The following is a 72,089-nucleotide window of genomic DNA, read 5'->3' as shown; positions in this document are numbered from 1 at the left end:
CGTGGGTGTGCATAAATGTATAAAATCGTGCGACCTTTGACTGCCCACACAGTCATTGACCCTGTAGTGATGTGTTATTAAAATGTGACCCACCATGTGTCATTTTACTCATTATGTTACTCCTTATATGACCCATAATGTGTCATTTTACAAACTATGCGAGTCCTAGATGCTAGAACATAGCCTAGCCTAGGTCAGGCAGCATGCTTTCATTGCTTTGGCATATATGTGATGTCATGTATATGTCAAGATGCAGGCCTAGTACATGTACTAGTATAGGCCTAATGTAACGTACCGGTAGACCTTCAATAAGGCCTAAAAAAAAAGGGTTATGTTGGCGTAACCCGACCGACCCTAAAAATGCGGCCGACCCTGGATATTTTTTTTTTTTTTTGGAAGGGAAGAAATATAATTGAAATCTATAGAAATTATAGAAATGAATTTTAAATACGTTTTGAAACCATTTCTGACCGTTTCTCCTCAATTGTATGACGATAGCGCAAGTGGAACTTTTGAGTGCACAATGTTTTGTACCTTCCTCTCCATGACACAACGAACATGCAGAAGATCGCGCAGGCCTACGTACAGGCAGTGCGCGTGCGGAGATCCATGCACCATGCATGCATGATAGATGCACATGTACGTACATGTACAGTACATGTATAGCCTCGTCCTAGACTGTTACACGGCGCGAACTGCTACATACACTATTGAAAATACTTCGCTATTTATTCCATGTTAAAAAAAAATAGTTCATTATAATATAAATTATTTTAATTAATTTTCCACTATTTTACACGATAACAATTGATATATATTTATTCTAAAAATGGTAAACTATTCTGTAACCCCGGCGGCCGACGTGACCCGGCCGCGATTTTTTTTTTTACACAACTATCTGGGGTACCCATTTTTCAGGCGACTTGAATCAAGGTTATAGGATTGTATCTTAAAAACGTTATTTTTCAGTCGGATACTACTTGTATAGCAGCAAATTCCTTTTTCTTTTCCTGATCTGAGGCTCTGGAGGATTTTTGAAAAAAAGGGAAATAAAGTCCGAAATCCGTACTAAGTTGAAAAATAGTAGCCTCCGCTCAAGCCTGGTTATAAAACCAAGCCCCATAGGAAAGCGCACAAAGTACCCCAGATAGTTGTGTAAAAAAAAAATCGCGACCCGGCCGGCCCTCGGCGCGGCCCGGTGTTACGCGCGTACGCCGTCGCATCATGGCGCCCGGCCCGATACCGAATTAAAGCGTACAGGTTTCCATCAAGGGCAAATGGGGATCTTCGGTCATTATCGACCGTTTAATTCGGATAAATTTGAGTCTAGAACTGGGGGTATAGGTAATCGCCCAGAGCTGTGCCGATGGTGTAAAAGCGGGTTACACCGTGCTAAAAATACAAACTTCAAAGGAAGAATCGGGTCCATATAAAGATGTCGATGCAGATGAAACGGCTAACATTTTGTCTGATTTTGGATTCCGCTTTTTGATATGTACCTTTAGAAAGGTTGATGATGAGCCTTGTTCTCTTTTGTTATCGTGTACTACTACCGGCTGAATGTCATTTTCGTTGCTGGGATTATAAAAAAAAAAATAAAAAAAACCGACCTACCTACCCTTTTTTAGGCCTAAGCATGATAAATGGGAGTTGTTCAGGTTTTGTTTTACTTTCAGATGTTAGTTTATAGACCTTACGGAAACCCCTAATCAATGTCAACGAAGGGCCCCGGCCGGATGGGAGAATTGTCCCGTTACACCAAGACTCCAAACACTAAACGGAGACCAGTATTATTTATGTCATGTATGTTGGATTCTCGACGAACATCATGAGTTTCTCCATAGTGTAACAGTTAGAGTGCAAAGTAGTCATTTGCTTCGAAGATAATAATAGTGTTCTTGATCCGAATCTGAAGCATAATGTTACATGATTAAGCCATACTACTACTAGCCAACTGTATACTATCAGAACCGCTAACCACAAAGACCAACGCAAAAACTCATGCTCATCATGATCACAGATCATGCATCACGAGATCAAAACAAATTCGTTTCTAAATTCCAGGCCTAATTGAGCATGTTGAAAAAGAGCAAAACGTGAACGCTAAATTACGACACACGTTGAAATCTTAACATGGAGAGAGAGAGAGAGAGAGAGAGAGAGAGAGAGAGAGAGAGAGAGAACTAAAAAAACCCTTACCTACGAATGAGGGCAGGCGCAGGTTATAATTTAGCAAAGCTTGCTCAGTCCGATCCGGCAGTCGGCCGATTGCGATGGTACCGTACCCGCGTCAGCTAGCTAGCTATCTGATCGATGTCTGAAAACTAATGCATATTGCATGCATGCATGCAGCATGCATCGCATCCGCGCCCGCAGGACGACCACGTGACTATACGACAAAGCACTGTAGTCTCCTTTCAAGGAAACTTCATGCGTGTTAACCTTGCACTTGCACACGATACCCGAGTCTGCACGTTAACATTTTACATCTTTACGTGAGGCTATCAACACAAAATTTACGCGGGAATAGTCTTGACGCACTTGCATCGTCAGCCTACGCTAAACCTAGCGTGAGTTATTTGATAACGCTTAATGCATAAGTCTGACACACATTTCAGTCAACCTGGTTGGGCCAACCAACGTTAAACCTAGGCGTGAGTCATTTAACAACGTAAGTGCATACGTCTGACACACTTGGTAGGTAAGGAAAATGTACACATTATGCATGCGTTATCTTACATTGCAAGTGCGTCGGACTTACTATCATAATGCATTCAAGTACTCAGACAGAAAAGTATATCATTGTCGTACTCTATTTGCGTTTTAAGAGGAATTTCGCACGATGAGTGAAGTTACACACACTACCAGGTTAGGAGATATTTTACTAAGATAATGAAGGTTTTTTGATGCACTTGGCAAATAACACTGACGCACTTGACAAATAACACTGACGCACTCGCTGCTTGAACGATAATTCGTTACCACCAAGAAATCAAAATACACACAAGGGCGAGTCAGATGATCAACATATGATGCGTTTTTAATCTGATATACACACCTCTTTCTGCGTTTTTAGCTAAAATACACACTTCAAGCCTGCCACCGTTTTTTGTGTGTAGCTTTTTGAAGAATTTACTATTAGATTATATATATATATATAAAGGATGAACGTCGGGAAAAGGGAGATGTTTTGCGAGCTTGCTGAACTGTTGGAATCATGAAATGATTTAGAAGCCGAAGGCCTTGGATCTTTATACCGGTGAGATGTTTTGATTGTTATTCAGAGTGCTAAAAAAAATAAACTTTAATAGAATATTTAAAATGAAAACTTCTTGATATTGCCTTGGAAGCTGAAAATGTTGGTCCTCAATTAGCTACCAATGTTTACATATTTACAGTGGAAGGAAAAAGGATCGAGCACATGATCTTTCTAGTAATTTAACTCTAGATTGAACAAGTTGTTTTCTTTCTTCTAAAGCACGTCCACAGTATCTATTGGTTCTGATCATCACATACTAAACCTGTCTATATGTTACTTTTTCTTTTTTTATAGAACTGGTAAGTTGACATATCGGCTTAGAAGAGAATATCCACAGCTCTCTTTCCTTGAATATATGCGACAACATCTACACTGCTACTGTATCTGCTTGAGGTGTGGTTGAATCTCTGGTGACTTCAGAGGAGGATTCAAAACTGAAACTTTGGCTTAGAAAGCAAGACATACGCTCCATCCTGTTGTTATGCCGTTACTGCACAAGATTTGATGAGAACTTTGATGAAGTGATAACATTTACTTGAAGTTGTATCAGTACGACTAGTTAGCATTTGACATTTAAATGAAAATAATGAGTAACTTCTAGATTTCAAAACTACATGTACATGTATCCTTCTGTTCATTAGTGTTAGTTTTATTCCTGTTTATTCTTTTCATTTATTAAAAATAAGTACCAGTAGAAAAGCAAATTCTGTAAATTTTAACAGTGAGACTAGCCACATATGACGAGCCAAATCACTCTCTTAACTGTGTAAGCCTACAAAATAGCATGAGTTAAGGTTTCCTTTTCTTTTTATTGATAGTGTAACGGACAGTCTTAAGCACCCTTTTGTTGTCATTGCTTTCTAGCACTGGTGCCCGGCGGAGGGGCTCCGGCGGCGCGCACCTGACCTGGTTTTGGGTCTGGCTAGCGTGCGCTCCGGAAATGGGCTCTACAAATAGGTTGGCTAAGTGGGGTTCTTTTGTTCACTTTGGCGGGTATGGCTTGGCTTGATTCCAGGGTTGGGTAAAGTTGCTACAATTGTATACATTTGTTCAGACTGTGTGCATGTCTATGCTGGGAATTGATCAGTTGCAGTTCTGGTAGCGTTGCGGCAAGTTAGAAATCCCGTCTGTCTGTCCCCTTTCCTTGCGTTTGGCCGGATTTGGCGGACAGGAGCCCAGTAGGATCCCGCTACAATATACATGTAAACATTTTTCGGTGCTAATCAATGTTCCAATAAATAAATAGCTGAAATGTTCTTTAACAAAAGACTAATGTTAAGGCTTTTCTCCAGACCAAGATGGCCAGGGCTGTTTTGATCAGATGGCAAATAAATGTACAATGGTTGGTTTCTGAACTTATTAAACCAGACTCTAACTGCTGACGGTGCTTTGATTTATAATTGTATTTAAAGCCTTTATTCCCAAAAGGTGGTTTTTCTTACAAATAGAAGGTTCTTTAAGTGACGTACCTGGTTCACCACAGCAGATCCAGAGGGTTTGAGGGCATAGCACCATTTTTTTTAACGTGTTAGTTTGCTTTGTTTGAAGGGGCATGTCTTGTCTGCTTTCCTGTTTTTCCTGCTGGTTACATGTACCGGTATTTATTTACTCTAAAGACACCTCCATTTTTGGCACCCCCCTCACTTTCATTAATGATGAGCTGGTTCCACCACTGCATTATAATCCTTCAAAATAATTGCATTGGTGTATGCTGTCAAATAATAAGTTTGACCCTGAAATTGAATCCAAATTGGCTCAGTCCTTCTCTGATTAAAAAAATACCCATTTCAGTCAAAATGACAAAGAAACATGTCTTTTTTTACTCCAAAGGGGTCCTTTATGACTCCAGAAAGGGTATATTTGTGACCCAGAAAAGGACTGAGCAGACTGAGTCTGACCCAGGAGTTTCTAGAGTGTAGGATGTGACAAGCTATAGTGCTGTAGTTTTGAAATTTGAAGTGCCGACGCAAGCCCTTAAACCGGAAAATGTCGGTTTTTAGCATACATACATGTACATAACATTGGCAAACTTTGATGAAGTGTAAAAAAAACTGCAGCAGATTTTCTGGATAACTTCTGACATAGTATTTGTGATGTATTGAACCCCACATATGTGCATTAATTAATAGAAGACCCAGTGTTGCTGGAACGAAACTCATTTTACAACCGGTTTTTGAGTTTCAGCTAATGGCCTAGACTCATGTCAAAGCATTGTTTTTAAATGTGATTAGGACCCTAGGCCAGGAGTGTTGTGATGTGAATGCATTTCAATTTAATCAGAGCCTTGACCTAGCCTAGCCATAGGTCAGGCTTACGTAAAATTGGCGGTGAAACTCTTGGATGTAGGCTTTTTATCAACTTCTTAAGAAACCTATAGAATAGAAATCCATGTCTATTTGACACTGAATCAATACGTCCTTCAAAGAAAGATGCAAACAACTTTAAATAGTAGGGTTTGGCCCTGCTGAACTTGCCATGAGTTGTTCCTTAAATGTAAATATTTTTATTTTTATTTTCAGATTTTAACTGAGGAGGAATCAAGAGTGTTTGTTACTTACCCTGGTTGGCCGCCACAATTTGATGAGTGGATTTCTAGAGGAAGACTTGTTACAGTGACCCCTAATAACCCATTGACTTCATCCTCGCTAAACGAACGAAAACAGCTTTTCATAAGTAAACTGATGTGTGACATTAAAAAGTCTCTCAAAGGAGGTAGGAAAGAATCACCGAGGGTAACAATAAGAAGGGATGTCGAACAAGATGTGTTGTTTAATACATTCAACGTTGAACAGTGTGAAGCTACAATGCAGCAAGTAGTCACGGCAGTTCCACATGCATAGCGCGTACACACAAAAAGGTTCTGTAATGCGTTAGTGCTGTATTTGTGAACTCCAATGATGCCGGTGACGTCAAACAACATGGCGCCGTCCACATGCAAAAAAAACATCGATGTTTCGTCCCAAATAATGTCAAAATTAGACACTTTAGAAATATGTTTTATTATAAATGACAGGCAATGACGGGATATGATGTTTTCTTTAGGAAATAAATGAGAAAGGGGTATAATTGATATGCTAAGGTGTGTTTTAGGGGATTTTTCGCCAACATTTTTGCAATGCGGGATGAATTTAATCGCGTTTGAAGACTTTTAAAAGCCTTCAATAAAAGCGAAACGCAGTTTTTCAGAAGAAATCTTTATGTTGATACCATTATTCAGTTTTTCTTGGTCGGGTCGACATTTTAAAATAAAATATAGACGTTGAAAGTCAGACTACAATTACAAAGCTTCGCTGAGAATTCGGGCTGCTGCATCGCTGGTTTACGATCTAGTATCCCACTAATACATGCAAACTGGCGCGCGGGTACCAACTGGCCTAGCGCCGCGTGTGTTGTGTACACAAAAGCGCCGTACAACGTGTACACATGTACATGTACATTGTACATGTGTACGTACGTAAAACCATCGCATTCGGGACGATCGCAAGACATTGAAAAAAAAATGCATAAAATGCAAAACAGATTACATAGAAATATAGAACCATCTATATCTGTCTTTAGATGAAAACACTCACTGTGGACAAAATAAACACACAATCCGAAATTCACAAATGTTTAGTGTACAGTGAGTGAGTGTTGTACAGCTTATTAAAGCAGCACAATCCAAAACCAAACATGAATTTGCCATCAGTATAGCTAGACACTCTATCCTCTTAATTTTCTGGGGGAAGTTGCTGACAATTAATTGGATCTATAGCTTAAACAAAACAATAACAAATAGGTTTTTGTTTGGCAATAAACGCATTCTTTATTTCACAACCAATCCATATCATTTTTTTTTAAAAGTTTCATTTACTGAAGTTAAACTTCACAACAGCCATATTTTACAAGTAAATAAAGTGCACATGTAATGCAGGCATGAACTCAACTAGTGAAATCAGGTTTGGTAAGTTATAAAACTATGAAAAGTCTGAAAAATTAAGTAGGGTAGTTGCAGTTGATTCAAGAAAGTGATTCAAAAATTCAACTTTATGAAAGGGCAAATGGATTTAAGCATACCCTCACACCTGAAGACAGTAAAGGTTTTTTATATTTATTTATTATTAATATTTTGTTGGAGAAAGGAGCTTGCACTGCAGTTCAACTGCACTATTTCATAAGTGGTGGTCATGGCAATTTCAGGTTTCAAATTTTCGCTTAATTAAAATTTCACATACGTACGTGTACTCGTACCTGGACGACCTGCACCCGCAGATTTACAAAGCACTACATCGCTTCACAATTTGTTGCAAACACAGTCCACTGTGAAGTTCTTTTCCAGTGTGAATGCATCATACATCGTCAATTTTGTTAAATATTTTAGAAAAGTTTTCACAAGTACAATCGACGACTCTTTGTTGACTTTTCGACGACTATTTACTGTTCTTTGAATAAATACATAACATGAAAATACATGAACATGTACATGTAGTCACCTTTTGTCCTTTGAATACACTACGACGTGTCGCACTTACAGCATATTTTGTGAAATGAATCACAGGATGCGTCATCCTAGGGATACAACGATGCATCGTAGGTTACAATAAGTTTCATGAAATCAGGTACAGATTGTCATCGTCACTACGAACGACACTCTCGCACCCGTGTGTGTGCTGTACGCGCGCGTGTTTACAGAACCGGGATATTTTGGGTTTTACGAACTGATATCCGCCACAGTGCGGCACTTTTAGAGCGCACCCTGTACATTTTTGTTTTCACGAACTGGCAGCCAAGCATGATGCGGCAATATCCGTGTACTTGTGCGATTATACATGTACACATTTTTCATTAAAAAGCGATTTAATTGGTAAAATTAAGATCAGTGTCAGTTCGTGAAACCGAAAATGCATTGGTGCGCTCTAAAAGTGTTGCACTGTGGGGGATGTCAGTTTGTGAAACCCAAAATATCCCGAATCTGTAAATACTCATGTGTGCGCAAGTGTCAGTTTGTGGTGACATTGACAAGATATATACCATCTGAAATGGCAATAAGGACAAAACAGAAACTGTCCTGTTATCTCCTAAATTCCCAAACTATCTCAATTCTCTCAACCCCCCCCCCCCCCGGCAGTAAGATATTCATTATGAAATGTTTACGTCAACTATGTTATTCAAGCATCTGGGACAGGGAGGCAGCCAACAGACTACACCTACCACTCCCAATTCAGATCACACTAAAAATACATGTACTCCACACCGTGGACTATTTAGAAAGGTTCAGAGTGGGGGTTGGGCTGTTTGAATGAACATGGTCATGCCATGGCATGGTCAGGAACTGATACGGAGTTTAATCGCAATGGGTGGGTAGTGCAGATCAGATGCGGAGGAATCCAAAGCTCGTCCATTATACCCGGCCATGCATGTCGTTGCCATCTTCAATCCAGAAATAGGAAGAAACTCAAAACCTGAAAGCACAACAAGAAAATAACAAATGGAACAAAGTCAAAGGGATACTTTGAGATGCATGGTGGCAGCAAATACACCAGTCCTTTTCTGGTGTTGACGTCAATTTGAACATGTGCACATTAGGTTAAATGTGACGTAAAGGGACAGGACAGGTAAAAGGAAGCGTCTCAAAAGTCTCTGTTGAACATTATTGACAGGTTTATTTTCAAGATTGTTGTCTGTGCCTTTGCTCGGATTTTTCTTGCATTGAATATGAGTGTTTAAAACTATAGAAGATAAGAAAGTTTCATATTTTATCTTTTTCTATAGGCACAGACATACATGTACAATGTATATGTAAACATGTACTTGTACATGATGTATGTACATGCATGTACATACATGCCATGATCAATTTCTAAGTAAAATAATATCAAGATGCTCACCGATGAAAATTGTCAAATTTTCTGAAGGTATCCTTCGTCAGGGCAGGGTACGTCATCTGCGTGTCATGGTGGAATGTCGTACACTCCGCATAAGAAGAACTGTAGGCAAACCTCCTCCACAGCGTCCGAGAGACAACCAATAGGTCTAGATGGCAAATTAAAGTACACATTCAAGTTCATGTACAGTTACGTGACGTTTGTGTTTGTACACAACAAGAACAAGAGCATGCATTACATGGGTTTCGAGTAAACTCCGTACCCAACAACTGTTACCGACTCGGTCCCTAACAGACGGGTCTGACCGTCTGAGACAGCATGGCCAACTCAGTTCCACTTCCAGGTCAACTTGGTCCCAGGTACAAATGTATAAAAGTCGGTCCAATGTCAACTAAGGGGGTAAGTCTCAAATTTGAAATTAATGGGAAAAAAAACTCTACAAAAAAAAGTACAATTATATGACTGAGTGAGGGCAAAAAAGAAATAGCCTAATGTATTGACGGCCCTGGCAATGTAACCTACATGTAGGGCCTACATGTCAAATCCTTTGTTTACGCATTTAATACATACATGTACAGTACACAGTTTCCTTGAGAAGTTTTCAAGAACAATGTCAGGCTCCTGCCTGCAAAGAATGACCTCCATTCCTCCATCATCATTCATGTTCCTGCATGATGCATGCCATTGCCAGCAAATCCTGACCACGCTGACTAAAATTTACATGAAATTCAAAAATCATAATGAAATTGGAGGATTCAGGACTGTTACTATTAGGATTAAGGAATGCATTGTGATTATTTATTACGAATACGATTTTCTGGGTAATTGCAACTAGCAAGGCACACTGGGCAGAAATATTTCTTAGATGAAAGTCTTCTACATACACGAGTCGTTGCGTCGTCCAAAAGTGCGTGCTGTGGGATAGCTCAAGGCGCCTACGCTACGACTGTTTCATGTACGACATTACTGTAATAACTTCCTGTCATGGCGCGGCGTACGTACACAAAATCCTTGTGTCGCAGGCTAAAAACAAGGAGAAACTACAAAAACTACATCTTCTGAGCAGAGTAAATACAGAGTAAATATCTGTAGGCTTACCTTTGAGATTTCCGTCTGAATCTCCGAAATCATGCCAAAACATGGCCATGAAGGTCCCCACTCGTCACGCCATGACACTGCATGTACACTTCGTACGTTGCGACTTGACGAATTCCTGTTTTATTCACCCTCAATATTGGCTAAAATCTCACGAAAGCATGTCGACCCAAACCTTTCGTTCATATCAACATGAACCTAGATAACTCATTTATTGATAAGTATGACCAAGTATGCGTCACAAAACTGCATTTTACTTTATAAATGATGTTTTCTCTAAGTGGAAATGACGGCACGAAAACGCTAAATCGTACCAGGTCACAAGTCACACGCTGCATAAAAAACACACATTATCATAATTTGTGCACGCTAGATGGCAACTGTCGACCGTACATAGCTTCATTGATGGTTTGTAAAGCCTTATTTGGTAATCTGTTGCATATTCATTTTAATAAACCAATCAATTTTTTTTATCTTTCGCGGGGTATTTAAATCCACCAACGAAACAAAGGTCTCGCTGCGCGTAAGGTTTTTTTTTACATCGCGCTATGTTGTCACGTGGTATTACCACTAACTCCCTCTCGCCAACAGAGGGCGTACTTTTTATGCGTGAAACTGCCGTGTAGTGCCAGCCACTCTACAAGATCTACAAATGAGTGCCTCTAATGTCTGAATATGAAACTCATTCTTCCGTCAAGAATGTGGAGCTAACCTTCCTGCTAGATATTATTGACCAGGCCATTTCATAGGCTACAATGGAAGCTACGTAACACATTTTTACGAAATTTGTGAACATTATGCATTGCATTTAAAACTAACACCACGGTTAACCCATCAGATCCGAGTAAAACTTGACAGATTTCTAACTCATCTTTGCCACTTAAAGAAGGGGGGACGACAGAAAGAGAAATTCAAGGAGTGGATTGCTGCTAACAACGTATGGAAGTTCAAGATTTTTCATGCAGAAAAACGTTCTCTCAGGCTGACAAATTTCAGAAATGAAGAATCTGAAAAACCCAAGGCTAGAACATTAATTCGCAAACACAAAAAACTGTTGCACAGCATATTGTCAATACATACAGGAGATACCCGCTTGATTTGCAACCTTCGTACAGCAGATCCCATAGATACAGATTCAAGGCAACCGTTTCTGAAGACTGTGCCAAAGCCTTACAATTTCTTAAATGCTGTGAACTAGTAGCTAAAAAAGGTAACTGTGAGAAATCTTGAAAACGGTAGTTTGCAAGATATAAATTTGCTTCCAAAAGGTGCATTTAGTGATTCATTTGAACAACTTAAAATAAAATTGTGTTTGTAAAAGATAAGTTTGGCATTTCTGACCAGGCCTTTCAGAATCTATCTGTTCTTTGTGGTAGCTTACCCTCTTTGTATAAATTAAAGAAGTTTGTCAAGAAGATACCCGTGGATGACATGAAAAATACTCCAGCAGAAGGTTCAATTGGCTACCAGAGAAATATTTGCCTGCTCATTCAAAAAAGAGTTGAGCAATTTGCATTGTAAAGGATTTCTTGACAGTAACGAAATACATGTTAAACTGCCAGGGGACGGTACATGGGTAGAGAAGAATATCCATATTGTGAACTTTACTATCACAATTATTGAAGAGGGAAAGTGGGCTGGAACAGCTAGCAGAAATTACCTGGTAGCATTGTTTCAAGATGCAGAGGGATATAATGCATTAGTAGCGCACTCAACCGATATTCGATCTCAGATTGAAAATTTCCAACAGTTGGTTGTTGATGGTAAAACTTACTGCAATAATTACTGTCTTGTAGGAGATTATAACTTTTTACTTTGCTGTTCTGGTTTAGACTGTGCTTCTGCCACATACTCATGTGTATACTGCAAGTGTCCCTCAATGCAGTTTTATGACACAGACACTGAATGGTCAATGTTTGATCCTGCAAAAGGCTGTAAAACTACACAAGAAATAACCAAGTGCTTTCAAATGACAAACAGTCTTTAAAATTCAATTGTTCGCACGTTCCAGTTTTTCCATCAATTCCGGTGCATAATCTAGTTCTGGATACCCTGCACATGTTTCTTCGGATAACTGATGTATTATTCAACCTAGTAATACAAGATCTCCGAAGGGTTGATGAAATTACTAAGAGCACTGACTGTATTTGACAGAAAAAAATGCAAAAGCTGTGTCAGGTTAGAGGAGTTCTTGCTAGTATCGGGATTCCTGGTTTTTCATTCTACATCGGGCAATCCTCAAATATTCTCAAGTGGCGCACTCCTACAGGCCCAGAGAAACTCCTCTTCTGCCAGAATATCTAGGTAGCTGATCTTCTCCAAGATGCAACTCATCTTTTGTGCAGTACTGAAACAATATGTGTGGGATGAAATTTACAGTCTGTGTATTTCCCTTCGCAGTAAGCATGGCACTTTCAGCCAAGCTGATGTAAAGCAGTTTCAGAATAGGTGTCAAAAGTGGTGTGGCGGGAACGACAATTGGATCTGGGGGACGCACCAACCAGGGGATAGGAAATAAAGAGGATAGGACCTCAATTAGGGGAGGGGAGGTGCAGTCACAAAGTCGTTTAAGTAGTGGTCAGGCGGCGTGGGGAGGCGCCAATTATTGCCACGATAATTATTTATTATAACAAATTACACTTGAGCGGCTAAGTATAATCTGCGGGGACATTCGTTTTTAGGAAAATATATCCTAATTTATGGGCCGATTGGACGAACAAAAGTGAATAAACAATTGGACACAAGATGTGAATGAACAACAAAACAAGGAATAAATTTATTCCGGTCCGCAACAATTAATAAGAGGGAGACAATAACAATGAACAGAATGCAGTTAACTTACTTTTGATTACTCAGTTTCTGAGTTAATTAACTCAGGTTATATACCAGAGCAATAAGCTTACCTAGTAAAATACTAGCGCTCTCCCTCAGGAGGTGCAAGTGAAATTGGCCAATCGGACCCCCAGGAGGTGTCCGATTAGGCCTATTTGCAATTAAAATCAGTCACAAAAGCAGGACAAATTATTGCCTAGAATCCTTCCTTTACTGACAGGTAAAGATAAAGTTCGTTTCTAGAAATAAATGTTCTTACCGGTTAAGATGAATTCCTGGTGAAATTATAACACTGGTACTATACTAGGCCATATGGGCTGACACAATCATGACAATCGAAAAATGATTTGATGTGTGGCACTGTCGGAAGCAACCTGGCAAGTGACCCTAAACTAGACTGTTCTTAGCAACCAACTTAAACTTCGCGCCACAGCGCAGCTATAAAAATCGCCCAAACACGCGCCATGTACACATAGGGCAATATGGACGCGCCCAAACTACAGATAAGCGGCGCCCAATAATACACCCGCCCAATAGTGCACAATTCCGCGCTGCATGCACAAGTGAAATGGCAATGCGCCCAACAAGGCGCTTCACGCGCTTGCTATTATGCGCGGCAGAAGTATACACTAAAGTACAAAAATTACAAGGCGAAAATCTTCAACGTGAGTAAACTAATTTCCGTTACACAGCCCCATTCGAGGCCTGAACGGTCCCTGTTCAATAAGGCCGAAAAAACAGTTTACTAAATTAGTTTACGAGCATAGCAATATTCGATACAACAATTATTTTACATGTATGCATGAAAATACACATTTTGTGTGTGTGTGTGAAAACTTCCAAAGACTTTCATATAACGCAGTTAAACACTTGCTATTCATAACACAACTGTCCGATTAAAATTAACTGTCCACAATTCATTGGGAGGTGAAGAAGACGTCTCTGCTCTCTACTTGGTGATCTCATAAACCTGGACCCTACAGACTTGTTTAAGATCTCCACTTCGGTAGTATTTGTTCAATGTTTCTGTCACCTTGGTTACCCTCCCTTCCAGGGCAGTTTCCAAAAAGAATTCTTGACGGTAGTGACAGCCTTCGAAGATACTGGAATTGGTGCATCGGTGTCTGCAGCGTCCTCAGCAGTACTATCGTCGCTGTCATCGGAGGACTCGGGTTGATGAGCCTGCTGGGACTTCAACAAGGCCAAAGGCTTGCCACCGAGGGTGGCTGGAGGCGCAGTGGCAGCAGTGGGCACTGGGGATGCTGTGTAGGCTGGCACGGGAGGTGCTGTGGCAGCAGCTGGCACGGGGGAGTAGGCTGGCACGGGAGGTGCTGTGGCAGCAGCTGGCATGGGGGATGCTGGGTAGGCTGGCTCGGGAGGTGCTGTGATCATAGCCCCGATGTCAAGCTCGTCAATGAAGACTCATGGACGGCGACTGTGATAATCTTAGGGCTTCTTCATTGATTGGTAGCAGATCGTTGAGGGGCATGGAGGGCTGCGTTGCCATCGCACAGGGGACAGGCTCCACCGCCATGGGTTGCTCCTTACCATGGCTCGCCCTCATCCTTGGAGAGACAGATGGAGGAACCATCCGGGGTTGGCCCAATGGCGGATCAGCACCCCAGCGCCTTATGCTACTGCTGGGTAGGTTGGGGGCTGATGGTGACGGCTCGGAGTTGTCCTCGCCAATGCTCATCAGGATGCCTCCGAGGTCGTCAAGGTGAGAGGGATGCACTCGGCGGTAGTGGTGACTGAGGTTGTCCCTCCTTTTGCTCTTAAAAGAGCAGCGGAGGCAGGAGGCTATCAAGGGTGGCCCATGGGCTGTCTGTATATGTCTGTAGAGGCTGCTCCTCTGTAAGAACACCTTGGTACATCTTCGGCACTTCAAAAGCCGGCTAGGATCGAGGTCATCTGGCGCTTGTCGGGCCATTCTAAAATGAGAAACATAAACAGAAATATGTACAATTATTACACTTATCGATACCTTACGGGTACCTTGTGGGTTCTCTTGGGGTTTCTCCTGCTTTGGGTTGGCATTTCCACCCTATGGGGCCTAATTAACCCGTCCACTTCGGCAGGGGTTTCATTTTTTTCCAGTAACCTGGATAATTTCCGTTTGTTCTACCCCATTATCAGGGTCAATAACATTGGTTATTCCTTGATCTGACTCGGAGTTACCGCACTGAGCTTCACGGGGAGGGTTGTCGGTGAACCGCTCGCCAGTGTCTTTCAATGTGCATTGGGTCCGGTTCCACGCCTTCATTGGCTCCCCTTCATACATTTTGAGACGGTCATAATGAACGACCTTTGGTCTTGCTTGTTTATTCTTCTGCAATCGATAAACAGCATCTGACAATTTGGAAAGGATCAAGTAGGGACCCTCCCAATGGCTTACGAGTTTTGGGCAAACGCCCTTCTTTTTGGCGGGATTAAATAGCCAAACAAAATCACCTTCTTGTAGGCACTTACCACCGACCCGACGGTCATATCCTTTCTTCTGTCGTCTTGCACTAGCCCCGAGGTGCTCGGACGCTCGCTCGTGGGCACATTGCATTCTGTGTCGGAGCTCCTCTACATAATCTGCCTCATCATTGGCCTCTCGTGGGGCATTTTCTGTGGTAAGGTCTATGGGTAGGGACGTTTCTCGGCCCATCATCATCATGAATGGCGTTTCTCCCGTACTCTCCTGGGGAGTAGAGCGATATGCAAAGGTTGCGTACGGCAGTTGTACGTCCCAATCTCGTTGGCGCTTTTTTGGTTCAATCATGGTGGCGACCATATTTATTAGTGTTCGGTTGAAGCGTTCGATAAATCCATCCGATTTGGGATTGTACGGGGTGGTTCTGGTTTTATGTATGCCCAATATTTTACATACACTTGAGAACACAGCCGCTTCAAAATTTCGCCCTTGGTCAGAATGTAATTCTGTCGGGACCCCTAGTCTACAAATAAACTGTGTGACCAGCGTCTTGGCAACAGTTTCAGCCGTGGTATCGACCAGTGGATAATCCTCAACCCATTTGGTGAAATAATCACCAACTACTAGTATCCATCGATTGCCAACTGCCGTTTCAGGCAAGGGGCCTACAATATCCAAGGCAACCCTCTCCATTGGATAACCCATCGGTCACATTTCCGAATATGTGAGCGGAGATCGGCCCTCATCCCATACCAAAAATAACGGGGAGTCAATCGGGCAAATGTTCTCCGAAATCCCAGGTGGCCACTTGTGGCGTCTCCGTGCAATTCAGACATAACACTTTCTCGTAGTCCTTTTGGCAACACTATTTGCCATTGCACACCGTTACCGTCACCAGCTTCCCATCTGCGAAAGAGTGTTCCATTCAAGACTCTCAATTGGTCCCAACGGTACCAGTACGTCTTTGCCACTACTGATTTCAGGGCAATGGCATCCCATTCCGGTCTACCGGTAGCTTTTTCTTTGGCTTCTATAATCCATGCCATTGATTGATCTTCTAACTGTGCCTTTCTGACAACCTCACAAGTCACACTTGGCTGTGCTCTCACAACTCGAACCTGTGACTCAGTAGCTTCAGTAGGCGTTGCAGCATCTACATCTTCCAGCGAATTGTCTGGTCCCATACCGCATTGGCGGCAGGGTAGTCTGGAGAGACTGTCAGCATTAGCATGTTTCAGACCCGGCCTGTGGATAATCGAGTAGTCATATTCGCCGATAACCTCAAGCCACCTAGCGAGTTGACCTTCCGGATTCTTGAAATTAGTCAACCAACGTAAGGAGCCGTGGTCAGTTCGGACGATAATTTTGTTTCCATACAGGTACTGCTTAAAGTTCTTTAAGAAACGCACTACTGCAAGGAGTTCTCTGCGAGTCACGCAATAATTGCGCTCTGGCTTTGATAGACTTCGGCTGGCATAAGCAATTACCCGTTCCGTCCCATCTTGAATCTGGGAAAGCACCCCACCTATACCAACCCCACTTGCGTCTGTATCAAGTATATACTGCCCCGTAGGTTGGGGGTAAGCAAGAATGGGCGCCTCTTGCAAGCGCCTCCGGAGGGTCTGAAAGGACCTCTCGCAATCTTCGTCCCATTCAAATTCTCGGGACTTTTCAGTAAGTCGGTGAAGGGGTTTCGCTATGTCAGCAAAACCTCTTATGTATCGCCAGTAGTAGGAGGCGAGACCTACAAAACTTCTCACTTCTTTAACGTTGGTAGGGGTCGGCCAATCTCTGATCGCAGCTTTTTTGTCTGGATCGGTTGCGATGCCATTCTCTGATCACGGCTGTTCCAGCGCAAAATAATGGCGCCCTCTGTCGTTCTAATCGCGCCAATCGAAAATCTCCGTAAAATGACGTCACCGACACTCTTCGTGGGTCGGGCCAAGCGAGTTTCATATCATTAATATTTATATCTGGGAATATTTGGAATGTCATTGGTAGATTAATCGGTCAAAGTTCAAAATGTTTCTTTTTCAAAAGTTTGTTATTTTCCCCTTATTTCCATATATGAATATTAGCTCATGAATATTAAATTACTGAAAACGGCGTCCGTCAAAACTGGTGTTCGACCGAGCTGATTATCGCGGTGTGCGGTCATGTGACAAATTTGTCACATTAAAAGGTGTTTTTCTCCAAACAAGAGGTTTTCCCCGATGTAAGGCCCACATCAACTTTGTTTTGGAGATACGTGCTGCATATGTGTCCGGTTTGAAGGTAAGGCCAGCGGTAGATTTGTTGATATTTAGGTGCAAAAAGTGACATATTTTCGTGTGTGCGCGGAATGCCAAACGGTCGAGTTGGTTGTAAAGCGTACATGGTACGCGCCTGTGTATCACGCATAGCCCAAGCGCATGATGGTTTAGAGACAACTCGACCGTTTGCGTGTTCATGTATTTGTACGGGCACGCGTGCGGATCTAACCCGTACCTAGGTTCGTGCATGTGTGGACGAAGATCCTCCATTGGCGTGATGCACATGTACATGACATGTCGTGTATTGTGCTACAACTTTGTTATACATGGGAAAGATTTCCATACATAAATTACATCAAAATGATCAACTAGGCCTTAATTGGAAGGTAAACAAAAATACTATTTGCACGATTCAGTATAAAATTAATAAAAACAATACGAACAGGTCATGACAACAGAGAGAGAAAAATGCCCCCCTTCCCCCCCCAAAAAATGAACATTTCATAACAATTTGATTCTGACATGAACAGGATGAAAGTAGTTAACATGTCGGACTAATCTTTTTTATTGTACATGCCACCTTTCGTGTTCGCAGAACTTATTCTGGCATGTCTGACGTTGAATTTATTTCAGGCTTTGCATATTTATTCAGTAATGCTTAGCCAAATGCCAAATCCATTTTCATGTAAACACATTAGTGCCTCAGCTTCATGGGGACATGAAAAAATTGGCAATTCTAAATTGAGGTGTTTTGTTTCTGTGTGATCCTGTACCATACAAATAGATCTCTTTTTTCTAGATCACCAACCTTCCCAAATTTTTCAGCAAATTTAGACTTGGCACAGGCCTTATTCTGCAGTGTGCACCCCCCCCCCGATAAAGTAATATAAATATTGTTAAATGGTGTCATGATACATCATGTACATGTGACATGCACCACTGCTTAGTGTTGGCGGTACATGTAGAGCTTTGAATGTATGGCTACATTTCTCCCATGCCCCACCCCCACCCCACCCCCTAATAAAAGCAATTGTACATGTGATCCTGTTTTCTGAAAAAAGCATTTTGTTATGATTTTTCAGGAAGTTTGCAGTATCATTCTCCTGACAAGAGGGTTTCTCGTATTTTCTGGAGCTCTGGTGAGCCGTTGACTCGTATTGATGAGCCGTACAGTGGAAGTGAATCTTTCCCATCCCACGTTTGTGCATGGAGGATCAGGATAACACAGACATAAGCATGTGTTGGGTGTATTTTTGGTAACTGAATGTGTGCCAAACTGTGCGATGCCATGTGCACTGCTAGATTTGAATAAACCCTGCACCGCCTTGATCCGACACATTAAGAACGTCTATTGTCTGCTTGCCAAGGAATCACTCTCGAATTTAAGCTCAGGATTCACACGTCACACATGATCACTCGCGATGGACTGGTTCTCGCTCCCATAATATCGGACATGTTTACATTTTAATGCCCATTTATGGCCATTGATTGGATGACTCCTGCATGTATGTGCAGTACAATTGTGTTTTTTGGAAAATGATATTGACATTCTGATTTCTCGTGCATGGCTTTCGCAAAACTGACTCGTACATGAACCATAAACTGTAGGCAAAATGGTCATGTCTCTACTGAAACTGCATTAATGACAACATTGTTGCCACTTTGAAGGGGCTGGATCCATGCTTACATTATCATTGTGGTTTTGTAGTACATAAGGGCAGAATTGTGACCTAGGCTTATTTGTATACACCGGTAGGAATTCCTCCAGGACTACCGCGAACGACACTCCTAAGTGCCAAAATTATGAATTGAGATAGAACTGGATATTACCTTTTACTGAAAATCAACTAATTGTTGACACTACTAAAATGCTATTATTAAATTAGATATTTTTATCGGTGCTTTTTTTTAAAGTAAGTAAATAGGCTACTAATAACAAGTTTTAAGTTGGCCTTCTTTTCCATACTTTAAAACAGATAAGACTTTTACGTGTATGTACTGTGGATTGCTTTTTTAGGTGTACTGCGACCAATGGGAGACCAATGGATTTCACTAAATTGGCCGCCAACTTAAATAATGAAATAAAGTAAAATATAAATATTACCCTGCCAGTTTTTAAATCTAATATTCAATTGGAGTCTGCCTTTGCTTGTGCCACATGCAATGATTGGCTGCAGCCTCTACTATCTCTGGGGGAATGCGGCAATCTCTATATATGCTGTGTGATGTCATGTGGCCATAGATTTCAGCAACCTTGCTGGTTACTTTTGCTTCTTGGAAGGGTTCTGGACAGAAGTGTTGTGCTGACCCGACTCGAAACTGTAATTGACTCAACCAAAAACCAACTTTGTGTTTGGTCGGGTCGGTTTGTCCGTCATTTCAGTTGGGTTGGTCAGTTTTGTGTTTGAAAATTTGCGGATCAGGTTGGATCGGGTTAATTCAAAACCCGAAATAAACGGGGAAAAAAGATGGAAACAGTTTGGAAATTAACACAGCGCAGGATTTGTATTATATCTATAATGTTTCGCATCGGTTTGGCCTATAGTGGACCCGACCCGAAGCAAAACTCTACTGGACAGGGGAGGTTTTCGAAGTTTTCGAGGTTTGGATGAAGCTAATCTGGGACACTTGTGGACATATGCAGGACTGCATTTGCTCGAGTTTTCCTATAGCCCGAACAGTCCTGAATCCTGGAATTTTAATACGATTCCCCCCCCCCCCCAACCAGGGAGTTAGGGTTAATGAAAACTGTTTGAAGTGATAAGTGTTGCACCCGTAGTGGTTTAAGTTTATGAATATTGCTGTGCAAATAAGGGCAGGATATTGTTTCTTTTATGACATTTTAAACAATTTTAAGAAAACTTGGAGCATTACATTTGTTCATACATGTATAATCATAAGGCCGTCTGACCTACAGGAGTCTGATGTAGAAAGCTCATCCTGCCTAATATTATTGGTGTTCGTACGAAATTATTTGTATTCTTAACATGCATGATCTGGCCGGAGTTCTGCTGAATATTTCCCCCACAAACCACCGGCCTGTGACTCTCAGCGCACGGTTTCGCTGCGCTGCAGTTCAGCGGGCAGGGCAGTGCGACAACGCCGTGTTAACGCCGCGCGTGCGCCGGTGGTGTGTGCATGAGTTCACGCCCTACAGCTATTGTGCCGTGTGATGTGCGTGCATATCGCGCGATGTTCGTGAAAAGTGGCTGTATTTTAACGGTTCTAGAAAACAATCTACCGCTGGCCTTCGAATGAAACTTCATGAGTCATTTAAGATGGTCCTTATTTACAAGAAGTGACCATGGAATATTTGGGGAAAACTTGGTATCAATAATAAAACGGGATTTTCTCCGGGGCTTTTTAACAACTTCCAAAACAAACAGCGACAGAAAACCTTACGCACGAAGCGTAATCAAACCTGTTTTTTACAGGTATTTTGAACTTTATGGGCCAGCTCAATCTCCCGATGTGTGAAAACTCACGTTATCTGTCAGAATTATAGTATGGCACCATAAGACATTGTGTGAGTCATGATTTAGGGGCAAGTTTGGGGCATGTTAATTCATGTTTGGTTTTCGTGAAAATTTAGGACGCCATCTTGGATTTCCAAAATTGCATGACGTCATCACTTTGATACACTGGAGTAAACAAACGCTGTGCGGACAAAATTGCTCAAGTTAATTACGTTATGTCTATGGGATTGAAACGGCCGTGTTGATACCAGGTGGCCGAGATACTTTACACACCTCTTAAACATGTGACATTTGGCAGGTTTCAACTTAAGGTTTGCACATCGCAATCTGTGGAAAACTTCCCTCAGTCGGGTCAGTTCTTCTTCAACCGTTTTCCTAAAGACGATAACATCGTCCAAGTTCACTAATAGTGTCTGACACTAAAGGCCGGCGACCACTCGCTCCATGAGTCTTTCAAAAGTGGCGGGGGCATTACATAAGCCGGAAGGCATAACCTTCCAACTATACAACCCCCCTCACACAACAAACGCAGATTTTTGCTTAGCTTCGTCGTCTAATTCAACTTGCCAGTACCCAGAAGAAAGGTCTAAGGTTGTGAACCACTTTGCCCCGGATAAGGCATCAAGGGTGTCATCAATTCTAGGAACTGGGTACGCATCCTTGATGGTTACAGAGTTGAGACCCCGGTAGTCAATACAAAACCGTTTGGAACCATCTTTCTTTGCCACAAGAACAACGTTAGATTCCCAAGGACTGTCCGACTTTTCAATTATTTCCCGGTCAAGAAGGTCACTGACCTGCTTTGAGATTTCTTCCTGGTTACATGGTGGCTGTCTACGCAGCCTCTGTTTTATCGGTCGGGTGTTCCCCGTGTCTATTTGATGTTTCACTAGCCCAGTGCGGCCAATATCATTGTCTCCTTTGGAGAAAATGTCTTGAAACTCACACAGTACCTTCTCAACTTCACCATGATAATGCGGTGATAGATAACAAACTGTCCGTTCAAGGAGGTCTTGGAGGTGCGACGGAACCTCCCCTTCATCTTCTGATGACACCTCCTGGAGGTGGCCTTCTTCTACGTCACATTCATCTACTTCTGTAAGCATACCAGCTGTCGTACCACAGCGGAGCACACACTTACTTGTCCCGGGATTAAACACCCTCAAACCCACTACATCTTGTCTGGCACGGACAAGTGTTATAGCGAGCACTAATCCTCGTTCTGATAATTCGCCTCCAGTGTCCGCTGGCTCAATCATGCCCAGCGCTACTTCTTTTTCGTTTGTCTTTACGCAGCCTGGCACTATTACTTCGTGTCCAACTGGTACCGATGTATTTTCCTCAACTACTACTCGGAAACAGAATGAGGAACCATCTTGGTCCATACATTTTATTTTCTCTCCATCAACACTAAGTACAAGTGAACGGAGGTTTAACTCTGCTTTGGCTGGCAACAGGAAATCCATGCCCACTATTGCAGGGACAGGTAGGTCGGCAAATATTGCACACACCGGTACAATAGTTCGACCAATTTGTATCTCCAGTTCCGCCTTGCCTAGTATGTTACCCATAAGACTTCCATTTGCCTGTCGAACATTGATTTCGTTTTTCTCAAGTATCGGACGCTTGTCCTTCAGGATTTGATAATACACGGAACCCGAAATAAGTGTGTCTGTTGAACCCGTGTCAACCAAAAATTGAACATCAATCGTTTGTACTGAGCCTTTTACATAAAGGCCTTGTTTTGATACACAATCCTGCATCATGCGCTCTTTAACATATTTCGATGCTGGCTGAACTATCTCAGCATGGGGAAATTCCCCCTTTGACCCTCGGTTTTGTTTTGCGGTCTTCCCTCGGGGCCCAGGGTCGGCCGGCGTTCGTTTCCCGCCTGCTTTCTTGAGGGACACTCTTTGGCAAAGTGACCTTTTCCCCCGCATCTGTAGCATATCAGCATCTCTACCTGCTGATTCCCCTTATTGTTCATCTCCCTTGTGGAAATCCCTGTCGCCCCCTTGTTAGAGTCGTGAAAATCCCTGAGTTGTGCCGCCACAACTCCTTTAATCTGGTTAGAAAGTTGATCTTCGTTCTTCTCACTCGCCCGGCAATGCTTAAATTTCTTTGTGTCTTCTCGAAGTGACTCCATCCTCTCGAAGTTTTCTGTGGCCAGGGCGGCTCTAATTGCTTCATCGAGGGTTCGCGGTCTAAAAATTCCCTCTCTAATCGACTGACGCGCAATGGCATCAGTAAAATGGGCTAGCGCTAGACGATCTCTGCCCTCTTCATCAAACTCTGGATAGGCAAGAACTACAAGTTCTCTAATCGCCTGACCGAGATCACGCAGGGACTCGTCCATCGCCTGCCTTCGTGACCTAAGCTCCATTAGGTAATTCTCGGCCATCTGACCCGGCCCAAACTGGACCTCGAGCAATTCTAGCAACTCCCTGCATGCGAGTGCCGGTTGCCCCTCATCCTTATTCCGATTTCCAAGCACCTTTAGTGCTATGCCTTTTAAACTCGCGGCCAAAAACACGGCCGCCTGATTATCGTTCCAACCATTAGCTATCCTACAAGCCTCAAAATGGCGACGATAAATCCCTCCATGGAAACTTACCCTCGAACCGGTCGGGTGTAATATTGGGACGTCCTCTGATCGGCCCGTTTGAACCCATAATGACCGGTTCATTAAAACCCTTGTCCACCCCTTACCAAAGCAATGGGCCTCCTCCCATTTGTGTGGACTCGTCAAGAGTGGCGTTCTCTGACCACAGAGGACTGGGCCCTTGAGTCCTCTGCTTTGCACACCCCGGAAGCGTCTTTCCGTGGTGCACCAACTGTTCACGTCCGGTACCCTCTGGTCTGGGAACAACAGGAGCCGACGTGTCATAAGACAACACGTTGCCCGGCGTCTGATGGGTGCCGGTACCTGCCCCACCAACACGCCCAAATAATATCTCCGGATCTTCTTCATCCGGTTGTATAAACGTACCGAGCGGGGTTTCTATATCTTCCGCTCGGGACTTGCCAGCTTGCTGCCGTCTCCTTGATAACTCATCAAGGGAGCGTTGCATTTCGGTTTCTTGCAGTTTTATCTGCTGCATAAGATTGCTCAATTCCACATCAGCCTTATCGGGCTCACCTGTAACTTCGGTGGCCACATCTTGTTGTGCCTCACCTTCCAAAGGAGGGGATAGCAACACTATTCCATTACTTAGCTTTTTAGCCATAGCTTACTCGTACTTGCTGTAACCACAGCGACAATAGCACCTCCAGCGGAGGTGCAGTTGCGAACTCAACAAAGAAATTATTTACACCAATTAAAATGATTGTTTTGCACAGATTTTATTTACGATACACGCCACGCAATGCGAATCACACGCTAACAAATAGCGCCTCCAGCTAGTGTACACAATAGCGGAGGTGCAATTTGGAGGTGTTAATCTTCGCAAACTCACACACACACAAGGAGGTGAAAATGTTACAAATCACTTTTATTTTCGTCCGATTTTTATGCCCATAAATATCCCACTTCTGACACCATTTGTGGCGGGAACGACAATTGGATCTGGGAGACGCACCAACCGGGGGATAGGAAATAAAGAGGATAGGACCTCAATTAGAGGAGGGGAGGTGCAGTCACAAAGTCGTTTAAGTAGTGGTCAGGCGGCGCGGGGAGGCGCCAATAATTGCCACGATAATTATTTATTATAACAAATTACAATTGAGCGGCTAAGTATAATCTGCGGGGACATTCGTTTTTAGGAAAATATATCCTAATTTATGGGCCGATTGGACGGACAAAAGTGAATAAACAATTGGACACAAGATGTGAATGAACAACAAAACAAGGAATAAATTTATTCCGGTCCGCAACAATTAATAAGAGGGAGACAATAACAATTAACAGAATGCAGTAAACTTACTTTTGATTACTCAGTTTCTGAGTTAATTAACTCAGGTTATATACCAAAGCAATAAGCTAACTAGTAAAATACTAGCGATCTCCCTCAGGAGGTGCAAGTGAAATTGGCCAATCGGACCTCCAGGAGGTGTCCGATTAGGCCTATTTGCAATTAAAATCAGCCACAAAAGCAGGACAAATTATTGCCTAGAATCCTTCATTTACTGACAGGTAAAGATAAAGTTCGTTTCTAGAAATAAATGTTCTTACCGATTAAGATGAATTGCTGGTGATAGACTAAAATTATAATACTGGTACTATACTAGGCCATATGGGCTAACACAATCATGACAATCGAAAAATGATTTGATGTGTGGCACTGTCGGCAGCAACTTGGCAAGTGACCCTAAACTAGACTGTACTTAGCAGCCAACTTAAACTTCGCGCCACAGCGCAGCTATAAAAAATCGCCCAAACATGCGCCATGTACACCTAAAGAAAAATGGACGCGCCCAAACCACAGATAAGCGGCGCCCAATAATACACGCGCCCAATAGCGCACAATTCCGTGCTGCATGCACAAGTGAAATGGCAATGCGCCCAACAAGGCGCTTCACGCGCTTGCTATTACGCGCGGCAGAAGTATACACTTAATTACAAACATTACAAGGCGAAAATCTTCAACGTGAGTAAACTAATTTCCGTTACAGTGGTTACAGTCCTTTTTTAAACAATTACCATACTACTCACGTGACACCCCACAGTCATGTGTTGGTCACGCATGTTCCAGAGTTGTTGCTATAATACGGTTCCATTCATACTTCACCCTGCAAGGGCTAGAAAAACTAAACGACATACCGACAAAAATGTACTTCAGGTCCACAAACCACCTCAAAGTAAGATGCGTAGTTGCAAATTCTTACTTAAAGGGCCAGGAATGAGAGCATGCCAGTTTGAAGTGATGAAAATATGCTCAATGATTGTGTAAGCATTTGTGAGCTACCAATATTTCAATGGGAGTACCAGGAGTTGTAACTCGAGTTCAAGTTGGTTATTAATTTACTTAATTTATAAATTAATGCAAGAATGAATGTTGCTGAGTTTGCTCACTCTTGTGTGACCTTTCAACTGCTGAGCTCCCTGTATTTTATGGGTGTTGCGGGTAGGACAGTTTTCCAGTTCGTTCCATGACGTCATAGTCGTAGAATTTTCTTGGTCAACAGAGGGCGCTCTCAGCGCGCCAGCATTGTCACATTTTTTGTTACGTTTGTAGAAATCCGTCAAAAGGTTCCTTTGATTTTGCATCATTACTCGATACGCCCGATGTTATTGAACCGCATTTGCATTCGCATTAGAACAGCATCAACAAACTTCTTGAGTGTACAACCCCGTCACAAATTTTGCTATTGGTACAATACATGGAAAACAGTTCTTAAATCGTCATCACAGGAGTCCTTTTTTGTCGTCATCCGTCAAAATGGGAGTTAACTCGAGTTCAAGATGGATATTTATTCATTCCATTTTTAAATGAATGCAAAAATGAATTTAGCTGAATTTGCTTACTATTGTGTGAGCTTTCAAATTGTGAGCTCCCATTATGGGAGATGTAACTCGAGTTCAAGATCGATATTTAATTATTCCGTTTTTAAATGAATACAAGAATGAATTTTGCTGAATTTGCTCACTATTGTTTAAGCTTTAATTCAAATAATGAGCTCCCTTTATTTCTATGGGAGTTGTAACTCGACTTAAAGATGGTTATTAATTCATTTTTAAATATGAATGCAAGAATGAATTTTTCTGAATTTGCTCACTCTTGTGTGAGCTTCCGTATTGTGAGCTCCTTTTATTTCTTTGAGAGTTGTAGGTAACCTTTTTGAAGGATTTGTTGTTGAAAATACAATTTGTGTTGAATTCAATGCTAGTGAGTGAGGTTTTTTTTTGTTCATTTCGTTACTGACACCACGAAGTAACAAACCACATTTTTTTCGATTTTAAGTTTTTTGGATTTTTAAACATTCTTCATCAAGGCCTACCATTGCACGAAGTTTCAAAGTTTCAAGAACTTTACTTTAATAATTACGCTAAGTATCCATGGCAACTTTTGCGCAAAAGTGACAATTTTCGTTTTCACGAAATAATACTCAAGTTCCATTTACCATTGCAATGCATGGCGGGCACTCTGCTTATAAGTGAGCATGTAAACACAATGTAACACTCTTCCTGTAATAAGTTGTATGAGCGCACGCTCGCGCTGATCTAAAGTTGCACTTTTCTCGTGTTGAATACATTGAAAAGTGTTACTTCGTGAAAACGAAATTTTACAGTTTCGCAGCCTTTTCGGTTTTACAAACTAACACTCATCTGTTTTCTCTTATTTCTTGTCTATTTAATACACAACGGGTAAAAAACAGCAGATTTAATAAATTCAATTCATCAAGTGTCCACAACGAGAAACCCAACTGAAAATACTCTGTCGTTTCGACGCAAAGTGTTGTTTTAGAAGGCGTTCAACTTTAGAAGTAGACTTGAAATCAAGTCTGTAATGAGTGGTTTAAATCGCGTCCGCCGTGCGCGACTGCCAAGCTCTGTGCCGGGGGAACGACATACCGCATGCTGTCCTAGTAGCGGGGATGCTACGTACATTTTCGACCCCCATGCGTGTGCGATCCCATGCGTGTACTGCATTACAGACTTGAATAACTCGTTGTCAGTTTGTGCACAGGCAATGAGACTTGCTACCAAAATTGGACGGAGCAGTCTGATTGGTTAAGAATCAAGAAAATATGATTATTCAACAGGCATTTCTTAGCCGATGCGTTTTGGCTTGCACGACGCGACGACACATACACACGTACACTGTACATGTACATGTACACACAACGCCTGATTATCGCGGCGTCTTCACACAAAATATTCTCAATCGCTTTGGATTTCCTATCGCCCAACGTTAAAATGGAGGAGTTGGAAGCTGGCACCGAAAAGTATAGAGGTTCCATTGACCATTGGTTTCTGAAAACTTGGTGATTACCAGAGCTCTGAAACCCCAACAAACTGAGACAATCACAAGTTTTCTTGACGGCAACGACACTTTCGTGAACCTACCCACCGGGTACGGGAAATCCCTGATATACCACATGGGCCAAAAGGAGCTTACGTTTACATTCGGTGCGCACTTCATTTTTTTAAGGGGATTTACAATTATTCGTAACAGTTTCAAGTTCCATAATTACACTAAGTGTTACTCCTTTTTATTGAAAGGCAATTGCAAAAGTACTAATAATATCTACAATGTTATACCCTTTTTTACCGTAAGTTTAAAACTAGGACTGCCAAATCAAATGGAAACTTCAAATGATCGAGTAATAATTACCCCTATATTTATAATGGATGTTTTTTCGTAAGCCAGTTGGGCTACCATTGGCCCGCGCTATGGAAATACATGCATATGCATTGCAGTGGCTGCATATATGAATATTCGCTTGAAAACGTGTTAGTCAAGTCGTTAGACACGGACTGACCATGCCGCGCGGTGTACGTGTATGTACATCGTACATGTACTGTACATGACTTTTGCATGACTGGTTGTAGCGCTCACATTGCGTGAACGGCGGTGGCGATGGCATGGCCGGTATGCGGATTCTTGCGCTGATGACGGACATAAACCACTATAGTCTAACCATGGAGGAATAAGTTCTTATTCCACCATGGTCTAACGACTTGCCATCAAGTCTACTTTAGAAGCCGTTTTCTCCGATTGCTAGTTTTTACTGGTGTGTAGATGATGGGTGTTACTTCGTGGTTACGGTGACAATTTGTTTATAGCTTTTCAACTTTATATTTTTTTTAAACTTTGCCCCAGATGTTTTGAACCCCCCCCCCCCCCCCATATTCACAGCGTAGAAATAATGCCTTATTCAGGGATTATTAAAGTACAGTGTACTTAACGAATATGACTTAGTGAATATGAACATAAGACTTACTTCCTTTTGTATAATCAGCCTGGGCTAGTCATAATTATTTCATAATTATGCCATTTGATGCGGAGACACAGCAGTAATTTTTTTCGCACGTCAATGATACCTTTCTCTCAGAGAAATATAAGATTCTATAGAAACTTTGTAAAAACCTAAATTGACCTCCTACGAATGTTGTAAACATACAACGCCGTGATCCGCGCGCGCCTTCATAGTACGCATTGTACACCCCTATATACAGTACACTATACCCCTATACAATGTACTTACACAATATTTTCAATGCCAATGTCACCATGGATATATTTTGAATATTCATGAGTTACTCTTTTGGATTCCAAGTGAGCATGTGAATGGCACGTGACCAGTACGCTCTGTGCGGTGCCGGAATTGTGGGCATGTTGCGCGCGTATAATTGTGCCATAGCTAAGCGTGGGGAAAATATTAAGCGCTTTGTAACCATTGGAAAAGGCACTATATAAGTATGTTGTTATAATAGTCCCTATTCCCCCAACATGCCCGACCTCCCCACCACTTACCCCTGGCCCTTGCCTTGGTTTCATTTGACATTGTGAATTGACTAAAAGTACATGTAATGTGCTGTCAAGTCCCCTTCCCCCCTAGACTTGGTGCCAAGTCGGTAATTGTTATTAAAGAGGTTTCGCCTTTCACCTTGTGCGGTCCATGAGACGTATAACAGTTGTACATATTCGTAAGCAACGGGAATCGGCCGCCATTCACGTAAGTAAAAAACGAGTACTGTTTTTTTATTTTTTGTAGCTGATTGTTACTTTTTAAGGCACCAGATTGTCACCATGTTATTGTAAGAGGTATCACACATAGATGTAGTTTGGGATTTGTGAGCCACGCTCGAGAAAAAAAAAAGAAATGGACAAAAAATAGGCGACGGATAAGCGTAGCCTGTGTGGCTGTATGTACATGTACATGTAAAGTGGCGCCAGCCCTGCATAACGCGGTACGTTAGGCTTGGCATACACCAGCCTTTCCCCGCGGCTAACTGCAAGGGCCTATTGCACTGGTCACACTCGCTGCCATGATATGTGCCTGACGTTAGGCTTTTTAAATATAATTTTGCCCTGAGTAATTCTAGCATGGGCCTATATTATGACTATGACTTATGAGCAGGGGTTGAAGTACAATTGTAGCCCCATTATATAGTGACAATATGCTGGACTACCATGCTCCTTGGCCCTACTTCATGTACTTGCACCAAAAAGTGTAAGATTTTCTGGAAATTAAATCAAGTGATTATTTTCCAATTTTGTTTTTCAAAATGTTTACTTTTCCACAGCACAATTCAGGCTAAAATAAGCTGTCTGTTAAAAAAAAAATTGCTAGCTATTTTTTTTTTGTAAAATTCATTCTCAAGTTAAAATTGAAAGAAAAGTCTGTATCAGCTGGCCGATTTCTCCCTAGAATTTTATGTAAATTAGCCAGACAAAAGATTCTGACTACTCCTGATGAATCCTAGATTCATCAAGAATAGTCAGAACAGACTAAAAAAAGATTTGGTTAAATTTCCAGAAAATCTCACACTTTTTAGTGCAAAGGGAGTAGGGCCAAGGAGCAGAAATATAGTCAAGCGTATTGGCAATATTTATTGGGGTAGGGTTGAAGGACCCTTCCTAAAATAAACATACATGACATTGAAAGAATCGATGTACATTTTTCTCATTTCTGCCTCTCCTTTTTTTTCTCTCACATAAATTTGGTAATGTATTCTCTTTTTAGGTTCAATCACACATCAAGTTGTCAACATGTCACATGCAAAAGCAGTCCGGTTTTACCCAGGGCTTGATATTGTCCTGTTGAAGGAAGTAGTCGCTGTCAACCCATATCATCATCATCAAGGCGCAGAAAAACACAGAAAATGGGAGACCATTTTTTCCAACGTAAATTGTACATTGCACAACAAAAAAGTATCTCTTCGAGCTTGAAAAGATCGCATGAAAACTCTCCTGACGGCACACCGACAAGCAGAAATGCAGTCACTGAAAGCGTATAGGGAATTTGTGTTTTTATATTATTGGATGCTTCTTGCAGCCCCCCCCCCCATCCCTCCCCCCCCCCATTGTTTTTACTCTCTGCTAATATGTTCTCACTTGCTATATGTACAGAAGTATAATTTGTCATTTCCAAAATTCAGTTTTCGTTCCTTTTTCAGTTGTTTTGGGGTTCATTTAGCAATGGTTACTAAGTAATACTCCTGGCTTTAAAGAGGCTCCTAGGCTCCCCTCTCACTCCCATACCATTCTCAGCACCATCTCCACCACCAGTTGACATTTCATACATCCATTTAATTGGGTGGGAACCTTAGAAAATGTCTGAAATAATTCATCAGAGTAAAAATCATCCCATCAGAAACTGTTAATCTTCATGTTTCAGATCAGGCACCAATGAGGAGTACAAGGAGCGGGACCAATTTTTGACAGAAGTGGATGAGCTTTGTGCAGAGGCCAGTAGGAGACAGAGGAGGAAAAGCAGAGAAAGGCTGATGAAAAGAAGAAGGAGGAGCAAGGGTTCGAGATCAGAGAAGCTGCCGTGAAGGGCATGACACCTCAGAAAAGGCCAGGTAAACATGTCATTTTTACAGGAATATTACATATGTAATTACAACAGTTAACTGTTGGTCCATGAATCGGTTTTTAGGTTCTTAAATTTTGGAGCAAGAAGAATTCCTTAATCTATAGAACCAATGCCTGGTCAAGCAATTTTTTGTGGTATAGAAACTGGGCAGAAGCCTAAGGCACATGTTCGAAGATCTACATTTGCAACAATGTATGCAGTGTATTGTGGTATTACTGTACTTTTTTTCAGGAGACAACATGGAAGTGAAACAACCCAAACAATCTCGTGCAAGCTTTGCTGAGTATTTAAAAGTACTGAAGGAGAGGAACACCAAGGAGTCGGAATTGAAAATCGAACAGTTGAGACTAGAGCGTGAAAAATTCGAGCTAGACAAGCGTGAGATAGGACAGCGAATCGAACGTGAAGCTGCCACATTGGAGCTGATCAAGAAACTGAGAGAGAAACAGGGTGGATCATCCAAGTAATAAATCCCCATTATGAGTCATGTCATTTATGGACATCACTTTGGGTTTGGTTGCTGACAGATTTCTTGAGTTCTCAGAACATTCTCCTGAAATTTGAATTTTTGCCACAGTCATGTTTAACTTATCAGAGTTCCATATAAGGTTAAAAGCAAAATTAGAAAAACAAGTGTGGTTACAGTTGTCCCATAGCAAAATATTTTTAAAAAATGTTTTGAAAAACAAGTTGCCTAATGTTGTTTAAAATCAGTGGTGTAGCAGATTTAATGTTTTCAGTGTTTGCTTTTCGGATTATTTTTTTTTAAGCTGATTACCCTTTAGGGAAATGATTGACTAAGATTTCGCTGCCAATGCAAAAGGGGGGATTCAGCAGTGCAAAAAGATTTCTAAGAAACAGTCTTGAAATAAGAGAAACATTCACTGTGGGGTGGTGGTAGTCCATTAAATGCATCTCTGGGGGCGTTAAGTTTTTCTTTACTTGACCTTTTCCTTTCCCATTTTCTGTCACTTGTATAATACATTGTTTAGCTATAAAATGCTTGTTACTACCCACTGGGCAATTTGTTACCGATTACCGAGATACCGGATATTACCGGTAATATCACCCCAAAATTTGACTAAGACCAAATATTACCAATATTACCATGTTATTACCCAAATGATATTACCTGTGTTATTATGAAAGTGTTATAAATTCCTTAATATTTGGTATTTTGAGGATAAGGATAAGATATAAATGATCCTCGAGGCCAACGGTCTGTTTCTGTTGAGGAAAATAATTGGAAAATGGTGCACCATCGTACCACAATTTCCAAGTCCAAAATATTACTGTTATCACCCTGTTGAAACCGACATTTTACCGAGTTACAACAGGGTGATGAGAAGTAATATGGGTAATGTTGAATGACTTGTATTGGTTATAACATTGCGAACTTGAGTAATAACAGTAAATTTATTGCAATCCCCGCGAAATGTTCAAGTCCAAAATATTACTGATATCACCCTGTTGAAACCGACATTTTACCCAGTTACAACAGGGTGATGAGAAGTAATATCGGTAATGTTGAATGGCTTGAATTGGTTATAACATTGCTAACTTGAGTAATAACAGTAAACTTATAGCAATCCCAGCGAAATTTCCAAGTCCAAAATATTACTGTTATCAACCCATTGAAACCGACATTTTACCCAGTTACAACAGGATGATAAGAAGTAATATCGGTAATGTTGAATGGCTTGAATTGGTTATAACATTGCTAACTTGAGTAATAACAGTAAACTTATAGCAATCCCAGCGAAATTTCCAAGTCCAAAATATTACTGTTATCACCCTGTTGAAACCGACATTTTACCCAGTTACAACAGGGTGATGAGAAGTAATATGGGTAATGTTTAATGGCTGAATTGGTTATAACATTGCGAACTTGAGTAATAACAGTAAACTTATAGCAATCCCCGTGACATTTTCAAGTCCAAAATATTACTGTTATCACCCTGTTGAAACCGACATTTTACCGAGTTACAACAGGGTGATGAGAAGTAATATGGGTAATGTTGAATGGCTTGAATTGGTTATAACATTGCGAACTTGAGTAATAACAGTAAACTTCTAGCAATCCCCGCGAAATGTTCAAGTCCAAAATATTACTGATATCACCCTGTTGAAACCGACATTTTACCGAGTTACAACAGGGTGATGGGAAGTAATATGGGTAATGTTGAATGGCTTGAATTGGTTATAACATTGCGAACTTGAGTAATAACAGTAAACTTATAGCAATCCCAGCGAAATTTCCAAGTCCAAAATATTACTGTTATCACCCTGTTGAAACCGACATTTTACCCAGTTACAACAGGGTGATGAGAAGTAAAATGGGTAATGTTGAATGGCTTGAATTGGTTATAACATTGCGAACTTGAGTAATAACAGTAAACTTATAGCAATCCCTGCGAATTTTTCAAGTCCAAAATATTACTGTTATCACCCTGTTGAAACCGACATTTTACCGAGTTACAACAGGGTGATGAGAAGTAAAATGGGTAATGTTGAATGGCTTGAATTGGTTATAACATTGCGAACTTGAGTAATAACAGTAAACTTATAGCAATCCCCACGAAATGTTCAAGTCCAAAATACTACTGTTATCACCCTGTTGAAACCGATATATTACCGAGTTACAACTGGGTGATGAGAAGTAATATGGGTAATGTTGAATTGCTCCCCCCCCCCCCCCCCAAATCACAGATCACACGTCACAGATCGCACAAAATCTATCCAATGAGAACTCGAATCCGTCAGCCCCAGCGCCTGTTATGTTGCAGGCCAGGCGGCGGGGTGGGTGGGTACCAGTGAAACGATGGAAAGCGCGGGCCTTATGTAAGTCCGCGTGACCGTACCGTACCGGCGCCTGCCACGTACGTACCACAATTTCTGCAAGGCGGTGAGTTCGTGCAGTTTTAAAATTGAAGTTGCAAGGATCGGATTGATCGTTTTTAACCCCCAACTCCAATTATAAGGTAAGAATATTATGATTTTCCGTATTCGCAAGGAATTGAGGATGAGCTAGGCAATTTTTGGATGCTCGACATGTCATGTTTAACACGTTAAAAAATAAAGGCATATTTGTGACTCGGCCAGTGGCAGTGCCCCACATGTTGACGGCATGCACCATGCTTCCTATTGATGGCGCTTACAAATTACAAATCAGTCTCAAATAAATCCGTCAACATCCTTGACATAAATGATTACTTTGGGTTTTTTTGTCTTCATACTACAAATATGGTATATGAACTACTTCCCTGCACAGAGATTTCTCATGTAAAACTGCATTTCAATGCCGTATTTTATGGTGACATTTACGAAAATTGAATGTTGGACACCGTCAAGCACCGTCAAGACAATCGTCTTTCCGACCGACATTTACCAACTATTGAAACCAAAAGCTAATTATAGCTGAAATATGGTCGGTATAATTATCTGTTAAGCAAAGAAAGGGTTATTTAACGTGGCAAACAAAGAATCTTCCAACATTTCCAAAGAGCCGTGAGATTAGACGCCATCTTGTTTTCCTGAGGCTTTGGAAGGAATGTCCTATTATTTATCCAAGGGTAATATTTTCCGGTCAGGTTTGATTAAATAATAATATAATTTTGAAAAGAAATTAAAGCTAATTAGTTTAATTGCGTGGGCCTAGAAGAAATGTTTAGAAAAAAATATTTTAAATGCTTTTCTTTCAATAAATAAATAGGCCCCCCTAGGCTTAAATAAATTAACTTTTGACAGCAGAGGGCGCTCTGTATCATTATTGCAAATGTTGTAATATCTGTCATAAAACTGACATATTTGTAAATATTTGAGCTACATTGAGCTTTTGGTGTCAATAATTGGGGTAAATTTTAAACGTAACGAAATGGTCTTGACAGCAATGGACCGATCCGAATTTGGTCATAAGCCCCGCCCACCTTAGCAACGGCATGGCAACGCCATAAGCTCGGTCAAAGTCAACAAACTTTGTGTGTGTACCGTACGTGCCACGTACATGTAAACCTACGCTATATATAAACATTAACAATGGCGACCGGAAGGAATGTCAGCGGTACTTTAAATCATTTCGGAGAGGAGAAATAGAAAACGGGAGAAACTTAAATTAGAGTACAATTTCCTCAAGAGTGCGTTTGTGCAAGAAGTTCTGTTTGGAGTTTTGAAGGATGGCCAGACAGGGGAAATACTTGGTCGACAAACATGACAGAAGAATGCATGAAATGAAGGTCGGAAGCGGCGTGTCATCGACAAAACACAGCCTAGGCCTAGCCTAGCCCTACAAACATGGCGGTATGTGGCTCTCTTTTAAAATCTGTCTTGTTACTGTCGCCATTACCGCCATGCTCCGGCGCGAGCCGTTAACACCAAGTATCGACTGCCGAAATCCCAGAAAGTTTGACTCCAAATATCTTCCGAAATACATAAGACAGAACCCTTTCACATATACCATCGTGCTCGTGAGATTTTTGTGTTTTATAAATAATGGTCAAACTTATCGAAGTCGTAAATTTGTCCATGTTTGGCGCTTGACAAACTGGGCAAAAATCCGACGTTATGGCATGTATGGTTGGGCGCCGCCATCTTAGTTTCATCTGCTCGTGAGAAGCCGCGGTGCCTAATTATTCATGCATAATTCATAATGACGTCGCACATGTTGATTCGTGCACTGAGACTGCCGAGTCACGCGCTGCACGCGTACATGGCATTTACCGTATACGCGTGACGTCATTATGAATTATGCATGAATAATCGGGCACCTCGGCTTTTCACGAGCAGATGAAACTTTGGCGGCGCCCAACCAACATGTCATAACATTGTCAGAATTTTGCCTAGTTTGTCAAGCGCCATACATGGACAAATGTACAATTTCGGTAAGTTTGACCGTTATTTATAAAACACTAGAATCTCACGAGCACGATGGTATATGTGTAAGGGTTCTGTCTTCTGTATTTCAGAAGATATTTGGAGTCGAACTTTCTCGGATTTCGGCAGTCGACACTTGGTGTTTACGGCTTGCGCCGGAGCATGGCGGTAATGGCGACAGTAACAAGACAGATTTTAAGAGAGCCATACCGCCATGTTTGTAGGGCTAGGCCTAGCCTATCGTAAATTTTTAGCAGGTGAGCCTGAGTTTTGGGAATTACTTTCTTCGTATGTGTCTAAAACAAACTGCATGTGAAAGCATAGAAGAGCCTTCGGATTAGTTGCCACAGTGCTGGATAAAAACTCTGTCACTCAGCCTAACGTTGGTGGTTGGGCCTGTTCGGAAAGGTGATCATGCTGATATGATACTGAGAGCCTTGGCCTAAATATTTTGACAAAACAATGACAATAAATATCCTTTTCCAAGGCTTCGATCTGAGTGAAAAAATCTATGCTAGTGACATGTTAAAACATAACTGTGTACGAGTACGAGAACATTGTTCAAGCCTCAAGGTAACGTCCGGCCTTTTATTTTTTAGAAGACGGAAAATAATTTAATTCGGTTTATCTTTGTAAACCTACAACAGTGTCTGATTTGCATGTTCCACAGCAGCATATTTTGTCCATATTTTTAAAGAATCGTATACAGATGGGACTCACAAAACCGCATTTTATGTCTAAAATACCGTGCGCAGCTCCATAGATCCCATGTGTTTGTATGTACTTTTCACAGCGCATGTGACCGAGTTTGACCGACCTAATGGCGGACACGCCTATGGCAACTGTTGTTAAGTCACCTGACCAAAAGTCGTAATCTGATTGGTCAATGCGCGCTGTATGATTGACAGGCCGGAAGGGTCCATTGATGGTCATGACAGTGCTTGACGATGGTCTTGATGGTTCTTGACGGTGATTAGTATGACCCCATTGGGCCACATACTACATAGGGGACTGACATCATCCCATTTACATGATGTAGGAAAAAATGTTGAACCTTCAGCGTGTGTTCAGGGCTTTTTTTTTTTTTACAAATTTCACCAAATGGGGATCAAATGTAGCGCCGCCATCGGCGGCTCGCGTGAATCTGCCTTATTGAATTGCGTGAGGAAAATTAGTTTCCTGAAGACTTGAACAGCCTGAATCCTGATGTCACTCTTTTTCGGATTTTAATCGGAAAACCAACTTTGAGACTTTTCCAACAAAATTTCTGATTATTTTTTAAGAAAAATATAAAAATAAAAATTTGGACGTTGTAGACCTACATTTTTTTTTCAAAGATTTCTAGACATGTACATGTCAGGATGTGTACAACTAGATTTCCAGATACAGTACATGTATATTTCATACTTTTTAAAGAATATTGTAAATTAATTACTTCAAAATGTAAAACTCCTGCAGTATAATATCGCAGACGTAAATGTACAGGTATAGGAAAGCATATTGTGACCATTGGCATGACCGGTTGCTGCCTATGATATTTAGCCTATATTGCTTTGTGTATGTAGTGTACCGGTACATGTAACAATTTCTCATGAGTTTTAGATTGGGTTAATAAATTGTCCTCCATTTCCCCCACATTTTCAGGTTCCCTTGGTGGAGGTGTGCTGTGCCTGTGGTTTTCTTGTGTGCAATATGTCTGGTCTTGGTAAGTAATGATCACCCTTGTATTTCTTGACCAGCAAGGAACTATTTTGGCAGGGCCAACTCTTCATAATTTTTTTTTTTCAATTACTTTAATTATGAAATCACTGCCAAAACAATGTGGATTTTAGAGAAAATAAAATTAAAAACTTGTCGCCAACAGTTTTTGATTTTGACAACCGCCCAAAAAACAGGGAAAAAAGTTGCATTTTGTAATTAGGACGCTTAATTAATTACTTGGCGCGGACCGATTCCCCTTCTTCTTTTTTGTGTGCGATGTCTCATTCGAAAGCTGATAACAAATACAATATGCTAGAAAATTATCAATTCAACTTGAAAAATTAATTTTCAGGGTGACACACCAACTTAAGCATAGACCAATTCGAAAAGAAGCCGTAATGGATGAGGACGAATATATCCGGAAGGAAAAGCGGCGTGAACAGAAAGCAAAATGGGCCAAGAAGAAAAGAGATGCACTGAGAATTGTTTCTGTCCTAGAAGAAGTGAGGAGAAGGCCACTCTGTGCTGATGCCCCTGGAAACAGTGCTCCCGGCCCCTCAAATCCTGTCAATGATGTATCCAGTCCAGTAAACCTTGATTCATGTGATGGCACTTCTGATGAAGAGGGCAGTACTGATCATGCCGTACATGTGGAGGTCGATGAAGAAACTGTGACCGAGGATGAATTATTTGAGAGACAGTTGCAGGAAATCTTTGGAGACTCTTCCCCTAATCCAACAAACAGAGTTTATAACGCTTCTGAAACAGGAAGTCCTGATGGTAATGCATATAACTACAGCAGCACTTCTGATGAAGATGGTGATAATGAAGAGGGTGATGATGTCACTGCAAAACCTAACGGCAATATTCGCAGTTCCGCGAGCCCTGGTTACGACACTCCTGGTCCCGCGAGCCCTAGTTACGACACTCCCGGTCCCGCGAGCCCTGGTTATGACACTCCCGATCCTGCGAGCCCTGGTTACGACACCTCCTATTTACCTCTTTTACTAATGTATAACAGAGATTTTAACACACAAATAATATTTATTTCACAAATTTATCACAACGAGGATTTTGGCCTCCAAAAATCTCAAAAATTGAATTTTTAATCGTATTGTTGCATTTTTGGCATACAAAAATTTATAGTTTTCCTTGGAAGCACAAATATTTTGTTTAGTTAACAGGCCTATTTTAAGTCAGTTTAGGTCGAGAGGTCATTGCTCGAAATATTTTTTACGGAGATATTCGGGCCGCATCGCGTGCATTTTCGCACTCGCGCTTATTGCTTAAACAGGTGGATTTCATCAGGTGAACGGGGATTTGTCCAAGATCGTCGTAAGTATAGCCGTGGTGCATAAAACCTGCATAAACGCAGACCAAATCATTGTTCCTGACTGTAGCAGCAATAAAATTACTAATTTTTAAACAAAAAACAGACATTTCGATTTTGAGTAGGCCTAAAAAAACATGACAAAACATTGAAAATATTAAACCATTTTATTTGGCCCATCTACCACGTTGTGCTGCCTGTTTCACTAAGGTTATTTATTTTTTTTTGAATTATTATGTATAGGCCTACACGGTAACTACAAAATGTACCAATAAATAATTAATCATCTGTCATGAGCCCACAACGAGAACAAATGTAGGTATTTTGGAGCAGATTAATGTTTACAAGCTGCAGCTGTTTTGGATCGGATGTGGGCTATACACCGCTGGCTAATACATGTATAGGTAGTTATACTCGTCTTACAGTTTATGAAAGGATAGCCAAGTCTTAAATATATTTAATTTCTAAAAAAGACATATTTTCATTATTTTTCTCACACTATACTGACGTTACAAACTTGTTAGGTGCATGAAAAATCCATAGGGGAAAATTCTTGTTGTACATGTACATAAAAATTGTGGACATGGTGGACTACATTTTGAATACACATATATAGAGAATATTATATCCAAACTTGCAAGAAACCTACGATTCAAAAGTGCAATGTGAACGACTTTTCCATTTTCTTCATTCTTCTCCAGGACCTGTGCATAGAGGGCTTGTCTGCACCCAATGAGATGTCATGACTGCCTTTAAGATGGCCAGGTCATCGTTGAATCCACGGATGTCCTACCTGATGTTGTTCAGACGAGCGTGGACTCCTTCTCCACCCTGCTCTCCAAGGAATCCTAAACCAAAACGCCACTGCTTGATGAATGGTATGATATGCTCCACAAGCATATGGAATTTCGGAGGGCAGGAATCTGTTGTAAATTCGACACGGAAATACTGGCAGTAGGATGTGATATCTTCTTCTGCAGTACAAACAAAATATAATTACAAATGTATTGATTGTTGTGGAAAGTGATGCATTATTCAGAAAACCATTTTTTGGGGGGGCATTACTCACCAAGTTTGTTAATGATGTCATCAGTCATGATACTCGCTGAGTTATAAACATTGTGGCATTCAGCGAACCTGGTGAAGAGGCCCTGATACTTCCCAGACAACTCTCGGGCTTTTGGGGTTATCAATGGACAGATCTGTTCTGCAACCCTTACTATCGATTAGGTTAGTTTCTTTATGTTTTCAGGCTGTAATAAAATGGTTCAAAATGATTTTTTTTTTGGTTTCTGTACAACAAGCACATTTCATTGAACAATCAACATTTGTCTTTAATTGATAAAAATGAAAAAGATTTTAAAAAGACATCGTACTTTACAGCACTTGTGTACGTGGTTGCCCACAAAACTTCCTCCGTGGTAGGCCTGTCTGCAAACTCTGATGGTTTTAAGTGTGGTATCTAGTACTCCTGCAATAGGACCTTTCCCTGTCTTCAGTGCAGTGTCCCTTGACTTCCACAATGCCTTCGATTTAGAAAGCTGTAAATGATACGAATTGACAAAGTACATTATTTTCATTATTCGTACAATTTTTTAATCACGCATTAAGCTTTAAAATGATTTAATTTAATATTTGCACTTACTTTTAAGCTATTGGCATGTGCCTCTGCCAACATCTGGACTGCCGGATCGGCTGGTTCTGTTGCCACCGCTAGTGTTGTCATCTGAAGCATCAGAGCCTGGCTGGTATCAGCGATTGCTTTGGCCTGAGCATCTTCACTCCTTGCACTGTGAGTTATCTGAACAAGATTCTTGTAGCTAGATGTGAAGGAATCATCATGATCCTTGATGTCCTGTGCTGATAGTGTTGTGCTTACTTCCATGTCAAGTCTGTGGCAATTATTTTCGAAACTATTGAAGTGTTTCATAAATAACCCAAGACTTATATGCAAGCCGGGAATGCACACCTGTAAAAGAAAAAGGTTTTCGTTTAATATGTTATTGAAGTGAGCACAGTTAATCTTACTACAGTATAAGCTTTTACATGTAATCTTTGCTTACTTGTGAAAGTGATTCAAGCTTACCTGTGAAAGTGGCACACTCATAAGTGGTTCACGAATCACATTGTGGAAGTTTTTAGCTTTTGCTGGGATGCCGCCTTTTGACCTGAATTCATCCAGTGATCTCTTCATGCTCTCAAGACTTCTTGGCTCACAATTCTTGGTGCGCATTTGGAGGGGGAGTCGCATATCTGAATATTGCATCGTACACCACAAGCAGCAGTGTCTCCCTGCAAGTGTTCACAATATTTTCAAACATAACAAAGTTGTGTCAAAAGGTTGTTTAAAGTGGGGTTTTTTTTGGGGGGGGGAATCAGTGACAGTATCAACAGTTAAGGATACAATATACAACATGTTAAAACATACCAGTAGGCCCAGTTAAGCCGTATATTTTGCAAAAGTATTTGTAGTCGCCGAAGACGAACAATTTGAATTTGCGACCCCTGTAAATGAGAGAGGTATATCATGTAAGTTAGGGAAAGGACATAAATACGCATGTAAAATTTTGTTATACATGTATTCTGTATTTACAAAATTAACATTTCTCCTTTGTTTATTCAGATGCAAACAAAACTACAAGGTATACCTCCACTGAGATGACATCAGCTGAACCACCTGCTCACGGAAGTGCATCAGCCCCAAGTCCATGTTGAACTGGCTGTCAGTGGCCTCAAAGGCACAAACAACTATTGTGTGCTGAGGAGAGTTTGGGTGCTGGAGGTTCGCCATTTGGAACATTTGCTTAAAGATTTTCCCACCTTTATCACCTCCCAGCTTGAGCCAGATCTCGTCTGCTGGTATGAGACCATCGTGCCACGTTAACTGGTCAGTCCTGAAGAGTAACAAAGGGTTTACTGTATAGTATCAGTGTATAATTTATAACCCCTCAAAGAATAAAGCTGGGTAAGAGACAAAAGTGGAACTCACTTGTCATATGCATCTAGTTGTTGATGCACCTTGTGTACAAGTGGTACACAAGGTGTGCTCTTGATTATGGACCCTCCGGTGTCTTCATCGGTGTGCTTCATCTGATGATACTCGGCCAGAACATTATTGTCGATGATTGCTTTCTGTAGTGCCCTCATCTTGTGTTCACTTGCCGTCTTTATACCATACTGGACAAGCCACCTGCAAAAGGGGTTATAAAACACAATTACTATGGATTCAAATATTTGCAGAAAGCATTTTGAATTTAAATCATGATCCATGGAGTCCATTTATTTTAAAAAAGCAAATAGAAGTACCTTTTAAGTTTTCTGTTTTTGGTCCATGAAAATCCAGGATAATTTTTCAGTGATAGCGCTTGGTTGTCTTGAACTGGTGATACTGATGGGCCTTCAATTTTTTCGATGCCGGATCATCCAAGGATTTTCTCAGTTGTTTCAAAAAGTCGCTTCCTGCGCTTATAGGTTGAAGTGGATGCCGCAGTGGTCTCCACCCGAGCACGAGGAACACATATTGTTGTCAGTGACTAGTACATGTACACATAAATGACACTGACAGAAAAACTTTACTTTAGGTGTATTAATCCCAAAAAGTATTAATCCCAATAAGTAGCTATTAAATTAAGCTAAAGCTTTACGTCAAATGGCCCCAGTACTTAAAATTATGTACATAAATATATTCTATTTCAAATATGCATGTAAATAGCCAAATGGATATTGCACCTATTTAAAAATATGGTAGTTATTCCCTTTTTAAAAGCAATGAACATAATCAAGTTATTCTAGATTTTAAAATACATTTGTTTTTGTATGTAAAATATTTTGATTTATGCATTAGTCTTAATAATGTCAGGAACTGTGATGTTCCTGGAGGGGGGTGACTACGGTAGCTCATCACCATGCTTGGGTGAAGAATTGCTTCTCCGAGGACCAACCAGTAATTGACACTCTCTTGGGTTTTCTTCAACAGTACGTGGTTTAATCGTGGTCAGTAGATAAGTCTCCATACAACCAAGATACAAGGAAAAAAACCTAATAAAAGTACAAAAATATAGGCAAGAGTTGGAGATATAATTACACCCGTGTACATGTAAAAGCTCTAATACAGTTACATTACTACAAATAAAATAGATTTTGCTCCTTCACTTACCCAACGCCAGGTGAGAAAATAACTTCTCGGCTTCTGCCTCGAGTAAGTTATAGCATGGTTATAGCAGCGGTCACTGTCTATAAAAACCCTGTATTGAAATAATAACATTTACACATATATGATAGGAGAGAACATTTAAACCCTGTATTTATGCTTTGCACATATAGCTTATGTCAATTATCTCCCTTTTGACGGTGTCAATTGTAAGTGTAATACAAGTAATGCTCTTGCACCGTACGACAGACGGCAAAGGTCCGGTCGTTATGGAAACAAGGTCACAGGTCAACTTCGAGACACACACGATGCGTATCTCACGTACGTGCATAGCAGCACACATTCGTGACATTAGGCCCTAGTCCGAAAATTTGGGACTCTCATACTGTGTATGAGAGTCCCAAAACTTAAGGTATCCATATCGTGCAAAAGTTGGTGCCGAGTAAAAAAAACCATGTGCAAGCTTCTTACTCACTACAGTTTCCTCAACGTTCCCCGAAACCTCTGCCTTGCCAAGTTGCTGTTTTGAGCATTCTATCACGGGAAATTCAGCTGATAATTGTAGTTTTGCAGAGAGTTATCGACATTCAAAGGCCAGACTAACGTTTATGTGTGCCGCATAGCATTGTAAATACCACGTGACATAACACTCCTCAGCTGAAAAAAATTCATGATGAAACAGCGCCCTCTGTTGATACATCTACACATTTACTTAAGAAATAATTCCCTCGGAGTTGCGAATATGCTACGGTGGCCCCAAATCAACATTGCAATTAAAGTGAAGTCAAGTATGTGAACGATTTGCTGGGCGAGGTTTCGTGAATAATGCAATGCATTGTAGTGTTCGATCGTAACTCTCATTTGTATTTTCCTTTGGCATTCCAGTGTATTTTTTTACAAGTCATAGTACACCATCATGTTCTCTCATGAAGATGTAAGACGTGCTTTTGCTCACCTGAATGGCAAACACAAATTTGATTTCAACGAGCTAAAATATGAGCAGGTTGAGGTAATATGCCATGTTTTAAATGGGCATGACGTGTTTTCGGTATTACCGACAGGATACGGTAAAAGCGCCTGTTTTTATTTGCCGGCTCTGCTTTTGGACAAGGTAAGTGTTTAAGGATTATCTTCAATTGCTCTGTTAATCCCGTATGCATAATACTATGTGAGCAAATTAAACTTAAATGGAAAACATTAATGCTTAATTTTGTTTTATCTGTCTTTATTTGTTCGTCCATCTTTAGGACTTTTCTGTGATGAGTGATGACATTTAACATACTTAACATGTAGTTTTAAACGGAATATACACGGTGTATAATATATATATTTGTACAAGTGCAAATGCAAACTAGCCACGGTGTCACTGCTCTGGATTTTTACTTTACAAAACTGGAACAAGTTAGCTTTATAGAAGACACCTAGTTCAATACTTAACCAATTTATAATTTCAATATTTCAAATATGAAGTCCTTCAACTTCCTGTACAATATTTAAGAAAGATTTAAATTCTAACTCATTGAGACAACCTTCACGTTCAATGCTTCCAATTTCCCCTCCATGTTCATTTATTTGGGTCATTGTTTTTGTTTGATGTTTACCGAATGCAGCTCAATGGTGGACACCACACCAGTCTGGTTATAACTCCTTTGAATGCCATAATGGAGGACCATACGGTGTACTTAAGAAAGCACGACGTTTCCGTTCACAACATTTATAATGGTGCTAACTATGGTGAGTACTTATGAAATTGCAAAGTTACATATCATAAACTCAATTTACAACTGGTATGAAATGAAATAAAAATAATAACTGTAGTCATATACGTTTACGCCTATTTCTCTCCAGACAAAGACGCAGCAAACGCCAGTGTCATCTTGGCGTCACCAGAAGCTATACTGCAAACCTCGTGGAGGCACTTACTAAAAGACAAACATATTTAATTGGTGACATATGATGAAGCCCACTGTATTTCGGAATGGTAATAATACAATTAGTGCATTAACTGGATTCAGAATTAAACAAGAATACATACATTTTGTTAACATCAAATAGGACGCTATATACAATTTATAAAAATGCACTGTTCATATTTCTTTTATGAACAATAATAGTTTACTGCAATTGCTGTCGTTACCAAATATTACGAGTGGTTTTAATAGACCTTCAGAATTACAATCTTATAATGACGTCATCAAGTCATGTTTGCATGTTTTTATTATACATTTCGTGTTGTACCGATACACAGGGGACTGGAATTCAGACCCGATTACAGGAGGGTTGCCATCTTGCCCAGCTTGATCGACTCCCCCACACTGGCATTAACAGCTACAGCTTCACCAGAAATCAAGGATGACGTATACAAGGTCCTTTCTTTGAAACGCAATACAGTGGTCGTTTCTGTCTCGCCTGATAGGTGAAGTTTCTGTTAATATGATTATTCCAATTGACTTGTTTATGGGTTTTTTGGTAACAATTGAAAACAAAATTGATTAAAACATGGGTATAATGAAATTATGCATTTCAATATGACGCAGATAATAGTCATAAGAATATAATTTGCCAAAAACGTTAGTTGCAGATAACACTAATAATCGTTTTATTGAATTTTAGTGGCCTTTTTTTTTTTCAATTATTGTTTTCCCACGTTCAGATTGTTAAATGAATTATATTTACATTTTCCATGCACAGACCTAATGTGTATCTATGCGGCAGCCATACAACGGAAAAATATGAAGATCATCTTCAGTGGCTGCTGGATGACGTAAAAGCGCATGGATACGGGATGAAAAAAACCCTAATATTTGTAAATTCAATGAAAGTGTGTTTTAATATTTTCATGTGGGGCTCCAAGTACATCCAGGCAAATACAAATTTGAAATTGTCAAAGGCGGACCGAATAATGGAAATGTTCCATGCCACAACCGACGTGGATACCAGGCATAGGATATTGATGAACTTCAAAAGTTCCGATTCCAAGCTTAGAATTATAGTATGTACAATAGCCTTTGGCATGGGTGTAGAAATCAAGGACGTACGAATTGTTGTTCACTGGGGCATCCCACACACAACAATGGCTTACTGGCAGCAGGCCGGTAGGTGTGCTCGCGATGGGCGAAAGGGCATTTCAATATCATACGTATTTCCCCGCAGTTTAACAACTTGCAAATCTGCTACTCTTAAAACGATTTTCAGTGAAAGAAACTGTGTTAGGTGGCACATCCTGAAGGAAATTTCTATAGATGAACTGCCTCACAACAAGAAGCGGAGTTGTGCAGGTTTATGCTCTGGCATTTGTGACTGCGAGCATTGTCGATGCTGTTTCAACTGCAGAAAGATTTGTAAATGTCCTGCAAAGATTTGTAGCATAAATGATATCATTAATGCACTGCAATAGGCCTAAGTGAATAAATCTGACTCCTGAGAGAAACTTCTATCAGAGTTACACTTGTTGTCTTTACTGTTTAAACATCCGATGTAGGTATTGACGAGTTTTTAAGCTTGGTCACTTGAATTAAGGGGTTGGGGACAGAGGAAGAATAGGCAAAACGTATACGCATAAAAAAAATTGTATTCAAATAAAAAGTGTTTCCATTTGCCCAAAGTTCAAACCACTTTTTACAAAATTGAACCTCTCAGCGACAACCACTACTACTGGAAAGCATTCATCCTATAATCTTATATCTCTAATAGACATGAAAACTACGACGCCAATTGGTTATGTGGCACTGCTCATGTCACGTGACTCACACGATATGCGCTGACAGGCATCTGCCAATTATGGGCGGGGCGTGCATTTAGGGGTGCAGACCAGTGAGTCGGTCCGAAATTGCCTACGCCGGCCAAATTTCACGATTGGCATGTCCTCGAAATCTTCAGTATTTGAGCATGCTGTGGGCCATGAACAAGAGGCTTTGACAAAATATGAGTGGGAGCCGTGCACAGGACTGTGAGCTTGTACTCCGTTAAATTTGCATGAAATTAGGGCCCTAAAAGCGCTCTATTTTGCAATGGAGTGTAGGCATCGTTTTTCAACATGGCGATTGGCTTCAGGACTATTTAAAGGGGTGATCTTCTTCAGATGGAAATTTCTCCTCAAAGTTATCAGTTGACCACCCCCCCCCCTGTAAATTGAGAATAAAATGAAAGATGATGAAATAAAATTTAATTTGACATGGATCTCTAACACCTTGGAGAGTTGTGAGTATTTTTCCCGAATTTCTGAAGTGGGAGCATTTATCATTGAGGTCGATGGAAGTTTATTTACTGGTCTGCAACCTTAGCAAAGTTGCCGAAATTACGGCACATAACCATTGGCAGTGTTGTATTCCAGTATACCGAGTACTGCGGAGTACTTAGGTTGCTGAATACGAGAACTAGTACTTATACCTCCGAGTACAAGAACGGGTCTACGAGTACGAGTGCGAGTATTGTACTTCCGAGGGGGTGTACAAGTACTTGTATTTCCGAATACAGCCATACGGCAAATGGTTCGTTGTGCGCAATTGGCCTTGGCCCAGTCAGACCGATACAGACCCACACGCGGCTGGCTGTTAATATGTATGTCCGGACGTGCACAAAGGAGAATCAGGAAACTTAGGTTTCTCAGCAAGCCAATGAACCATTTCGAACTGAAAGTATCGAGGGCCGTGGTATATAGTCAAGATACATGTTGACCATTTTCCCCCGAGAACTCCTATTAACTCAGAGTACGAGTACTTTGACATTCGAGTACTAGTACGAATACTCCAAAATAGGACTCGAGTAGTACTACCAGTACTACAACACTGTGACCATTGGAAACGTTAGGGTGCAGAGTACACAAATAATTATACACTACGAGAATGGACACACGCCCCAATAAAATGAGGGAGACATTTATTATTGATTAAGAGATTCTACAAGATGACTCCTGTCTGCCATGCTCTCTGTTAATTTGTTGAGTTTAGCCTTCAACTTGGCAGGCTCTTCCAAAGGAGGTCGCTGGTGTTGAAACTGTGGAAAGGAGTCATGGGCCCTTCCAGGGATGTTGTCGAATGAGTTGTAGTCCAGTACCATTTTGATGAGTGCTTGGGTGTCTGTTGTTCTGTCTGGTGATGATGTGGCTGACTGGGGACTTCTGGTTGAAGTCAACTCATCATACAGATTGGACAGTGACTGTCCAATGCCGATGATTTTGCTATGCCTATTTATTGTTGCGGATGTCAGCTTCCCACGACTTACACGTACATTTTCTGAAGAAAAAAATAAGGGTAATCGGAGTTTAAAGTAACATATAAAATTAGATAGATAAACAACAATATTATCAGTTTATTTTTGTCAGTAATGAATGAATATTTAATTCAAATCAAACCACAAATCATTGCCTACCTTTGTAGGTTTTGTTCAGCATCTCCATCTGGAGGTCCATGGCAATATTCCTGCCAGGGCATCCAGATGGATTGACGGTCCTATTCCACACCAGTGTCTTTGCAATCCTGTCAGAAAAGGCCCCATTTACTCCCATGAGTAATCGGTGGGCCAATACCATGTACTTGTTGTGGGTTCCCGTGAGGAACGTAACTAGATCTGACTTCCAATGTGCGATCATTCGGTTGCCGTCGTTTTGGCGAATCGCATCTCTTCGAATGAGGAAGTTGAGGCCATGGAAAATGACACTTTTGTTGTACTCGCGCACTCGGTCGATTTTGGCTTGTTCGTTTGTCTTTGTCTGTGAGATGAATCATTAAAAACGCTATAATTTTTATATATATCATCTTTAAAAGAATATTAAACAAGATAAATGAATGTCGATATGATATAGATCGCATATTAGGTTTTAGTTACCTCTCTTTTACAACTTTTCTTCTTCTTGTGCGATGATGCACGACGACACTCTGTGGAACAATACCACTTTCCTTTTGGGACTCTGTCCTCAGGAATGCCTACACACTGTAGATGGAACCACGATCCTTCCTGGCAATGTGTGTTGTCACAACAGATCATAGTTGTTTCTGTAAAATAATTGACATGCATACTGAAAATGAATAAATAAATAAATAAAAAGTAGGTGTGCTAAAGAGAATTTCATTTCTGATTCAATGTACTCTATTGTAAAATGTAATTGTTCCAATGAATCATTAAGGGGAAACTGAAATATACTAAAATAATTTTTGTGTGCTTGAGTTTTGAATCTTAATAAGTTACTTTAATTAAAATTACCATCTACGTAGTCTTTGCAAACACAGTAAGGGGAGTGGAGGATGTTTGCTGCCTGGCTGGGCAGGAAGACATCGTCGACTATTTGACGGGATATGGACGTTACATATTGGACTTGGTCTTCTTTTGAGGAGGGGATGTCCAGAGGCTGATGAGAATGTTGGGATCCGACTAGATGTAGAGCGTACGCTGCTATAAAACCGTGTGTGGCGAATTCCAAAAACTCGGCATTGAAGTTGTAACTCTTCTTGACCGTGGCAGTGACATTGTGGTGGCCAAACACATTTCTGAGGTGGAATAATGTCATCTTGTCTTTGCCGCTGGTTGAGTTGTATAAGTGGTTGTAAATGTCCTGGGATAAAAAAAGATATATCAAAATTATATCTTAATAATTATTTTGAGCTGGAAAATCATAAGTTCGGGGGATTGTATTTTAACCGTATAGAATTATCAATAAGTTACCTGTAAAATGATGACTTGCTTGTGCCACTCTTGCACACAGGGTTGCAAACCCGTGAGTTGGGCCCATTGAGTCGCTCCATTGATGCGCGCATTTTGGGCATCCTTGACTCTTTCACAGCTTAACCCGTCTCCGTGGAGGATCAGGGTGCCTGGACCATCACGCTCGTTGCGTGGCACATACTTGTGGAGAGTGTCCAGAATTTCGATCATCTCGTCAGTCTTACTTTCATCCTTCTCGATTACTCCGAGGGGTACCTGGATGATTGAAAGTTGAAAATGAAGAATACCCTAATGTTATTTATATATATTTTGTTAAAATATCTCAACATTGCTATTCCATTTCATCACCAAACATCAGCAGCTTAAATACAAATTAATAATTGTTGGTTTTGCCTAAAAAATCGAACGTTACCATGTCGCTTTGCTTGGATGACTCCTCGCTATATTGGTGTACGATATCCCACTCGTTCTTGAGGTGACGTAGGGGGGTGATTTCCTGGCAAAGGATTCTTGATGTTATTATCACCATTTCATCTCTCAGCATGCACTCTTCCTGCGAACTCGGGAGAAGGTGTGAAACTGGAATACCTCTGATGGTGTCACTGTCGGGTTTGTCATTTGACAGGTCGGTGGTAGGTATCCTATCCCTGCTCGCATACATTTGAGTGAGATTTAGCTGCCGGTTTTGACGCTGTTTTGATTGGTGGCGAGCTGTTATGAAATGGTTTACGTTGTCAAAGCACAGCGAGTATCCCAGGGGTTCTATGAAGACAATTGAAAATGAAAAATATTCACAATTATTCATGATCTTTTCTGACTTCCATGCACCTTATTTTAATAGCCTCATCAAGTTCTTGTCATGCATACCCTTTTCCGTCCAAAATTCTCCTCTGTCGAACCTTGTCAAGGCATTTTTCCAACCTTGGAGTTTCTCATCATGATTGTTTGTTATTCTGTCAACTGCTTTTCTTGCTCCCGTGACACCAACGCACCAGCTCAAGTGATTGAAGCGGGTGAATACCTGTAAAGATATAAAGCGAAACGATTTACGATTAACCCTAAAAGGGCCGGGCGGAATCCCGCATTTAAGCCCGGTTCATAATTCATGCGAAAGCAAATATAATGCGTAGCGAATTTGACGTCAGGAAACAGTCGCTGCGAAATTCGCCCGAGTTGAAATGCGTTCAACTTTTGCGAAATCGCAGCGCGAATACTTGCCGTGACGTCACAGATTTCGCATTCGCTTTCGCATACAGTATGAACCGGACTTTAGTACTTTTTAGCCGCAAGCCTTGCGCATCTTTTGACACCAAAAATATAAGAAATCGGACCAGGGGTTGTCGCGCAGCGAAAATTAAAAAAAAAAAAAAAAATTCCCATTATACGCTGTGTACACAGACCAGAATTACCATTCGTACTTATGAATAATTAATTAGTCATAATTCCAAAACCCTTTGACCTATAGTCATGAAATTTCTCGGGTATGTTCATGGCTCTCCATGATGCATGTATCGAGTTAAAAAAAAAATTCGGCACTCGATGGCCGAGATCATACGGGGGCGGAATCGCCCCCCCCCCCCCCGGCTGAGAGATGGTCAAAATAACCCGGCCCTTTTGGTTAAGTGCTTTTGTCATCGTTCATCCGTCCGTCCGTATTAATTGATTGATCGATTGGTTGTGTATAGACATTATCTATTTATAAGAACAATTTGCACAATATATGTTTTACCTTTCTTTTGCAACCAGCCATCCACATTTGGATTCCATTGAGGGTCTGCAACTGGCAGCACTTGCGTGGTCTTCGGAAGTGGCCAAGCATGCTCGCAATGGTTCCAACCATGGCTGTCCTCTGCTTGTCTGTTTTCTTCTTACTCTTCATGACACATCCTTGCAGGGCAGCAAGGAGAGCCGGACATTCTGTTGCGAGGTTTTGCTCAATCTCCTCAAAATTATATGCCTTCAAGTCGGGAAGATTAAGGCTGGAGTCACACAAAGCAGAGCCACCATCATTTAAAACAAACTGGAAACTTTTGTGCACTTCATCTCTGATTAGTCTAAAAAAATCAGACTTTGCTCTATTACTGCTGCTGATAAGTTCTTTAAAGCCAGAATAATACCTTGACCTTTGAATAGACCTCACAGCTTTGGTCTTGGCAGACATTCGACGAGAAGTCTGTAATGATATAAATGATAAACACATTGAATAATTCAACACTGCATAATTTTTTCAATACGAGCCCCTTGTCACTCATCTCCACGTATTCTCCACATTCATTTCGTATAAACACTTTTGTGCGTATAATTTCAAATAGAGAACTTTAAACCCGGTTGGCTTCTGGCTTATATGAAATTATGTAAGGTACTGATGACTTTAAATAAAATAAGGTTGTGTACAGTTGGAAGAGTCTAACTTTCCTAATTCTGGCCGAAATAAGTGCATGTTAATAAAAACAATCATTATTAAGAAGTAATGACAGCATTGACTTTCACAGGATTATGTACATTTGTACTTGACTAGTATGGGTTGAGGGCTTATCCAAATCTTACCTGCGCCATGATGTTGGAATGAAGTGTGGTATGTGGAATGCAAACACGCCCAAGAAGTCAGTTATGCATAAATGACCGCGCATGAATAATTATACGAGAACTCTGTCTTACTGCCGGTACTCTACATTATACGAACGCTAAAACATTTCACAATGTTCATGAGATGTGTATAAATAATAATTTGTTCGTATTTAGGAATTATCAATTTTCACAATTTTTCAATAAAGATAACCAATATCTAAGGAAAACACCATCCCATTACGATTTTTTTTTCATCTTTTATTTGCAAAACCAATCCATGATTTCCTACGGCCACCGTATCATCCATTGTATTTTAACGTTATATGTTCAACAGAGGGCGCTATGTTCTTTTGGCCATCGGATAAAAAATGCGTAGGCTGCAAGGTACTCGCTGAGTTTTACCCACAATGCAGTACGAATGACACGACCTTTGACAGAACGTGCAGAAAGACGAGGGTGAACTTCTTGCTGCCAATAACATACTTAAAAATTGGATTTAAGGTCTAAAATTTCGCAGGCGACATGCTTGTAGCTACAACATATTGATGTACGTGGTGTGTGGGTGTTAATTAGCCGAACGGTGAGTAAAAAAACGTCAGTAGAAATTTTGCACGTTTTCATGCACCTACGGTCCCAGTCTGATTAGGCCCCAAAGCCAAACTACAAATAACATGAAGAAATGTGTTTTATTTCTCTATGCCTTGCTCTAAACTTATACCCAGTGACTTCTAGGTATCCTACATACATTAATGATTGCCCTTACTAACTGTTAATCAACCCAAAAGATGATAAAACGAAATATTTACCAAGGCGATCTTGCTCCCAACTCGTCATGATTCCGGGCATTGTGCTGTGCATGCATAGCGCGCGAAAAGTGGTCGAAAGGAAGGGCGCCCTCTGGGACGCAGCGGGTATAACATTGATAAACGATTCCCCACATTAATAAAAGCTAACAGCACCTGTCCTCCAGTAGCAAAGTTTGCTGTCATTCCATCAGATTGGTGGAGTTTGGGTTTTAGGATGTGTGTGGCAACCCTCTCCATATCTGATGTTACAGGTGCCGATAGGGGTCTCTCTAGAATGTCTTGAAAGCTGGATTGGTGTGGTTGATGGAGTATTGGCGGACAAGGTGGCTTTGATGGGCGCCCTGGTCCTCTTTTCCGTTTCTTTGCCCCCCCCCCTTTGCATTGACCTTGAAACCTTGAGCATACCATGCACTCATCTGAATAGAGTGACCATTCGACTGGTATGTCAGGGTGGCGGGTGGTGTAGCCCGTCCTTGACAGGCATGACTGGCAGATGATTTGGGGTGCACAAGGGGATTGTCCCCTGATGTATCAATAGAAAATGTATTCCTAATCCCTGCACTAATACTAAGTGATATTGTGATCTTAGTTTTTCCCTTGTTTTTGTCGGAAAGACTCCTGTTGCGTTTACCGCAAACACGACACAAGGCATTCAAAACCTCTATATGGTGCTCCATTTTTGTGCTTCTGAAAATCAGCAAAAAGAAAACCCATTGACTCACTGAGTATAAGAGCCTGCCTATGTGTAAAACCTTGTTTATCATTCGTGAAAACTCCAAATACTGAGAAAAATATGGTACAATTTAGCAATTTTTCATCGAAAATCGCATGCATTTTTACATCCTTAGCAACCACCAATTCTTTAATTTTTACCCAATACGAATGTCTTGTGTTTCGTTTACAATTAAATCAAGTAATTTCAAGGATTAACCCCTATAGAAAATTGTATTGTACCGTGATTTCGCTTTGAAAACCCCGCGAAAGGCTGATTTACATTTTATTGTTTACATGGGCGTGGCCCCGTCGTTAAGCAGTGTTGAGGTCAAATTTTAGTCACTCAGAATTCACGCATGCGCAGTGCTCTCAAACTAGATGAACGCACGGTCTATGGGCCGTGCAAGTACGTGTCCCTTCAACAGGTCCAAACATGTTTGCTACTATGCCGCCAGGAGTACCAACTGATTGAAACTTCAGCGAATGAATTCTTGTATGGCCATTATAGCATACTCGCTGGTTTCTCGTGGGTCTGCAGATGGGACGAACAGTTCCATCGATGAAGCCTATACAGTTCACAAGCGGTGCACCTTTCCGATGAATAGCATCAGCATACTGTAACATACATCTGTAATTTATTAAGTAGCCAAGGTTGGTCTAAGTTTGTGAGGAGGTGTTCATGCTGTTCATACACATGATTGAGTGTACAGTTAATTATCATTGACAGGGTTGATTTAGGCCGTCCGAAAAATGGCTCCAAATCTGCAAGTCTGTTCGGGTAAACAAACCGTCTCAGAAGGATACACAGACTCTCGACTCTATCAGCAACAGTTCTATTAGGGCAGAATATCCTTTCTGGCACGTGTAAACTATAAGCAAGCTGCCGGATCGCCTGTGTAAATTTAAGAGATACAAATATGAAAAGGATGATATTAGTGTGCAACTCTTTTTAAAATTGCATGCAGATTCTCAAGCCAGTGGTGAGACTGACAAAAAAATGCACAATTCAGAAAACCCATGGAGAATCAGCACAACATTTCATGAGGACCCACATCAACATACAGGGCATTATTTTGCAGTTCGTTATGTTTGCAGTTGCCTAAACAAAGGCACCCCTATCACTCATCTGCATGTTAAAAAATGCCATTTAATTCAGGTTTTCTATTACATGTCAACAACCTGACAACCTGAAAACAAGTCTAGCATTGGCTTTTCATGCCCATGAGTTTCAGGACACACTTTGGCAAACAGATAACTGTTATTATCGATTGCTTCGAAATATTTTTAGAAAGGCCGTCCAATCTTGCAGCATGAACGTCAACATGGTCTTCGTACAAACACAACAACACTGTTAAATACTTAATCGGCATCACCCCTCAAGGAGTCATATCTTATTTATCACAAGGCTTGGGTGGAAGAGCAAGCGACAAATACGTGGTTGAACATTCATCTTTCCTCCACAAGTTGTGTCCAGGGGATGTTGTGATGGCAGACAGGGGATTTGATGTTTCAGACAGCGTTGGAATGATGGGTGCTAAGCTTGTACTCCCTGCATTTAGAAGAGATGGGCCACGACTATCTGGAGAGCAAGTTGAAAACACGCGCAGAGTAGCAAACTCCAGAATTCATGTGGAGCGAGTTATAGGACATCTGCGCCAGAAATATACCATCCTCCACAGCACAATTCCCATGGATTTTGTCATTTCCAGAGATGATAATGTTACACTTCTGGACAAAATCACCGTTGTATCTTGTTCTATGACCAACATGTGCCCATCAGTTGTTCCTTTTGACTGAATGGATTTTTGCTTTTCCAGACACAAGTGTCATTGAAGCAATTTTTCAATCTTTATTGCCTATTTTTCTTCCATGTCATAACAATTTTAGAACAAGTCTCCCTCTGCTTGAGTCTCAAGTTAAGTCCAGTCTAACTGCCTTCGAGTGCCAAGTCAAGTAAAACTCATGTACGTGTTCATGTACCTTCGAATCCCTAGTCAAATCAAATCAACACAGGCATGTTGGTGAAGTCGGGTCAAGTCAAGTTGTCACTGCAGTAACTTCGTTCAAGCTAATTTTAAATTGTTATCTTTAAAAAAATATCCGTTTTGGCAGACTCGAGTCAGAGTTAAGTCGAGTTATTTCTGACAGTGATTCGAATCCAAGTCAAGTCATTTGAAAAAGTGAAGCGAATCCAAGTCAAGTCATTTGAGGTTGGATACTTGAGTCGATTTGAGTCCCGAGTCTCGAGTCCAAGTCATTACAACACTCTGTCATAATAGCATAGATGCTATTTGTTGTGGTGCGGCCTGATCGAAAACGAAACCATTTCTTGCTGGATGATTGTGCTCTTGTTGCCTTTTCTACATTGTCTGCCTCCTCTTGGGTAATTGTCAGCTGAAATTCATTGCATCTGTTGAGCAGGTCAGGAAATGAGAGAGTTGAGTACTGAGGGTTATACAGATCGGTTAGAATTGGTGGAAGAATGTTGTCAGTATGTGATGGTTTGAATTGGTGGCAGTGTTCAGGTACAACGCTGAGGAGTGCCGGCTTAGTTCCTGTTGCATTCATCTGCGAGAAGAGGGTTGTGAGTTCAGCATCAGTAGGCCCAGGAAATATCTTCCGCACCTTGCTCCGTGGATGTGGCATCAAACCATCATTAACTAACTTATCAAGCTTCCTCTTTTTGGTTTTGGCTGATGTGAAGTCTATTTGAGCTACAGGTAAGTATTGGGCATCCTTTACAGCAGATGGAATCTTCCAGTAAGCTGGTTCCTGTGTTACTGTTTTGCTATCTCTGATACGCACCTTTGTGTCAATGTAAAACATCAAAGCACTGACATGAGTACAAGCCTCTCCGAGACCAGCAATGCAGTTGCAGTGGGTTGCGATGATCTTCCCACACTTTTCTGCAATTAACCATGGCTTGAGTGCCGCCTCCCGCAGTCTCTGTGAATGCATCACCTGCAAGTGTTAAGAAAAAAGTTACAACATATTTTCAGTAAACCAAACAGAAAGAATATCACACGAAGTAACATGCCCAAGACCAATGTTCAAAATATGGAATGTAAAGCTCTGATATTTTTTTCCTTAAAAAGTTGTATATTTCATAACAAGGATAATTAAAGACTTGCACTGTATTAAAGTAGCATCTTCTTATGGTGTGCACTGATGGGGAGTGAATTACAGAAAGTTTACATTAAGGGCACATAATTTTTTTTCCACCAAGTCATAGTTTATTACCTTTGCGTTAACAACGTGCTTGCTGTTGATGACGGTAGAAACGACATCACGAACCCATCCACTTACGAATTGGTTGTACGCATCCAGGCCTTTATAGCATTTCAAGTCCTCCAAAGTGTATGGACTAGGAGTATACACTAGAAATTAACAATGTCAGGATACGATATTTGAGGAAGAGAATGTGGATCCTCTTTCAATGACCGCAAACTAATTGTGTATGGATCAATGTCATCAATACACTGCAGAATCTTGTTATATCGGACTTTTGCAGGGCCATCCAGGGCTTGGTAGTATGTTGATCTTGCTGCCATGATAACAGGTTTACATACAGTCAACTGCGAAATAAAAACAGAACACAAAAAAAGCAAAATTAATGGTGCTCAATCTGCAGAGTAATCTGCAAAGGCTAAGTGCAGTTCAGATGGGATACAAATTAGCAATGAAAAATGTGATGATTTCACTATGAGTAGGAAAAACCTAAATATTCAGCCTGTCTCATGTTTTGTACAAAAGAAATGTCATTATGGTCAAATAATACTGAACTAACGCTTGGGCTAGGCTAGTCTCGATTTAGATCCTCTGTATAATGCGTTATTTACATTTGGACGTGTATTGCAGTAAACAACGCATTATACAGAGGATCAAAATCGAGAATAGGGCTAGGCCTGAGTCAAACAATACATGAACAAAACATATTTACAAAGTTCCAATGAAATTCTATTTTGGCGTTATATTCTGATTTTTTTTTCGAAGTGCACAATGACAATGAACTCTTTTAAAATGCGCCCCAAAACATGAAAATGATTTCTTTACAAACTGGAGGTTACAATGATTTATCTGAATTTATCAATTTTAAAGAAATTATTAAATGTTAATGTGGGATTTTCAGAGATTTGTTCAAGTGCGCAAAGTCTGCACGTTTACTCGTTACTTACGGAACACCCAGCTGCATTTGTGCCCAATTTCCGGACGCCACCGTTTTTTTTATTTCGGACTTAATTTCATGACACTGAAATCTTATGATTAGTAGGCCTACCTGGAATTACATCCCCGCTACAGTTGTCGATTAAGTGGTAGCAGCAAGCACTTCAGCACTGGAGATCAATGAATCATGACACTAACTTGTCTTGCAAGTCGAGTCGTACTCGTACTCGGGATCGTCTGTAGCCTATTTACGTGTTTTAAACTTTGCGCCGTCAACGTCCCTGTAATCCAATATGGAGGGCGCTGTGCGTTGCTGCGGTAACATGACGTGGGCGAGACGGCTCTATGGTATGACCATATTCTTATTCCTCTGACAACTTTACAAAATACATGCATTTCTTACCCTATGACGAATGATAGGCCTACCTTAACATGCTTATAACTCCTACCTGTTTGTCAAATCTGAAATCACTGCGACACTGCTCATCGGTCAAATTGTCCAGATGAAACTTGGGAAAATCAGGATCATATGTTGTTGAGCCAAATTTAGGTTGAAGGAGGAAACAAATTGCGACTTCATCGTCATTTTCTATGGCCAAGCGAAGTAAATCCTCTCTCTGGCGTCTGTCAATGGGCGCAGCCAATTTGAATATTAGCGCCCTCTTGAAGGTATTCGTCAGAATTTGCGAAACAAAACCACACAACACGCTTAACGCGAACGCGTAGGCCCTACGGTTACGATATTCTCATGTGTATTCGTATCTGCGCCTCTGCGAAACTTCTCTAATATGTTTTGCGTACCGTTATATGTATGTTCCTTGTACCGCTACAATGCGCGCAGTCCGGTAATGATGCTGACGTTTTTGTGTTCAATTATTGACTCGGAGAAAACGTTTTTAGTTTTGTACACAACATATGGGAGTATTTTGAATGGCTTGCAAATTCGGGGGGGGGGGGCACTCTGATTGGCTCGTATTACAGAGGTTTATTTTAGTAGATCATTCTCATTAAATCGAGGGTTTTGTACTGTGGTGAAACAGGGTACATGTATATACAGACTTGTAATGGAGTCTAGGCTATTACCGATACACATGAATAATGCATGCCGCGTGGACCAATCACCAGCGCGCATTGGCCAAGGTCTGGGCGCTTACCGCGTTGCTTGGGTCACTCTAACGCTAGAGTTCCACGCCAGAGTCTGCGCCATAGTTTTCGCTAGAGTATTTGCCAGAGTGTTTACGAGTACGAGTTTCGCCGATATCAGGCCGAGAACAATTGTCAGTTTAGTATATTTATTGGGTCCATATCAGTGTTAGAACGAGAGAACAGGAGTTGTTAAGCCTGTGGGTTATTGGCTAGTGGGTCTGTGATTTGTGTTGATTGCCGGTCGACTCTTGAGCACCGTATGGTGAGAGAACGACTGGGAGGCGATCTTTTGTGTAATCATTGAACTAGCTTGTTTATCAGGTTGACTCGTTTCGTGCTCTGAGTTTTTGTGAAGGTTACCCGAACCTGTGTGAGGGTTACCATTGACTGATTAGTCGATCCTGACCTAGATACCAATCCCCGTAGTTGTATGATGGTAATCGCTGTGTATTTGGTGCGGGTTGCACTTGGGTCTAGACTACAGCGGGCCTCACGGCCGTTTCAATCCAATAGACAAACGTAATTTAACTTGAGCAATTTTGTCCGCACAGCGTTTGTTTACTCCAGTGTTTCAAAGTGATGACGTCATGCGATTTTGGAAATCCAAGATGGCGTCCTAAATTTTTACGAAAACAAAACACGAAAAACATGCCCTAAACTTGCCCCTAAATAATGACTCAAACAATGTCTTATGGTGCCACGCAATAATTCTGACAGATAACGTGAGTTTCCACACATCGGGAGATTGAGCTGGCCCATGAAGTTCAAATTACCTGTAAAAATCAGGTTTGATTACGCTTCGTGCGTAAAGTTTTCTGTCGCTGTTTGTTTTGGAAGTTGTTAAAAATCCCCGACGAAAATCCCGTTTTATTATTGATACCAAGTTTTCCCCAAATATTCCATGGTCACTACTTGTAAATAAGGACCATCTTGAATGATTCATGAAGTTTCATTCGAAGGCCAGCGGTAGATTTTTTTTTAGAACCGTTAAAATACAGCCACTTTTCACGAACACCGCGAGGTATACACGCACATCACACGGCGCAATAGCTGTAGAGCGTGAACGCACGCACACCCCACCGGGGCACGCGCGGCGTTAACACGGCGTTGTTGCACTGCCCTGCCCGCTGAACTGCAGCCGGCAGCGAAACCGTGCGCTGAGAGTCACAGGCCGGTGGTCTGTGGGGGAAATATTCAGCAGAACTCCGGCCAGATCATGCATGTTAAGAATACAAATAATTTCGTACGAACACCAATAATATTAAGCAGGATGAGCTTTCTACATCAGACTCCTGTAGGTCAGACGGCCTTATGATTATATGAACAAATGTAATGCTCCAAGTTTGCTTGGAATTGTTTAAAAATTTCATAAAAGAAACAATATCCTGCCCCTATTTGCACAGCATTATTCATGAAGTTAAACCACTACGGGTGCAACACTTATCAATTCAAACATTTTTCATTAACCCTACCTCCCTGTGTGTGTGTGTGTGTGGGGGGGGGGGGGTCGTATTAAATTTCCAGGATTCAGGACCGTTCGGGCTATTTAATAGGAAAACTCGAGCAAATGCAGTCCTGCATATGTCCACAAGTGTCCAGATTAGCTTAATCCAAACCATGAAAACTTTGAGAACCTCCCCTGTTCAGTAGTGTTTTGCTTCGGGTCGGGTCCACTATAGGCAAAACCAATGCGAAACATTATAGATATAATCCAAATCCTGCGCTGTGTTAATTTCCAAACTGTTTCCATCTTTTTTCCCCGTTTAGTATTTCGGGTTTTGAATTGACCCGATCCGACCTGATCCGCAAATTTTCAAACACAAAACTGACGAACTCAACTGAAATGACGGACAAACCGACCCGACCAAACACAAAGTTGGTTTTTGGTTGAGTCGGTTACAGTTTTGAGTCGGGTCAGCACAACACTTCTGTCCAGAACTCTTCCAATAAGCAAAAGTAACCAGCAAGGTTGCTGAAATCCATGGCCACATGACATCACACAGGCAGCATATATAGAGATTGCCGCATTCCCCCAGAGATAGTAGAGGCTGCAGCCAATCATTGCATGTGGCACAAGCAAAGGCAGACTCCAATTAAATATTAGATTTAAAAACTGGCAGGGTAATATTTATATTATACTTTATTTCATTATCTAAGTTGGCGGCCAATTTAGTGAAATCCATTGGTCTCCCATTGGTCACAGTACACCTAAAAAAGCAATCCACATGTGTACACGTAAAAGTCTCATCTGTTTTAAAGTATGGAAAAGAAGGCCAACTTAAAACTTGTCATTAAGTAGTCTATTTACTTACTTTTAAAAAAAAAGCACCGATAAAAATATATAATTTAATAATAGCATTTTAGTAGTGTCGACAATTAGTTGATTTTCAGTGAAAGTTAATATCCAGCTGTATTTCAATTCATAATTTTGGCACTTAGGATTGTCGTTCGCAGTAGTCCTGGAAGAATTCCTACCGGTGTAAACAAATTAGACTAGGTCACAATTCTGCCCTTATGTACAAAATCACAATGATAATGTAGGCATGGATCCAGCCCATTCAAAATGACAACAATGTTGTCACTAATGCAGTTTCAGTAGAGACATGACCATTTTGCCTACTGTTTATGGTTCATGTACGAGTCAGTTTTGCGATAGCCATGCACGAGAATCAGAAAAACAAAATTGTACTGCACATGTGCAGAGGTGATCCAATCAATGACCATAAATGGGCATTAAAATGTAAACATGTCCGATATTATGGGAGCGAGAACCAGTCCATCGCGAGTGATCATGTGTGACGTGTGAATCTTCAGCTTAAATTCCAGAGTGATTCCTTAGCAAGCAGACAACAGAAGTTCTTAATGTGTCGGATCAAGGCGGTGCATGGTTTGTTCAAATCTAACAGTGCACATGGCATCACACAGTTTGGCACACATTCAGTTACCAAAAATACACCCAACACATGCTCATGTCTGTGTTATTCTGATCCTCCATGCACAAATGTGGGATGAAAGATTCACTTCCACTATACGGCTCATCACAACGAGTCAACGGCCCATCACACCACCATCTCACCAGAGCTCCAGAAAATACGAGAAACCCCCTTGTCAGGAGAATGATACTGCAAACTTCCTGAAATATCATAACAAAATGCTTTTTTCAGAAAACAGGATCACATGTTATACAATTGCTTTTTTTAGGGGGTGGGCTGGGGGTGGGGCATGGGAGAAATGTTTCCATACATCCAAAGCTCTACATGTACCGCCAACACTAAAGCAGTGGTTCATGTCACATGTACATGATGTATCATGACACCATTTAACAATATTTATATTACTTTATCGGGGGGGGGGGTGCACACTGCACAATAAGGCCTGTGCAAAGTCTAAAATGGCTGAAAAATTTGGGAAGGTTGGTGATCTAGAAAAAAGAGATCCATTTCTGGCATTTGTATGGAACAGGATCACACAGAAACAAAACACCTCAATTTAGAATTGCCAATTGTTTCATGTCCCCATGAAGCTGAGGCACTAATGTGTTTACATGAAAATTGATTTGACATTTGGCTAAGCGTTCAGGCTTTGCATATTTCTTCAGAAGAAATATGCAAAACCTGAAATAAATTCAACGTCAGACATGCCAGAATAAGTTTTGCGAACACGAAAGGTGGCATGCACAATAAAAAAGATTAGTCCGACATAACTACTTTCATCCTGTTCATTACTGTCAGAATCAAATTGTTATGAAATGTTCATTTTTTTTGGGGGGGGGGCATTTTTTTTCTCTCTGTTGTCATGACCTGTTCGTATTGTTTTTATTAATTTTATACTGAATCATGCAAAAAAAAAATTTTTTCACCTTCCAATTCAGGCCTAGTTGATCATGTTGATTTAATTTATGTATGGAAATCTTTCCCATGTATAACAAAGTTGTAGCACAATACACGACATGTCATGTACATGTGCATCACGCCAATGGAGGATCTCCGTCCACACATGCACGAACCTAGGTACGGGTTATATCCGCACGCGTGCCCGTACAAAAACATGAACACGCAAACGGTCGAGTTGTCTCTAAAGCATCATGCGCTTGGGCTATGCGTGATACACACGCGCGAGCCATGCACGCTTTACAACCAACTCGACCGTTTGGCATTCCGCGCACAAACAAAAATATGTCACTTTTTGCACCTAAATATAAACAAATCTACCGCTGGCCTTACCTTCAAACCGGACACATACGCAGCACGTATCTCCAAAACAAAGTTGATGTGGGCCTTACATCGGGGAAAACCTCTTGTTTAGAGAAAAACACCTTTCAATGTGACAAATTTGTCACATGACCGCACACCGCGATAATCAGCTCAGTCGAACACCAGTTTTGACGGACGCCGTTTTCAGTAATTTAATATTCATGAGCTGATATTCATATATGGAAATTAGGGGGAAAAAACAAACTTTTGAATAAGAAACATTTTGAACTTTGACCGATTAATCTACCAATGACGTTCCAAATATTCCCAGATATAAATATTCATGATATGAAACTTGCTTGGCCCGACCCACGAAGCGTGTCGGTGACGTCATTTTACAGAGATTTTTTATTGGCGCGATTAGAACCACAGAGGGCGCCATTATTTTGCGCTGGAACAGCCGTGGCCTTGTGTGAATGTGAGGGGTAAACCAATTGATTAGGAGATAAGTGAAGCTGGGATTGACGGGAGGGATTGCTTGTGCCGCTTGTTCTAGACCTATTGGTTTGGTTCCCGGTGCAGTGCAACCCTAGTTTCCTTGAGCTTCCTGTCCACCGTGAGGTTTACCGGGTGTAGCATTCACGGGGCCGTGTGAGGGTTATTACAATTCTCTGGTTAGTCTATCCCGTGTTGCCTGTACAATTTACACACAGTGACCCTGGCAGTGAGGGTTATTGGGATTGTGTAAGGGTTATTATAGTTCAGTACCCCATTGTGCAATTCCTGTGAGGGTTACCCCAGTTTAGGTGAGGGTTACTCTGGTGGCTGTTAGGGTTATTGAGATTGTATAAGGATTATTTGGAGTGGTGCATTTGACCACGCGAGGGTTATTAGTCGTGGTGCAGTTGACCACTATAACGTTTATCTCAAGTGAGGGTTATCACCTGTGAGGATTATTTGTGTGTAACTGATCACCCTGCATATAAACGATAGTTATTATAAATGCGATTATAGAATAAACCTTATTGATAATCGTCTTTGCAATCATTTGTCACTGAGAGATTTATTGGAATTAGTGACATCCCTTTATTGTCAATAAAGCAAATTAGTCAATCACAAAACAGTGGTATATTTCCACCAAACGAACAGTCCCTAGGCTTAGTCCGCCGTTCGTTAATTGTCCCCCTTGCGTATGGGTACCCACTCATCCGCTCGTTAGGCTAATAAATATTTGTGTGGGATAATAGGAGTTGGCTAGAGTCCTGGGATAAATAATATCAGTCCCCTGGGTTCCGCCAGCCTCCGGTTCCGCCACAATACTTATTGTTGTGTAACATAAAAACATTCATTATAGGGCATAACTCAAATCAAGTTTATCACAATGATAATTTTATTTCAATGCACAATTGACCTTGCTGAGTGTATTGGTCGTTAAAACGTCGCCATCTGCAAACATGTCACAGATGTATTATAATAATAATTTATTTATTTATAAAGCGCAAATTCCAATATGATTTTGTTCAAATGCGCTGTACAGTAAAATATTAATTAAAATACAAGAAAATACACTCTAAAAATGTACCATGACGCGCTACTACACACATTAAAAATAAAAAAGTAACAGCAAAAAATTACTCGCAAGGAGCTTAAAACGACCCACCATTTCACATGTTAAAATACAAAGAAGTTACAATAAAATCAGTAAAAGGCCAACTTAAAAAGATGAGTTTTTAACAGAGACTTGAAGTTATCAACACTGTTAGCTCTCCTAATGTGAATCGGGAGGGCATTCCAGAGTGTAGGGGCAGCATTAACAAAAGCACGATCCCCAAGGGTAACTTTTGTGGGGGGGGGCTGTTTGGTCAGCTGTGGTGATTTGGTGAAGAACACACAGCGAACACCCAGGATTCGGATCTCTATTGCTGGTTTATTTCAGCCACTGAAAGTTGGTGTGCAGCGGACAGGCCAACAGCGGAGGCGATGGCAACGTGAGGAATCAAAATAAAAAGAAAGAGAAAACAAAATAAATCAAGTATTCCCTGAATGTTAACTTAAGACAAAATGTATACATGTATAGTTTGAAAATCATCAGACGAGAACTTAAGATGCAAGATAACGACAGATTAAATTTAGGAACCGTCAGGAAATTAATTACCCTGGTCAGTTTTCCTACTGGAATTTAATGAAAGCCTAATTTAGTTACCGTATATGGACTTACGTACTGACTGCAATGACAAAAAGTTTACTCTGGTTGTCACTTGAGTCATTAATTAACATGTGAATTTGAAATAAAGACTGTGAATCAATATTTCACAAGTACTCTCGGATTACTCTCTAATTACTGTGTAACCCCACATAACCCCACATGTAAGTCCACATATTCTACACAAATCCAAGTTCCAATCATATTTAAGTAGGGCACTCACGTTATAAATTCCCCAAGTACATGTTTGTTTACATGTGATAAATCTTCCTACATGTGCATTTACATGTACAATTTCATGTGACTAAAAGAACAGAAAAGCTTGTTTATATGTGTCAAATCAAAATGAATAAACCTTAGTACTAACTTCACTGAAGATCCATATGATTTCAACAACTTTAATACAAGAATAACAACGATAGTTTTCAGTCATGGCATCGTCAATTTTGGGCATGAGATACATGTACATGTATACGAACTATTCTGAACGTACCGCAAGAGGGCCTCCATTTGTTCATTGATCGAAAAGTTACAGAAAAGTTTGACCTAAATTACCCATTTAAATATCCCTTTAAACGTTACCAAAGTTGTCCCACAATTGCTATATTCCCCCAAAAGTATGATTATCTAAATTAAATGGAATTTACAGTTAACAAAATAGAGAAATTTACCTGAAAGTTGGTGTGCAGCGGACAGGCCAACAGCGGAGGCGATGGCAACGTGAGGAATGCCAAGGCCGCCGCAAGGTGGCGCTGTTGCCGCACACCGGAAAACTTACAAGTGCATCGTAACTTACAAGTACGTCCGACATCCCTCACACTTTGGTACAGCGAAAAGGGTAGCCCAGGAGAGTGTCATCGTGAGAACTACGGAGATTGTAACGGGATGAGGGATTCTTAATGATAAGTTGGCTAAGGTAAACCGGAGCTAGACCATAAAAACATTTATAAGTCAACAACAGAATTTTAAAATTAATCCTAAACCTCACTGGAAGCCAATGAAGATCAAGCATTAAGGGAGTAACATGACAATACTTATAAGACTTAAAAACAAGTCGAGCGCAGGCATTCTGTACTCGTTGAAGATGATTAATCTGACAGTCAGGTAAGCCATATAAAAGGCTGTTACAGTAATCTAAACGACTGGAAATGAAAGCATGAATCAAGGTTTCAGTACACTTAGTGGACAGGTATTTTCGTATACGTCTGATGTTATGTAAATAATAAAATGCACTTCCACAAACCTTTTGAACGTGAGTGTTCATTGACATATGTACATCAAACCATGAGCCTTAGTTACGAGTAATGGGTGCAGGTGTAACCATACAATCACCAACATGAATGGAATCAAGGTTAACTTTAGACAACTGTTTGGGGGTCCCAATAATCATAAACTCAGTTTTACTGTCATTCAGCATTAAAACATTAGCCAACAACCAGTTACGTAAATCCTGAACACAGGTCTCCATAGCTGCTAAGGACGATCTTTGATTTTCTGAATTGTCAGTGCTAAAAGAAATATACAGCTGGGTATCATCTGCATAACAATGAACCTGTGCAAGATGGGTCTTAATGATGTCAAACAGTGGGCTTGTATACAAAATAAATAACAAAGGCCCAAGACAAGAGCCTTGTGGAACGCCATAATCAATGTTAAATTGCTGAGAGAGATTACCATTTATAGAAACACGTTGGGATCTACCAGACAAGTAAGAATGAAACCATTTAAGAGCAGTACCATAAATACCAAATTAACTCTAGAGGGTATTTAGTAAAATTTAGTAAATTGAGAAGAACTCCCTATGTAACGGAATGAATGAGTTTCCTGTTAGGCAGCTTCGATGTGACAGGGGTACTAACTTCATTGGAGGCAAGAACGAACTTGACGCAGCCCTAGAAGAAATGAACAACCAGAAGATCTCCAGAGAACTGCTCAAGGACAGTTGTGAATGGGTTGTCTTCAAGATGAACGTTCCCCACGCCAGCCACATGGCAGGAGCATTGGAGAGGATGATCCATTCCACCAGAAATGCCCTTTCAGCCCTGTTGAAACAGCACGGACAACTGGATGACGAGCTGCTTAGAACCCTGATGACTGAAGCAGAGGCCATCGTGAATAGCAGACCACTTACCTACACCGACATGAAGTCACCAGATTCTCTTGAGCCACTATCTCCTAGCCAGCTGCTGACACAGAAAACCAAGGTTGTTCTTCCTCCACCAGGCATCTTCGTCCGTCAGGACCTGTATTGCCGTCGCAGATGGCGCCGCGTGCAGTTCTTAGCCAACAAGTTTTGGTCGAGATGGAAGTCCGAGTAGTTGCCAATTTTGCAGGAGCGAAAGAAGTGGACAAGACCAAAGAGGAACCTTGGTGAAGGTGACATTGTCATGATGATGGACGACTCACTCCCAAGATGTCGATGGCCGTTGGCTCGCATCATAGAGACGTACCCTGGACTTGATGGTTACACCCGGAAGGTCAAGCTTCAAGTGGGTACATCTTTCTTTGAGAGGCCAGTCCACAAACTGGTGTTGCTGATGCACCGGGGAATCCCCGACGAGGAGCCAGATGACAAGGAGCCAGACGACAAGCAAACGGTCAACTAACTGTGACACTTGATACCAGCGTGGATGTCCCATTTGTGACTGTATATATGTTTCATCCTCAGTAGTATAGGCTTTACTATGGACTGTTTTTACCCAAGTTGTGGTAATTTCAAGAGTTTAAAGTTGTGTTAACTTTCTATTGACAAACTGTTGATTGTTAATTAATTGAAAGTAATTTGAGATATCAAATTAGGGGAGCCATGTGACGGCAGTTGCGCCTTGTAATTTCTTGTCGCATGGTGGCGCTGTTCTGCGCGCCGTATATCTTTGATCACATTTTGTTATTCGTTAGTGATTTTCAACTCCAAACAATTGAGGTTCTCCCCCCAAAACCTGACCTAGGGACAGAGGTAACTTGATTACTATATATTTTATAGTTCATAGAATTATTGTGAGATAATTTTGAGTCATTGAATAATGTTAATTGTAATGTTTTTGAGGATCAATAATCGCTCGATAAATCAGTTTATATGAATTGTTTGTGTAGCGATACATCAACGACACATGTACACTGCACCTCATGTAGTAATTTATGTTTTATGACCCTCGTGAATAATGGATTTAGGTCTAGGTATAACTCTGGGTTTTTATAGTATGATGAATCTTCTTCTACCTGGGATTTATTTGGGGTTATATTATAACATGTTTTTGGGAGCAACATGTCCAATTATCCCACATGTTAATTACATGTATTCCACATGTCCACTTTACATGTACATGTAGATGCTCTTGATGTATGTGCTTATTATATATCCCTTTGTGTTTATTATTTTCCAGTTTTTACGTGAATGATCTGAATCAAGAGAGAAGTGAATCAACTGAAATCAATCGAATAAATCAAACTTGGAACCTTTAAGCTTTAATTGACCACAAGAGAACTTTAATTTCCGATAACCGCCACAGTGGTACTGCTCTCTGTTTCCTTAAAAATGATTGTCTTCATGCAACTGGAATCCTTGGCTGGAAGACTCGAGGCTAAAAAGTCAAGAAAACTCGTCTCTGGAAAATTGTTGTTGCAATGGTATCAGGTAAAAGGTTGAGCAGAATCTGTTCTCCTGAATCTGTTCTTCTGTTCTCCTGGGTTGAACTATTTGCTTCAAAATTCCCTATGATTTTACGCAGATATACTGGATAGCCCAATCAACTCCATCTGGCGAAGGGGATATGCTGGTTTCCAAGTTTCGATCTATTGACCGGCACATTGCAAACATCCACTCTGGCCATGATGGGCCTTTCCACGAATGTGCCCATGGAAGCCTTGTTGGGGAACGGCCAAAAAAATGGTTCACACCAGGTAGTTATAATTGTATGGTAATTCATCCAGCATTTCCGTGCTTTGTGATTTCAAAACATACATTTATTGAAATTAGTATTTGTTTAAAAATTATTTCCAAATTATTGGGCAACTGAAAATTGACCATATTTCATATGCCCTGATGAATGTCAGGGGTGGGAAATCTCGGATTTAAAGCTGATTTCAGCTTTTTCTGTTTTTTTCCCCTCACCTGCTGTGTACAAAAGTATAGGAGATTTCCAAAGTTCAGCTTTTTTACACCTTTTCCAGCTGTTTTCAGCTATTTTTATTAGTGGTCACTCATATTACAGAAATGTTCAAGTAAAGTAAAAAAAAAAAATTTGTCAAGCCCTGCTTTATGCCTCATTTTCTTTGGCTGACTTATCAACACTTCAGTTTAATTCTATTTTAAATGTCCTCCATGAAGGTACTCAGCCATATGAAATGTTGATGGACAAGGTGTTTGAGAATAAACGCCGGCAACAAGCAATATCTCAACTTTCTCCAAGTCTTCAGACATCATGTGTTGAGGGGGTTTCACACTCTTCTCATTCATTTTGCACCAAAAATGCTCGCCTTTTCGTGCGAAGGAATGCTTTGCAGGTTTGTTAATTATTTCGCACAAGTTTGTTTCAACATCTGGGTTAGAAGTGAGTTGGGAGTGGAGGGGACTTTCCTCATACATGCCCCCTCCCCTTGGGGCAACTTCCCTCTGCATCCCTCCTCCGGTCCCCAGCCAAGTAGTGCCGGTTTATTTTTGGGGGTGGGGGAATGGGGAAGGCAGCGAAATATTAATACATGTATTAATATTCCCCCTCCCCCCTTTGCACGTCCCAGGCACAATTGCAAAAAGCATTATAGCTTAGTAATGTTACATAGTTTTTGTTTAATTGTCCATGATACATTATTTGCTATATTTTTTTCCCGTGTGATTCACATTTATTCATGTTCAGGCTCTATGTGGCTGCAATGCATTATAATGAAAATGCCGGAAGAGCCCAGGCCAGAAACAAGATTGGCGAGTTACAGTACTCAATCTGCTACCCGAGAGCCAAGACGGGCGACTACACTGTCAAGAAGATCATGGAAAACTGTACATATGGTATGCATTTGTAAATTACCTCAACTGAAGCGAAATTTTCACGCACATTGACAATGTGCAGGACTTTGTGTGTAATTCTTTAAAGCATATGGCTATGAATAATCAGAACTGAAAATTGTTTCTTATTTTCAATGCAGGTTTCATTAAAAGTGTGGGTTACTTAAATTCATTTGTGTTTGCTGCTTTGGTTTTTTTTATCCCCAGCATGTAAATGATTTATAAATTTTGCATTAATTAGGTTCATAACCATTATCACCATCTTGTTCTTAATGTAGGATACGTTGACAGGATTATGGAGGTGACTACGAAGTACTGCAGAAGCAAGCAAAAGGATCGTCGTAAGAAGACAATGAAACTGCAAGGAAAGCCAAAAACAGTTTGCTCTCCTTTCACACATCCAAAGAAACTTGACGCAGTGCAGCAGAGAGTCTGCCGCTTTGCAGCTAAAGATTAAAGATGTCCAGATAAGCTTACTGCAGGCTGGATGTAGAGACGCTGGTGCGTCATGAAGGTACTGTAGGACATTGTTGCGATGCTCATTGCTTTTCCTGCCAAAGGGGGGGGGGGGTGCTTTTACAGGGTACTTCGCACAAGAAGTAAGACGGGGTCATATAAGATGTACTTTTTGTACAAATTTATGCAATGTCCAATGTGCTTATGACCTTCTACTGGATATACACATCAAAATGGATCCTCCGCCCTGTTTAGGCAATTGGGCTCTTTCAATGGTGGCCATCTCTGGGGGAGAACTGCAGTGCATATTTTACGCAATCAAGCCCGCATAGCGCAGTGTTGAACATTTTTCAAACGCGCTTGTTGCTCCAAATGTGTTGTCGAAACTCAAAACAGCCCATGTGCGTTATGCAAGTTGATGCTCAATATGCCGATACATGTGGATGAT

The 72,089-nt window shown here is 40.9% G+C and overlaps 4 protein-coding genes across 4 annotated transcripts; 1 reads left to right on the top strand and 3 right to left on the bottom strand.

Moving 5' to 3' along the window:
• Nucleotides 1-14,088: 14,088 nt before the first annotated feature.
• LOC119733719 (extensin-like) lies at nt 14,089-14,442 on the bottom strand. Its single transcript, XM_038207102.1, has one exon. The coding sequence runs from the start codon at nt 14,440-14,442 to the stop codon at nt 14,089-14,091; it is 354 nt and encodes a 117-aa protein (XP_038063030.1).
• Nucleotides 14,443-38,152: 23,710 nt separating this feature from the next.
• Nucleotides 38,153-40,296, top strand: LOC119733718. Its single transcript, XM_038207101.1, has 3 exons — nt 38,153-38,256; nt 38,605-39,264; nt 40,284-40,296. Exons 2-3 carry the CDS (start codon nt 38,651-38,653, stop codon nt 40,294-40,296), a joined length of 627 nt encoding a protein of 208 aa, XP_038063029.1. The 5' UTR covers nt 38,153-38,256; nt 38,605-38,650.
• Nucleotides 40,297-40,371: 75 nt separating this feature from the next.
• Nucleotides 40,372-45,392, bottom strand: LOC119733716. Its single transcript, XM_038207100.1, has 9 exons — nt 45,334-45,392; nt 42,572-42,772; nt 42,231-42,476; nt 42,011-42,087; nt 41,669-41,874; nt 41,228-41,551; nt 40,964-41,123; nt 40,652-40,759; nt 40,372-40,556 (listed from the first exon to the last, which is right to left on the bottom strand). Exons 1-9 carry the CDS (start codon nt 45,390-45,392, stop codon nt 40,372-40,374), a joined length of 1,566 nt encoding a protein of 521 aa, XP_038063028.1.
• A 3,074-nt stretch (nt 45,393-48,466) lies between these two features.
• On the bottom strand, nt 48,467-53,579 carry LOC119733651. The gene is made up of 8 exons (XM_038207050.1): nt 52,122-53,579; nt 51,260-51,413; nt 50,805-51,154; nt 50,393-50,647; nt 49,934-50,282; nt 49,559-49,725; nt 49,103-49,442; nt 48,467-48,966 (listed from the first exon to the last, which is right to left on the bottom strand). The coding sequence occupies exons 1-8, from the start codon at nt 52,590-52,592 to the stop codon at nt 48,614-48,616; spliced, it is 2,439 nt and encodes an 812-aa protein (XP_038062978.1). The 5' UTR covers nt 52,593-53,579; the 3' UTR covers nt 48,467-48,613.
• Nucleotides 53,580-72,089: the final 18,510 nt, after the last annotated feature.

The sequence above is a fragment of the Patiria miniata genome, unplaced genomic scaffold (genome assembly GCF_015706575.1).
Source record: "Patiria miniata isolate m_02_andy unplaced genomic scaffold, ASM1570657v1 HiC_scaffold_26, whole genome shotgun sequence".
Lineage (NCBI taxonomy): Eukaryota > Metazoa > Echinodermata > Asteroidea > Valvatida > Asterinidae > Patiria > Patiria miniata.
Note: the sequence above shows the minus strand (reverse complement) of the source record. Positions and strands in the feature narration are given on the sequence as shown.

Excerpts from the sequence above, each read along its gene's own strand:
- LOC119733719 (XM_038207102.1), bottom strand. The coding sequence starts at position 14,442 with ATGATCACAGCACCTCCCGAGCCAGCCTACCCAGCATCCCCCATGCCA.
- LOC119733718 (XM_038207101.1), top strand. The coding sequence starts at position 38,651 with ATGGATGAGGACGAATATATCCGGAAGGAAAAGCGGCGTGAACAGAAA.
- LOC119733716 (XM_038207100.1), bottom strand. The coding sequence starts at position 45,392 with ATGGCATTCAAAGGAGTTATAACCAGACTGGTGTGGTGTCCACCATTG. Across the intron at positions 42,088-42,230 it reads CTGATGTCATCTCAGTGGAG|GGGTCGCAAATTCAAATTGT; the intron begins GTATACCTTGTA and ends TCTCATTTACAG. Across the intron at positions 41,552-41,668 it reads TGAGTGTGCCACTTTCACAG|GTGTGCATTCCCGGCTTGCA; the intron begins GTAAGCTTGAAT and ends TTTCTTTTACAG.
- LOC119733651 (XM_038207050.1), bottom strand. The coding sequence starts at position 52,592 with ATGTGTTTATCATTTATATCATTACAGACTTCTCGTCGAATGTCTGCC. Across the intron at positions 50,283-50,392 it reads AGCAAGTCATCATTTTACAG|GACATTTACAACCACTTATA; the intron begins GTAACTTATTGA and ends TTTTTATCCCAG. Across the intron at positions 49,726-49,933 it reads TTGCAAAGACTACGTAGATG|AAACAACTATGATCTGTTGT; the intron begins GTAATTTTAATT and ends ATTATTTTACAG.